This window comes from Oryctolagus cuniculus, chromosome 9, assembly GCF_051225735.1.
Source record: "Oryctolagus cuniculus isolate XC-2025 breed Fujian yellow rabbit chromosome 9, ASM5122573v1, whole genome shotgun sequence".
Lineage (NCBI taxonomy): Eukaryota > Metazoa > Chordata > Mammalia > Lagomorpha > Leporidae > Oryctolagus > Oryctolagus cuniculus.
Window position 1 is genome coordinate 64,604,027 of NC_142875.1, and position 70,544 is coordinate 64,674,570.

Below are 70,544 nucleotides of genomic sequence, written 5' to 3' on the forward strand. Positions count from 1 at the left end.
TCGGGGCGTTCCCCAAGCTTTTCTACACAGCAGACTCGAGAACCGGGGCGGTAGAGGCATCCCCGAGTCGCAGGTCATTTCCTCCCTCGTGAGTCGGAGTTTCTCTCGGCCCCGCCCCTCCGCGGCCGGTGACTGGTGGATGGGGGCGTGCCCTGGGCGGGGATGTGCCGGCGTCGGCCAATAGCAGCTGAGGCTGAGGCAGGGGCGGGACCTGGGCGAACCATCCCTCCACGGTCGGCTAGCGCGGTAAGGGGCGTGTCCCGGGCGGGGCCATGCCGACTCAGACCAATGGGAATCTAGGTGGTGGGCGGGCCAGGGTGGCCTGGGCGGAGCCACGAGTGGGCGCCTGGGCCACCCGCGCCGCTCGGCGGCCCTTTTTCCACCTCCTGTGCCACCTTCTTGGCAGGCCGCAGCCGAGCCCGGGTTGGAAAAGGGCGGAGCGGGGCCTCTGCCGCCGGGTAAGTCCCTGACCCTCGGCTGCTCTCGCCCGGCTTGCTTGCTCCGCGGCGCCGGGAACCCGACGGCGGGCGATGTCGTTGGTGGCGCGGGTGTCGTCTGGTTCGCGTGCAGGGCCGGGCTCAGGGGGCGCGACGTTCCGGGGACCGGGCCCAGCTCCTCGGGCTGCTGCCGCCCCGGGTGGGCCGGCCCCTCAAGCACCGCTGTGGGTAGTGGGCGGTGATTCCTGTTCCCTAGGCGTTGGGATGCCGGCGCGACGCCCGCTCTGCATCTGGGCGTTTGTGCCGGAGCGAGCTCCGGCGGCTTCCCTCCCCGCGCATCCCTGCCACTCCGGCTGGCCGCTGGCGGCGCGCTGCGCTTTGAAGCGCCCATGCCGCGTGCCGGGTTGGCTTCCTTTCTTGAGAATGGGCCCAATGAGTGTGCTGGGGGAAGTTCCTGTAGCTCTGGGCTTCAAGGGCTTTCTGGGTTATAAGATTTCCCGTACAGCAGTTGCAGCGATCAGCCTTAGTGCCCCTGCGCCAGAGAGCCGAACAGGGTCGGAACCGCAGTGCAGATTCTGCCTCCGTTCCTCTGGTGAAGGTGCAGGTTTGGTCTTGGCTTTGCTGCTGCCAAACCTTGTGACCGTGGGCTCGGTGCGTTCATGTGAAGTCAGATTTCTAAGGTTCCTTTTCAGCGCCACGTTTCTCTTCAAGTCCGTGATGAGCTTAGTCTTCGTTCTGCACCTTTAAAAAGAATAGGAAATGGGAAAAGTTCGTGAAAGGGCTGTCAGCAGGGGGCAGGGGACGAAGATTTATGAGGCTAGTTTGCAGGCTGAAAAGGGAATGCCAGGTAGGTGAGAGAATTTATGAACAGTTACCTGGGAGGAACTTGGAAAGCGTGCCGAAGTACCCACAGCAAATACTGTTTAATTACCTCTCTTCACAGCTGTACAAATGAGATCAGAGAGAACAACATACCAAGTGTAAGGGAAAGGGTGCAGAACAGAGAGGAGGCAGATACGAACTTGCAGCCAGACTGAATGTATTCAAAGGCAAGCTCCATCACCAAGTAACGGTGGAAGAGAGAGGGTGGGTAACTTAGCCTGTGTGGGAAGTGTAGGGAGAATCCTCTGGAATTCTTCCTGTGCAGCATTTTCACCCAGAAAACAGTTTCATGCAGACAGCTTTCTAACTCCTCAGTGGAAAAATCCTGCATTTATTCCAGATGTGGAGGATTCTGTACCCACCCACCCACCAGTCTTGCCTGACAGCTTCTGCACAGGACCATGTGGAGGGAAGACCAAGCGACCTTGGTTTGAACACTGCGCAGCTGGGACCGGGAAAAGTCATTGTTCCTTTGGGAAGCAGTGTTTCCTCATCCGTGAAATGGGAGTAACCATATCTATTTCATAGGCTTTTAGAAAGCCTGTGTAGAAATGTATGGTCATGCCCGATGCCACGTATCCAGCGATGACAGCTAGTATTGTTAGGATTGTGTTCATAATGCAGGCCACATCGTGACAGAGGGGTGCCGAGTGGGAAGCGATCTAGAAGCTCAGCCTCCCCCAAGCTGCCCCCTCCCCGCCCCTGCAGAGTTGTCCTCCCTTGCCTGGATCTGGGGCTGAGACAAGGTGACCGCCAAGGCCATGTGAATCTCTGATTGCCTTGAGCTGTCAGTCTCGGCACATCAGTGGCTAGAATTGGAATGTTTCCAGAAACTGTGCTTGGAAGTATAGGAATGTGTGTAAGGGGACTCCTTCCAAAGAGGGCCCCAAAACAAAGTGTATGTTGACCAAACAGAGATTGCAGCCTGGGATCAGTGAACCCCGGAGAGGGGCAGCTTGGAGTAGCTTGGCCAACACCGGCTCCCCCAGGCCAGTCTTCACCTGCACCTTTTGTTTGGATGTTTGTCCAACTCCCCAGCTCTCTAGTTCAGGCTTAAGCCAAGTGATTGTTTCTTTAACTCAGCAGACATTCACCTGGGAAGGCCCAGTGGTCTCATCTGTTCAGGGAATCCAGTGCTAGCATTTGGAAAGGAAAGTGGAAGAGTCGGGAAGTGGTGTTTAGTCTCTGGCTAGCTAACTTGCATTGAATAGGAAGGAAGCTCTTTCTTAGAGTCTGGGGGTGGAAGCTGCTGATGGGGGGGGGGCACACTCATTTGTGGAAGGTTAGTTTCACTTAGGTGGCACATCTGGCTAGACACTGGGGGTTTGTGATCCCAAGCCACAAAAACTATGAGGAGGCAAGTCCACGGCCATTTGGAGCTCTAGTTGACTGCATGTAGGTATTAACTAAGAGCCTTGGGTTTTAATCTCATTAAAAATGTAATATTAAAACTGTCAGAGGAAACCGTAGTGGAAATTCATTAAAACTAAACTAGCAAAACAAATAGAAGTAGTGGCAGAAAACTAGGAAGTTAATCAGTGAGATGACATGAGTCATATGACAGTACGGTGGTTAAACTTTCTTACAATTAAATATCAATTAGAATCCCATCTCCCATGTTTTTTTTTTTTTTTTATTTTGGGGGGGGGCTGGCATTTGGAAGAATATATTTTAAAGTTTGTGTTTGTCTTTCAATATGTAGTAGGAAAAAAATCACTGCTAAATTAGATAAATAGAAGGAAGAATCAACTTTAATGTCAGCATTGAAAATTAACTGCTTAAAACACGATTTAAGTGACTGCAGCTTCCCAGGCAGGAAGTGGCTGTTGTTTATTAACTCAGGAACAACCCTGGTGCTTGGGCTGCGCCCTTGAGATCCTCATTCCCTGGGATGGGGGAGAGGGGAGAGGGGCTGGGGGCAGGGCCCTGGTGTCTGTATTTTAAGAAGCGATTCACCTGGCTGAAGGCCTGATAAGGAATCCTGTGTTCCACACTGGTGCTTGAGGCAAATATCACACCCCCAAGTTAAATTAAAAGTCATTGGCCATCACCGTGGCTGCCGGATTCTGTCCCGGTTGCCCCTCTTCCAGGCCAGCTCTCTGCTGTGACTTCCCCCTATCGGATAACTTGAGGGAGAAAACTCAGATAGAAGTTTTTCTATTTACATCCAAAAAGCCCTTTGTTCCAAGAGGAGCAGAGGTGGGGAAGCAAGACCCAACTCCTTAACCACCCCCATCCACACCTTCCCCCTCCCCCGCCCCCGCCTCAACCCGACTGTGGGGCCTCACTCAACCGGACTGGGACTGTGCACTCAGTCCTCTGCCTCCATGCTGAGCCGCCTGCCTGGCCTGTCCAGGTGTATTCTGTCCACTCAACTGCTCCTCCCCCCAGTCCGAGCAACTGTGCACTCTCTCAGGTCCTGTCTGGAGAGGTGCCCATCCGTTCTTACGGATGTCCTTTTCCCTAATAAACTTTGCTACTTCTGCTTTCCACTACTCTGTCTCATGTCTGAATTCTTTCTTGCAGGAAGACAAGAACCCTGCCATTCACCGGTAACAAAACCGGTATCCATATGGGATGCCAGCATTGCAGGTGGCAGCTTAACCTGTTATGCCACAACGCTGGCTCCTATATTTTCTCTTAATGTTTTTTCTCCTTTATTAAGTACATTTTTAGTGTTTATAAGATACATTCTCCTACCAGTACATTTTTTGATTTTGCTTGGTAATATTTCTCCTTAAAATTAATAGAACATTAGCCGGTGCCGTGGCTCAGCAGGCTAATCCTCTGCCTTGCGGCGCCAGCATACCGAGTTCTAGTCCCGGTTGGGGTGCCGGATTCTGTCCCGGTTGCCCCTCTTCCAGGCCAGCTCTCTGCTGTGGCCAGGGAGTGCAGTGGAGGATGGCCCAAGTCCTTGGGCCCTGCACCCGCATGAGAGACCAGGATAAGTACCTGGCTCCTGCCATCGGATCAGCGCGGTGCGCCGGCCGCGGCGGCCATTGGAGGATGAACCAACGGCAAAAAGGAAGACCTTTCTCTCTGTCTCTCTCTCTCTCAATGTCCACTCTGCCTGTCAAAAAATAATAAAAAAATTAATAGAACATTACTAGAATGTTTTATGTTTAGAATCTGTGGATTCTAAAAAATCTCCATACCCCACTTCTTTATAATAGTGGACAACCTCAGGTGGCAGCAGAAAGAACTCTGCACTTGCAGTCAGGATGCTTGGAGTTGTCAGCCGTGTGGCCTGGCAGGGGGTGACACTGGGTGTCCTAATCTGTGAGGATGGCAGTAACTGTCTTCCTATCCCAGACTTGTGGGGGAGTCCACTGAACTCACTTACAGAGAACATTTTGTTGGTGTCAGTACTTCCACATGCCACTGTTATGTAGTTATTATTTTGCTTTTTAACTTGACAGTCAGCAAAATCCAAGAGAGGGCTGGAAAAGGTATTACTGGTTAGTAAATAAATGATTGTCTCTTAATAATGTGTTTTCCTAACTTATAGTGTTAATCATCAGATTAGTTAGGAATTTGTAAAAGCTAAGAGTTAAGTATAGGTGTTGTTAACTGTTTTCAAGGATAATAGGTAGATGAGATGATTTGTTGGGAGGGCCAGAGTTTGCTACATAAAACCATATGATTGGGGCCGGTTCTGTGGCGAAGCCAGTAAAGCTGCCACCTGCAGTGCTGGCATCCCATATGGGCGCCGGTTCAAGACCTGGCTGTTCCACTTCCGATCCAGCTCTCTGCTATGGCCTGGGAAAGCAGTAGAAGATGGCCCAAGACCTTAGGCCCCTGCACCTGTGTGGGAAACCCAGAAGAAGCTCGAGTCTTCTGGCTTCAGATAGGCCCAGCTCCGGCTGTTGCAGCCATTTGGGGAGTGAACCCGCAGATGGAAGATCTCTTTCTGTCTGTCTCTGCCTCTATCTCTCTGTAACTCCACCTTTCAAATAAATAAATAAATCTTTTTAAAAAAATATGATTTTCAAGTTCCATATCTAATAAGCCTTCTACCTTATTCATTTGTGATCCCTCTGAATTTGGTTAACATTTGTAAATGAGGAATGGCTATCGGTAGATTTAATCTAGGGACTTCTGGGTTTCTTGTGTTTTCTCTTAGCTTTAACGAGCTCCTTGGCCTGTTGAGAACTGCCGTTCTGGGCAGTGGTGACTTGTGAAGGTCACTTCCACAGGTAGTCGCTTCCTGGGAAAAGTAGACTTGGGAACTCCCTAAGCACATGCATAGTAAAAGCACTGGGCATGTTGCTTGCCAATACTGACTCTAGAATATTCGAAATTCACTTTAAGCCAACAGTAGTCACAGCTGATAGCATATACACAGAAGTAGGTTGATTTGCATGTGTTTCCTGGTGATGGATACCAGGCCAGAGTTTCCAATTCAAGTCCCAGAGATCCACAGAACACATGAACATGGAAGGCCTGGCTGTGGTGCCAGTGAGTACTGTCACAGTGGGTAAGGGAAAGGAGGATGGACGGTGTTCGTTGGGTGTTTTTATAATATTTAATCCCCACAGTAGGCAAAGGTAAGCATTTTATTTAGCTTAGAGAATAGAAGTGAGCTGTTCTGCATGGTCGTGCTGGCTTCTGTGATGGTTTTTCTACAGATTTACTGGGGGGAGGGGCCAGTGCTCTCATCCAGCGGTTCATTCTCCAGATGCCTGCAATGGCCACAGGTTGAGCTGCGCCAAATCTGAGAACCTGGAACTCAAACCAGATCTCATAGCTGAGTGACAGAAACCCATGAGCCATCATCGCTGCCAGGGTCTCCATTGGTTGGAAGCTGGAGTTGGGAGCAAAGCTGGGAATCAAACCAGGTGCTCCGATGTGGGAGTTTGGTGTCTTAACCACTAGGCCAAGTGTCTGTTCTGGTGATTCTGGCTTTGAACCTAAACTTGGAGGTTAGCAAGAATTTCCCCTAGGGAGAAAGAGTGTGGCTCCGACCAGAGTCTGCCTCTTTCCATCATGCTAGGCTGCCTCCCAGCTAGTAACAGAAGATGGCCAGAAGAGAGCCCACGTTCACAGAGTGTGAGCTCCAAGTAGGTCGTGGCAACTTTAAGTTCATTTTTGCCTTGCCACAAGGGTTTGCAACATTTTTCTGTCAGTGCATCTGTGGAATGCGTTGCCTCCTGGTCTGGACTCACTAAGACAATGTCAAATGAATGGCAAATATTTGTTGCACAAGAACAGATTGAAGATAATACAGACTACCCAGAAAGCCTGTGGCGCCCTGGCGCCCTACACTGAGTGCATGCACACTTATCAGGGTTCCAGCACAGAGATTACTCTTTAAGGCCTGAGTGACAGTTGAGGCCACTGGTAACAGGACAATAGAAAGAGCTGGTTTGGGCCTTGGGTGCTAAGGGAAGCTGAGGCTTCCTTTGGGGTGGGGGGTGGATTGCGATGCTTGCATCTGAAACCACTTCCCAAATAAAACCAAAGAGTTGAGAGAAGCAGCTGCCTGTGTGCAAAATCCTAAATGTGAAACCCCTTCCTTTTGTGTCCAGGAAGAGCCACACTGGAGGCGATGTTTGCATAAATCAAAGAGGAAAGCAACAGTGGGAAAATGTCAGCCCTCAACTGGAAGCCGTTTGTGTATGGAGGGCTGGCCTCCATCACGGCCGAATGCGGTAAGGACCCCTTTGCCCGCTGCGTGGGAGGCTGTTGGAATTTCAGCCTGCGATTTCGCTCTTGATGTAAAAGCAGTTCAAGTGCAGAACGGGAGCTTGTGAAGCAATCTCAGAATTCTAAAGTGTCTTTTTTTGGGTGCTGTTTTCAAGACGAAATAGTCATTTGGGTCACCCAGTAGCAGTTTGGGGCTCAGAGTTCAGTGGGGGAGAAAGTTGGGTCTGTGGACCAAACAAAATCCTCGTGCGTCATTTCTGGCTTGCCGCGGGCCCCCGCCTTCCCCCTGTTTATGCATTTGGCTGTAAAGAGGTTGGGACACTCTGGGGTCTTGCCTGAGCCAGGTGAGGTTGACTGTGACTGTGGAGTCACTGTCTAATTGGGTACACTGGCCACAACCTATGCGTGACTTCCTCGCCGGGCAGGTTCATCTTGGATCCTATCTGTTCCTGGGTTTGTTTATTCTCTGGAATCATTTCTTCAACAAACATTGATTGGGGAGCCTCCGAGTGCCCAGTGTGAGGCTGGACACTGCACTGCTTCCAGGACTCAGCTGCTGCTGAGCTGGGACAGATGCCCGAGGAGTCCATGGGGACCAGGGTGAGGGTCAAGGCTTAGATTCTGTGTGCTGGTGGGCTCTTCCATGGACACAGTGAATCGGACTTCCTGTGTGACACTGGGTTTTACATATTTGGGTGGACCTTTAGGTACTATAGTAGACATATTTACTTGCTTTGTCAGATTATTTGTTTAGTTTTTAAATAACTTATTTATTTATTTGAAAGGCAGAGATACAAAGAAACCAGAGATCTTCTATCTGCTGGTTCACTCCCCAAATGGCTGCAACAGCTGGATCTGGGCCAGGTTGAAGCCAGAAGCCAGGAACTCCCACATGGGTGACAGGGGCCAGGAGCCAAGAACTTCCACGTGGGTGGCAGGAGCCCAAGGACTTGGGCCATCTTCCTCTGCTTTCCCAGGAGCATTAGCAGGGAGCTGGATCGGAAGTGGAGAAGCTGGGACTTGACCTGATGCTCATGGGATGCCTTTTTTGCAGGTGTTGGCTTAACTCACTGTGCCACAACAATAGACGCAGATTTCATTGTAGACTGTTTTGTAAGCCACTTTAGAAAGTGAACTTCTTTATCTCTATTCCTTTATATTGAACCCAATTTTAGCCTTCACATAGTTACCCAGTAGTAGCATATGTTTTTAAGTGGATTTCCTGTTTGTATAAATCATTCCATGGGGGCCAGCACTGTGGTGCAGTGAGTAAAGCCTCTGCCTATGACTCCGCCATCCCATGTGAGTGCCAGTTTGAGTCCCAGGTGCTCTACTTCTGATCCAGCTCCCTGCTAATGCACCTAGGAAAGCAGTGGAAGATGGCTTGGGTTCTTGGGCCCCTGCATCCATGTGGGAGACTCAGATGGAGTTCCAGGCTCCTGGCTTCAGCCTGGCCCAGTCCTGGCCATTGCTGACATTTGGGGAATGAACCAGTGGATGGAAGATCTCTCTCTCTCTCTAAGTCTGACTTTCAAATAAATAAATAATTTTTAAAAAATCATTGTAGGTATCTTCTTTGAACAGCAAGGCAGCCTTCCGAAATCCTATGTAGAATAAGATCACGTATATAAAAATCTAAAGAAAAGAAAATAGGTTTATGCTTCCTTTTTGGTTTTATGCATCTTTTGGTTCCCCCTGTTTTTATTAATAGGAAAAATTTTGCAATGTCTGCCATTTCTTGATTCACAGTGTGACTGCTTCCTCCATGAACTTTATGTATCACTAGCCTTTATGTAGTGAAATTTTCTTTTTTAAAAATTTTAAGGCACATTTCCAATTGATTTAACCAAGACAAGGCTCCAGATTCAAGGCCAGACGAACGATGCAAACTTCAGAGAGATTAGATATCGAGGAATGCTGCACGCGTTGGTGAGGATAGGCCGAGAGGAAGGGCTCAAGGCGCTGTACTCGGGGTGAGTAGACCTGCTGCATCTGTGTCCCTGTTGACCTCTGCTGGTGGCTAGCCTTAAGACTCAGACTTCACGGAGGAAAAAGCTAAGGTTTGGGGTGTATTTGATCACAGCAGTTAGCAGGGTGGGTTCGTCACCTATACTTCCAACGTTATTTTTTAAATACAGATTTCATTTAGTGAATGTGTTGGGGGAACCACGTTTTTATTATGTTCAAGTGCAGACAACAAAACAAAGATTGCATTTGTTTAAGAACATCCTGTTAATTCAGTTTTTCATTCTTTGAAAACAATCCTTTCCTGTAGCTGTTCTGAATTCCCATGGTTTGCCACAGGGTTGTTGAGGGATGCTTTGGGAGTGCCCAGGGAGAGAAAACAACACCCACCATCTTCTTCCTCCCTCCCTCCTTCTCCAACTGACTGAACCCACCCGGAAGTCAATTGGTGGGGGAGTGTGGGTGATGTAGGCCTTGGGTGTCACCCTCTCAGGGCACAAGGGAAGGGTGAGGGTGAATTGGGAGGCTAAGTGGCAATCGGCCGTGGCACACCGTCTTAAGGAACCATGCTTAGTAGGGGCTGCATGTGTGTAAACGGGGTTCCGAGGGAGCTGATAGGGTCTAGAACATGGTAGAGAGAGGACCTCAGTCCCAGACTTGGGGGTGGGAAATTGAGGGGGGTGTGGTTTCAGGAACGTGGTCAGTCCAGAGGGCACTGGATCAGATTTTGAAGGATCAAGAATCGTCAGCCAGGTGAGATTAGAGGGGAGCTATGTTCAGACAGAGCCAGCAGTATATGCCAGAGAACACGGACCATTTTAGGAACTACAGGTAATTCAGCCTGGGTGTAGTATGGGAGTTGACAAGAAGCAAGGGATGGAACTGGAGTGTTCATAGCAGTTGGGATAGGGACAGCCCCACCCATGCTAAGCATCTTGATCACCTCTATTACACCACTGGTCTCATCCTGGGCGCACAGCACCTGCATGGATTCACCATCCTAGAAGGTTTTTGGCTTCTAGTTGTGTCATTTTAAAAATGAGAAATTGTACATAAAATCTGGGTTTCCTTTGAGGAAGACTTACATTCATTCACTTATGACAACTATAGCGGGAGTCGAGGGTATTCTCTCCAGTTTATGAAAGGCCTCACTCACATCATGTATGTGTGTATACAGTTAGACCCTCACTCGCTCATGGCTTCCACCAGGTTCCTGTAAGCATTGGAGTTTTCTATGCCTGTAGCAGACAGAAGCTGCTGCAGGGTTTTAAGAAGTAGAATTGACAAGATTTCCATTGTAAGAGTTGCCTGCCTGCCCGTCTTTCGATGGAAGTAGAAGCCATGGGAGTAGATGAGCTGCCCAGGGCGTGTGTGGAGCAAGGGGTCCCTGGAGGACACAGGATTCAGAAGTGGAGAAGGTGATGTCACTGCAGATCTGGGAGGAGACAGCTGCAGGGGGCCTGAGCAGATACTGCACAGAGGCTAAATGAGCTACTCCTTGAAAGGTGTCATTTGATTAGCAATAGAGATGTCAGCTGGTCACTTCCTTGAGGGGAGCTTTGAGGGAGGGCACTGCAAGGATCCCAGATTGCGTGGGCATGGTGGGCATGGTGGGCGTGGGGTTGGAGTGTCACAGGAGGGGCATATGGGATGGAGAAAGCTGACTTGTTTCTCCTGGTTCTGTCTTGAGCTTGCTTGCTTCCGTATCGCAATGGGGAAAGTTTGAGGGAACAGGGCGAACCTCAGGAGGTGGGAGGTGACACGGGAGGTACTTTCCTGGGGAAGGGAAGCCCTTGCCTTTTCACTGAATGGGCACTCGGACTCCTCGTGTACTACGTCTTCATGGAGGGGACATACGTTGGGGGGGGGTGGGGGCGGAGCTTTCACTGAGCGCACTAATAATTGGTGCAAACGCCACTGTTCTCTCGCTGGATTTTGAGTTGTGATAGACCGTATCCGCGCCGTCTGATTGTGGAAGGCACTCTGTGGGCCGTCTGGAGGAGTCTGATGTTGAGATTGTCCTTGTCCCTTTGCGCTTGGTTTGACAGGATCGCCCCAGCCATGTTGCGCCAGGCTTCCTATGGCACCATCAAGATAGGCACTTACCAGAGCCTGAAGCGATTATTTGTTGAACGCCCCGAAGGTGAGCGGACAGCAGGGGGCTGTCTTTATCAAGCGATTTCAGAGCAGGGTGTTCAGCTTGCTGTAACTTCACTGCTGCTTTGTGCTTCATGTGAGTGTGGGGGGGAGGGGTAGGCGTTGCACCTGCTGCTTGGATGCCTACATCCCATGTCAGGATGCCCGTGTGAGCCCTGGCTGCTCTGCTTCTGATCCAGCTTCTCAGTGCCTTCTGGGAGGCAGCAGATGATGTCCCAAGTGCCCCTGAACCCGGTGAGGGAGACTTGGATGGCGTTCCAGGCTTCTGATTGGCCTGGCCCAGCGCTGGCTGTTTGGAGAGTGAACTATCAGGTGGAAGATCTCTGTGTCTGTCTCTGCCTTTCTCACTTTGCCTTTCAAGTAGAAGAAAAGAAATAAACATTGAGGGAAACAAGGGCAGGTCAGTTATCAGCTGAATTGAGGTGAGCAACACTTACCAGGGCCACGACTACAAACAGCTCAGTCAGTTGTGGCATCTGCAAAGTGCCTGTTCTGGAGAATATGTTGTCACTGTTCTGTCCAGCTGATCTCTTGGTATTCAGAACTGAGTTCTTTTTTGTAAAAAAAAAAATATTTTATTTATTTATTTGAGAGGTAGAGTTACAGACAGTGAGAGGGAGAGACAAAGAGAAAGGTCTTCCATCCATTGGTTCACTCTCCAAATAGCCGCAACAACCAGAGCTACACTGATCCGAAGCCAGGAACCAGGTGCTTCTTCCTGGTCTCCCATGTGGGTGCAGGGGCCCAAGGACTTGGGCCATCTTCGGCTGCTTTCCCAGGCCACAGCAGAGACCTAGATTGGAAGAGGAGCAGCTGGAGCTAGAACCCGGCGCCCATAAGGGATGCTGGCGCCACAGGCAGAGGATTAACCTACTGTGCCTCGCACCAGCCCCAGAACTGAGTTCTTACTCTCCATGCCTGGCTGGCTCTGTGACGTGATTTTCACCCATAGATCTTTCCATGTCGTTTTCACAATGAGATGAGCACTGGCCACCATTAGCTGAGAGTGGGAGAACAAGAGCTAAGATGCTTTGAAAGTACTTCAGAATATTTCAAACTAAACACATACGACAGTCATTGACACTTTCTATGTCAACTCTCCATGTCATCTCTTAGCAATATATATCTTTTTAATTCTTCTAACAAATGCATCTTGTCTTGATTATAATGGTCTGAATTTATACACCAAGTAAATTGGTAGGTGGTTTCTCACTTTGTATGATGGTTTGTGTTCCTTTTTAGGGATCAAGAAATTTTGCTTAGCAAAATCCCTTTAGCCAGAAAAAATACTAATCTTTTAAGCATTGCTTATTCATACATATTCATAAAGTACACAATTATTTTTTTTTTAAGATTGATTTATTTATTTGAAAGGCAGAATTACAGAGGAAGGGAGAGGCAGAGACAGAGTGAGAGATCTTCCATCTACTGATTTACTCCCCAAATGGCCACAATGGCCCGGGCTGGGCCAGGCTGAAGCCAGGAGCCAGGAGCTTCTTCCAGATTTCCCATGTGGGTGAGAGAGCCCAAGCACTTGAGCCACCTTCTGCTGCTTTCCAGGCCAGTTAGCAGGGAGCTGAATCAGAAGTGGAGCAGCCGGGACTCGAACTAGTGCCCATAAGGGATGCCTGCAGTGTCTCAACCCACTACACTGCAAGACCAGCCCCACAATTCTTTCTCTTACAGTGAAGGAGTCATGTGTACATGAGTTACACCTATGTTTGAGTTACTCATGGGAACAATCCTGTATGTTTGGAAAGTGTAATGCTATGTCTTGGTTTACAGATGAAACCCTACTGATAAATGTCATATGTGGAATTCTCTCTGGAGTCATCTCTTCAGCCATTGCTAATCCAACAGATGTTCTGAAAGTAAGCCATGCTCTCTCGATCTTACCAGCACATTTTCTTACTGAGAACAACATTTGGGTAATGAAATCTGTGAATATAACAGATGCAGTGTATGTGAAAGTGTTCCTAATGTAAGTGCCAGGACATTTTAACTTTCATTGCCCACCACGGGGATGTCCCCCTGACACAGATAAGTTCAAAAGAGTTCATTTTGTAGACGTTGGTTTTGCTGGTTGAACAACAACAAGATCAAGTTTGGATGCAGCTGAATCTCTCTTTTTTTTTCCCTGAAAAATCTCTTTTGTTTTACAAAATATACAAGTTTTATGCATATTTCGACTGCTCAGTCATGACAATTTCTGGATGCATTTTCTTATTGTTAATTTTATTTTAGGAATTACAAATGAAAAATATTTACTTACCCCAATCAGACATAAGATGTTAGAATGACCTTATTAAGAACGCTGGGCATACAGTCTCCTTCAGTCCCTTTTGGAATAAGGCAAAGAATGAACTAATAAAATAAAATAAAAATTAGGCATCAGTTACTTTTTGAGCTTTCGTAAGGTATGTCTCTCTACCCCCCCCCCCAATATTATTTAACTGTGTCTTGTGCTTCTACCTTGTACTACCTGAGTAACACCCAAATGAAATAGGAAAGATCCTGTGTAGCAGGGTTTCTGACAAGCAGTACGTTGGGTGCCCTGCAGTGACACGGGCCCCATAGTGGAGCTGCAGCATGGGAGGCACAGACATACAGGGCGCTCTTGTCCCAAGTTTCCCAGTGTTGAGGTCAGAGAGCTACAGAAGAATATCTGTACTCCTGGCAATTTCCTAACTGTATCTCAGGGCTCATAGGAAGGCAGTTCCTGTATATTGGTTTATTTTCCCACATTAGTGTGGCAGTAATGGTTCCTCTTAGAAGTTCGTGGTGATGTGTTTGCTCTCTAAACAAAAATGAGGGCACCAGTTTTATTTTGTTTTTAACGATAAATCTCTTTTCATTCTTAAGAATGCAAAGAGAGTTGCATCCAACTTTATGTCTGTGGTGGAATCTGGTCACATGGATTCCATGGCCTTTGTGAAGTTCAAGTGTAACAGTGTGTAATGAGCATCATGTGGCCATCACACGGCCAGCTTGCCTGCATACCTTTTGGTCCCGCAGGTTGGAAATAGAAGTGACTTGGAAAGACTAATTTAAGAACTATGCTTGCTATGCCCAGTGCTGCCAAGTACATCAGATAACTTTTTTTTTTTTTTTTTTGACAGGCAGAGTGGACAGTGAGAGAGAGAGACAGAGAGAAAGGTCTTCCTTTTGCCGGTGGTTCACCCTCCAATGGCCGCCGCGGCTGGTGTGCTGCAGCCGGCGCACCACGCTGATCCGATGGCAGGAGCCAGGTACTTACCCTGGTCTCCCATGGGGTGCAGGGCCCAAGCACTTGGGCCATCCTCCACTGCACTCCCGGGCCACAGCAGAGAGCTGGCCTGGAAGAGGGGCAACCGGGACAGAATCCGGCGCCCCGACTGGGACTAGAACCCGGTGTGCTGGCACTGCAAGGCAGAGGATTAGCCTAGTGAGCCACGGCACCGGCCACATCAGATAACTCTTATTAATTATATTAAGTCTTTAGCATTAATATCATTTTCTCTCTTTCCTACATATAAACCTTTCAGGAAATACACAAGTACTTCAAAAAGTTTGTAGAAAAATGAAATCAAAAGAATTCAGGTCTTCAAAGAAGGAGGTACCTTTCTCTGAAGGGAGGAGAGAACCTCCACTTTGACTATGACCTTGTCTAAACAAGATAAGAGTTGGAGAACTCAAGGGGCTTCCATAGCCTTGGAAACTCATGACTGGTGCATAGGGAGATTACTGATGCCATAAACGGGAGTGTCAATTTGTAAAGTCAACAACAGGAGTCACTGTGCACTTACTCCTCATGTAGGATCTCTGTCCTTGATGTGCTGTACATTGAGGCTTAATGCTATAACGAGTACTCAAACAGTATATTTCACTTTGTGTTTCTATGGGGGTGCAAACTGTTGAAATCTTTACTTAATGTATACTAAACTGATCTTCTGTTAAAAAAAAAGAAGAAGAAGAAATTAGCAATTCCCAACTTGACTCTCACTGGGATTAAACATGACAATAGGTCTGATCTGATTTCATCATCATTTAAAAAATCATCTATTATTTTTCACTTTATGTTTCTGTGTGGAAGCAAACTGTTGAAATCTTTACTTAATGTATACTAAACTGATCTTCTGTATATAAAGAGAATTGAAAATGAATCCTCATGTGAATGGAAGGGGAGAGGGAATGGGAAAGGGGAGGGTTGTGGGTGGGAGGGACGTTATGGGGGGGAAGCCATTGTAATCCATAAGCCGTACTTTGGAAATTTATATTCATTAAATAAAAGTTAAAAAAAAAAGAAAGATGAAATCAAAAGAATTTAAAAATTAAAAAAAAAAAATGGAAACCCATGCATATTTTTTCAGAATACAGGTTTTCAGTGAACTATTTTTTTAAATATTTATTTATTTATTTGAAAGTCAGAGTTACAGAGAGAGAGAGAAAAGACAGAAATATCTTCTATCCTTGATTCACTCCCTAAATTGCCTCAAGGACCAGGGCTGGGCCAGGTTGAAGATAGGAACCAGAAGCTTCTTCCTGGTCTCCCATGTGGGTGCAGGAGCCCAAGCACTTGGCCATCTTCTGCTTTCCCTGGGACATTAGCAGAGAGCTGGGTCAGAAGTGGAGCAGCCACGACTCAAACCAGCACCCATATGGGGTGCCAGCACTGCAGACAGCAGCTTAACTCACTGTGCCACAGCACCAGCCCTTCCATGAACTTTTTGAAGTACTCTCCTATACTATTTTCTATCCCTCTCGAAAATCTTTTCCAAAAAATTAATTTTAGGGCCAGTGTTATGGTGTAGTAGGTAAAGGAAAGCCAGAGAGCTTTACCCACTATGCCACAGCACTCCCCCACCCCCGCCCCAATTTCTTTTTTGATACTTAATGAATTGCTGAAGGGAGGATTCTTTGGACTCTCATTAGATGCTTTTTGGAGTTTCTAGAGTCCTGAGGACCAATTCTTACACATATGCAGTGTGGTGAGGACGTTGTAAAGTGGCATCCTGGTAGTATCTGTATCACAGTGTTTTTTCTGTTGATGGGAACAGTAGCAGTTGAAGGATTTTCAGAGTTGCACATCAGTAGGAAGGAGTGGGCTGGTGTCCATTCTCATGTTGGTCTTTGGAATAATCCCTAGATACGGATGCAAGCCCAAAACAACACCATTCAAGGAGGAATGATAGGCAACTTCATCAACATTTACCAGCAAGAGGGGACAAGGGGACTGTGGAAGGTAAGCTTGAAGAATGTTTTTTAGCTGACTTTTTAGTTCTTCCTTTTTTTCTGTCTTTATTTTTTCCTGTCTCCATTGCTTGTTTTAATCTGAGTGGAATAATGGAATAAGGGGAGATATTCCAACATCTTCTGTTCTTGAAGGCATCCTCCTCCTTCAGCTCCGCCCCTGTCACCTGGGAATGTGGGGACCATGTCAGGAATCTGAAGTGCCCTTTGACCAATTCATATAGAAGAAGTGAAGGTTGAACTTCCCTTTAGTTTGATCATTTTCGTTTTGAAGAAAGAATTCTATGGAGAAGCTGCCTGGGTTCCCGTTCTGGTGTACATTTTGATCTGTATGGTGTCCTGGCTCTTAAGGAAACTGTGCTTAGGCAAGAGCTGACCTGGGGTGTGCAAGAGCTGAACTGGGGTGTGCAAGAGCTGACCTGGGGTGCCATCTCCTAGTATCCTGGTGGCTTTTCAGTTTATAGCATGGTTCCCCAAGATCATCCAGTGTGAGCGCTCAGTGTGACAAGGAGACCAGAGACTCTCAGAGGCGCCTTCTCCTTGGTCACCGTCTGGCCCAAAGTCGTACAGTTAGTGCCAGAATCAGAATTAGATTTCACTTTTGAGTTGCCGCCCTGTGGTCTTGTCCCTTCAGTCACTCTACATTTCTGCCCAGCAACAGGAAAGCATAAAAATTCATGGCAATTTGTAGGGTGGACCTTTGCATATTTGTAAGACTTGTTCTTTGCAGGCAAATCTGAATTATTTTTCTTATTAATATTTTTACCCAGGGTGTGTCCCTCACAGCTCAGAGGGCGGCTATTGTCGTTGGTGTGGAGCTGCCAGTCTATGACATCACCAAAAAGCATCTGATTCTCTCGGGCCTGATGGGAGACACTGTGTATACCCACTTCCTGTATGTTTATGGATTTTTAAAAATTAATGTTTTAGGTATGCATGAGTGTGAGTGGTAATTTGATATAAATTTATAGAAAACTAATTTTTTTAAAGATGTATTTATTTGTTTTGAAAGACAGAATTGCAGTGAGAGGGAGAGTTAGGAATATCGTCCATTTCTTGGTTTACTCCCTAAATGCCTGCAACAGCCAGGGCTGGGCCAGGCCAAAGCCAGGAGCCCAGAACTCCATCTAGGTCTCCTGTGTGAGTGGCAGGGACCCAAGCACTTAGGCCATCATCCTCTTACTTCACAGGCACCTTAGCAGGAAGCTGGATCAGAAGCAAAGTAGCTGGTACTCCCATCAGCACTCCATTGTGGGATGCCAGCATACCAGGTGGCAGTTTAACCTGCTGTACCACAGCACCTACCCCAAAATTTTTTGTAAAGATTTATTTATTTATTTATTTGAAAGTCAGAGTTACACAGAAAGAAGGAGAGGCAGAGAGAGAGGTCTTCTATCCGCTGGTTCACTCCTCAATTAGCCGCAATGGCTGGAGCTGTGCTGATACAAAGCCAGGAGCCGGGCCGGCGCCGCGGCTCACTAGGCTAATCCTCCGCCTTGCGGCGCCGGCACACCGGGTTCTAGTCCCGGTCGGGGCACCGGATTCTGTCCCGGTTGCCCCTCTTCCAGGCCAGCTCTCTGCTGTGGCCAGGGAGTGCAGTGGAGGATGGCCCAGGTGCTTGGGCCCTGCACCCCATGGGAGACCAGGAAAAGCACCTGGCTCCTGGCTCCTGGCTCCTGCCATCGGATCAGCGCGGTGCGCCGGCCGCGGCGGCCATTGGAGGGTGAACCAATGGCAAAGGAAGACCTTTCTCTCTGTCTCTCTCTCTCACTGTCCACTCTGCCTGTCAAAAAAAAAAAAAAAAAAAAAAAAAAAAAAAACGAAGCCAGGAGCCAAGCAGCTTCCAGGTCTCCCACATGGGTGCAGGGGCCCGAGGACTTGGGCCATCTTCCACTGCTTTCCCAGGCCATAGCAGAGAGCTGGATCAGAAGTGGAGCAGCTAGATCTCAAACATGTGCCCATGTGGGATGCTGGCACTGCAGGCGGCGGCTTTACCCACTGCAACAGGGTGCTGGCCTCCAAAATTTTTAGAAATTTTAAAAAAAGTTTATTATTAAAGTGTTATATTCTTATATTTGAAAAATTACAACTCAGAAGTAGAACAGGACAAAATCAAAGTCCTTACCTTTTACAGAGGTAGCCTTTGTTACCAGTTTGATAGATATCTTCCAGACATTTTCTATGTGTATACAAGATGTCTACAAAAGTACATTACACACTTTAATATTTACATATATATATATATTTAGAAAGATTTATTTATTTACTTTGAAGGAGTTACAGAAATTGAGATCCTCTGTCCACCAGTTCACTCCCCAAATGGGTACAACTGCCAGTGCTCCGCCAGGCCAAAGTCAGGAGCCAGGAGCTTCATCCAGGTCTCCCACATGGGTGCAGGGACCCAAGCACTTGGGCCATTCTTTGCTGCTTTCTCAGGCCATTAGCAGGGAGTTGGACCAGAGGTGGAGTAGCTGGGACACGAACCTGTGTCCATATGGGATGCTGATGTTGCAGGTTGCTGCCTTACCCGCTCTGCCACAACGCCAGCCCCTAGGTATATTTTATTAACATAAATAAAATCATGGTTTGTATTCTCCTTTCTGCTTTAAAAATTTTAGTAGAACTTCCCAGGTATCTTTCCATAAGTCAGTACTTAGAGACTTCATTTATTTTTAGTAGCTGCAGATGATTACATTGTATGAATATTTCATGGTTTATTTGATCCATTTTTGGGATTGTGATTTTGTCCAAGAGGACATTTGGCAATGTGTCAAGACTTGCGGTTGTCACCACTCGGGGAAGTACCGTTGACATCCAGTGGTTAGAGGTTAGGGATGCCGGTCAGGCGGAGACACTTTCTCCGAGTCGATACCATTCAAAGAACAGAGTTCAGCTGGGCAGACAAGTGGTTCCTGAACTGGGTAGCACTCAGGACCAGAAATGGTTCTGAGAGCTCCTTCCCACCACGTGTGCCGGCGGTATTTATAGCCAGGGAAGTGGAAACGCCGCGCAGAGGGCCCCTTCCAGCGGTTCTGCTCACAGTTTGCACTTCGCAGTGGAAGCAGCCTCACACAGCCATTCTGATTTCTACTTTGAGTGTGGTCTATAAACTGCCGGTGACATTGAACCCTTTATTGTAACACAGGCCTGGGGTTAGGTGGCTTTGCCCAATGGTAGGCTGGTGAAAGTATTCTGAGTTTGTTTAAGGTTTCTAGGCTCAGCTATGACGTTCTGCAGGGTAGACATATTAAATGCATTTTCAGCTTGATATTTTCAGCGGATGCTGGGTTTGTTGGGATGGAACCTCATTGTAAATTCAGGAGTATCATTGTAGATATAGCCTGATTTTCTGGGCGTTTGGACATGCTTTGGTAGTTTTCAGTCTGTGATTGGTGGAAGGTTTAGATGCCATGAACAGCTGAGACTCAGTTACTTGTTATGAGTTTATTCTCAAGTTGGGTTGAATGTTATTTAAAAATATTCAGTCAGGTGCCAGTTATGTATGGAGGCTCGTATAGGCCAAACTTAATTCAGTTTAACAATACCAAGTGTGGTCTGTGGTAATCTTGTGAGACCAAAATTATAGTCAGAGCCTAAGACTCCTGGTGGGCATTACAGTAGGGAGATCTTTTTCTTATCTTTCTTTTTATCGTCTTCATTTAAAAAAAAAAAAATGTTTAACTGAGGATCAGAGCTGTGGTGTTGCGGGAAAAGCCACCACCTGTGACACCGGCATCCCGTATGGGTGCCAGTTTGTGTCCCGGCTGCTCCGCTTCTGCTCCAGTTTCCTGCTAATGGCCTAGGAAAGCAACAGAGGATGGCCCAAGTGCGTGGGCCCCTGCACCCACGTAGGAGACCCAGATGAAGCTCCTGGCCCAGCCTTGCTCATTGTAGCTATCTGGGGAGTGAACCAGCAGATAGAACATTCTCTGTCTCTGTCTCTGTCTCTCCCTCTCTCTTTCTCTCTCTCTCTCTATAACTCTGATTTTCAAAAATAAGTAAATCTTAAAAAAATGTTTAACTGATACAAAAGACTGTACATTTATGGGGTACCATGTGATGATTTGATACATGTATACATTGTGTAATTTAAAATCGGGGAGTGGGCCTTTAGCTTAGCAGTTATATACCTGCATCCATGTCAGAGCACGTGGGTTTAGTTGCAGTTCTCAACTCCAGCTTCCTGTCAGTGCAGGCCCTGGAAAATAGCAGTGATGGCTCAAGCAATTGGGTTCCTGCCACCCACGTGGGAGACCTGGTTTATAGCCAACTTTGTCCTCAGCTTTGTCCTAACCATTGCAGATATTTGGGGATTGAATTAGAAGATGGGAGCTTTCTCTCTGTCTCCCCCTGTCTCTCTGTTATTCTCTTTCTCTCAAATAATATTTGAAAAATGTTCTAATAGGGGGAAACTTGTCTTTGCAAACAGAGATCTTTTTCTTTGATCTCAGAACTGCAGGATTATGATTCGAGTGGAAATACTTGTGCCTACTTACGGGTTGGTAGATGGAGTAGATCATCCCGGGAGGACTTTCCCTTGGCATCCCAGAGCCTCAGAGCTGTCCTGAGCTGTGGCTGGGATTTCTAAGCCAGTAATCGGTGTAGATCTTTAAGGGATTTGGCCGTCTCTGGCTGGGGCCCTCCTCCCTGACCTATTTCCTTCTGCTCCATGTGACTTGTACATCGTCCTGGGAGGCAGTGTCTCCCGCCCGTGACAGTGGCTGCCGTGGCTGGGTGGGCGTTAGCGTTTCCATGTTTCCAATGGCATCTTCTTCATAGTTCAAGCTTCACCTGTGGTCTGGTGGGGGCCTTGGCCTCCAACCCTGTGGATGTCGTGAGAACACGTATGATGAATCAGAGAGCCCTTCGAGATGGCAGAAGCTCAGGCTACACAGGTACCCTGGACTGCCTGTTACAGGTGAGAAGGAATGAGCGTGCAGGGCTGTGAATTGTGTGGCTTTTTTTTTTTTTAACCTCAGATGTTGAAGCTAAGAGGAGAGATGCTCTAAAGCCCTGAGATGTACATATGGGACACAATTGTTGCCACACTGGGGCTACAGTTTATAAATATGAAATCTAGGTGAATGTTGAGACATGAAAGCTCATTTTCCTCCCACCCACACTCTGCCATGAAGGAGGAAATCGTAATGTTTCCTGTGATCATAGTAGAACCGTGTCTCCTTCCTAAATACACCTTCTTCCTGTTGAGTGAAACTAGGATGCAGATCCCTCATTCAGACAGCTGTCGAGGAGCAAGTCGGTCTTGGTGCACAGCTCAGCGTCTGTCACTGGGTCCACCTGCTCCCGGACGGGTGGCAAATGTGCCCAGAGCCAGAGAATGGGGACCACTTGGTGGTTCCCGTTCTCTGGCCTCATGCTGCATCCTGCACTTCAAGTACTGCCTTAGTGTAGCAAAGTTAGTTACTTTTGTCCACTCAACAACTTAAGAAACAGTGGTGGGTGCTCTGAAAGATGTCTCTGCCACCATTGCTTTTTAATTTCTGACCTGTTTAGGAGACCAAATCACATGGCAGCAGAGACCTTAGCTGGAATTATATCTGATTTTGTATGCATTCAGCTGCTGTTCATTTGCTTTCTGTGGGGCTCAGTCAACCCTCTGAACAAAGAACCTTAGTCTTCCACCTACAGTGAAACCTTTAATGAATAAAGATGGGGTAAATATTTCATAGACATTTCTTTCAAACAAGATTTAATTTTGCAGAAAAATAGATCAGTCTGGCTAATAATTATTAATGCATTTGATATAATTGGAAAGTTGGAATTAACTCTTTCTTCTTTTCCTTTTAACAGACATGGAAGAATGAAGGTTTTTTTGCCCTCTATAAAGGGTTTTGGCCAAATTGGTTAAGACTTGGTCCTTGGAATATCATTGTATCCTTTTCTGGATAAAAAAGAATGTAGCTAAAGAATATATATTTTAAGATTTATTCTTTATTGGAACAGCAGAGTTTACAAAAAGAGAAGGAGAGAGAGAGAGAGATTTTTCCATCCACTGGTTCACTTCCCAAATGGCCACAATGGCTGGAGCTTGGCCAGTCTGGATCCAGGAGCTTTTTCAGGTCTCTCACGTGGGTGCAGGGGCCAAAGCACTTAGGCCATCCTCCACTGCTTTCCCAGGCTCATTAACAGGGAGCTGGATTGGAAGTGGAGCAACCGGGACTTGAACCAGTACCCACGTGGGATGCCAGTGCTGCAGGTGGCAGCTTTACCTGCTACGTCACAATGACGGCCCCAAGGATATTATTTATATAAACTATCCTGTTGTTAATTATAACTTAGAAACAGTTTATTCTGCTGAGTTCTCTGACTCTTATGTCTGAGAAGCACAGTCTGTGTGCAGGACACTGTGGCTGCTAATTTAATGAGGGTGTTAGTGGGAGGTAATGTTGTTTATAAAGATGTCTACTTGGCCCCTGTTCTGGGGGCGGAGGACATTTATGATCTCAGAGAGAATCAAGCACTGATTCTATGGCCCAGGCAGCCTGGGAAAGGCGTGGCTGGCAGCAGCATTCCTGAAAGGGCGTGCCTGGGAGGGACAGCAGCCAGCTGCTGGCCCCTCTCCCTGTGGGCCCCGGCGGGCGCAGGAACAGCGTGGCGGTTCCTTAGCCGTGAGGAGGCAGCCTTGTGAAGAAGGCCTGTTGGTGTTCGCCATTCTCTTCTTTCCCTTTATCCACTCCTCCCTTCCCGGAAGGCTGTCTGGTGGAAGCCATCGAGGTGAGCTTCCTCGGGCTTGCCCTCTCCCTCGCCCGCCCTCCCAGGTGACATTGCTGAGTCTCCCTACCCCAGCAACATCAGGGAGCATTATAATCCGTGTGGATGTGCCTAGGGGATTTGTCTGTCTCAGCTGGGGTCCCTGTGCCCCAAGCCCAGGGCGTGAGTCCGCCCCAATGCACTGTTCGTAGCTGTGCGGTTTGCACTGGGGTTGTTAAGGTGGCATCTTCTTGGTTAGCCTTAACCTGTAACTGCAGTTCTTTGTGACCTACGAACAGTTGAAGAAACTGGATTTATGATGGAACTGGTCTGCAAAGGACCTGCGCCTGAGAAAGCCGACTTCCGGAACAGCACAGCCTCCTGCGTATCACCTGCCTCTCACTGCTTGGCTCATCGCAGATTCTGGGATGTGAGCGACAGATGGGGACGGGGTGGGCTCATACTGCTGTTGGCATGGGCTGCCCATCATCCCTGCACCGTGCTGACACCAGCCTTACCGCTCAAGTGCCCCTCGACAGCACGGAGAACGGACACGACGCGTGTTTCTTGCTAAAGGACCCTTGCAAGGAAATCGGGACCATGCTGTTTTCTTCAGAGAGAGCAGCTCTTGATGGGAGTCAGCTTATAGCCAGGAATATCTGAGTGCCCTGGAAAAGCCCATCGGAACCGTGCAGGGGAGCCTTCAAGAGGGCCCAGTGGTGTTCCTGGGCCTCTGGAGCTTTCGCTTCTTGCAGCAGCGGAAGAAATTCCAGGAGTGGAGACCTGCAGTGCAGGTTACGGATCCTTGGGAAATTGTCCTGTTCTGGGAGGATCCTTCACTTACGGGGATTTTCGGCCTCTAGAGCCTGACCTTCAGGAGGCCTTGTTACGGCATTGGCAATGTCTAGACTCGTGGAGGTGGGATGCGTTAGCTTGGGAGGCGAACGAGGGCTATGGGGGTGGGAAGCATTTTCAGACAACTTGAGCCTCTGTCTTAGGAGATGTGAGTCACTTGCGCGACGATTTTTAACAAAGTTTATTATTTCCCAATCTGTGAAACGAGGATAGTAACGTCTATTGTTGGAGAATGTCAAATGCTACTGGGGAGTCAGAGGGTACACTCCCCCGTGTACACCTGCTGGCCCTCAAGGAACCATTTGTGTCTACAGGAGTCATGCCATCATGGGCTTCCGGTATTCATGAGTGAAGCCTGCGGTTAAAGAAGGAACACTGCACACTGCACGTGCTAAGGTTGTAACACGTTTTGCTTAGCATAAGCTTGCAAGTGTGTTGAAGAGTGGAGTTTTTCAGATTCCCAGTTTTTAAGCCTTCATTTGTATCATCTTCGCTAAAACACTTCCTGTCTTCTCGGACTTCCTCATTGCTTTGGTTGGACAGTACTTGCTTGACATTTTCAAAATGATTTCTTCAGTGCATCTGTGTATCCGGTTTCTGATAAGAGGTATATAATATTTCCCCTTTCCTTTTCTTGATCCTATTCTTTTCAAAGCAAAAGGTGGCTCTGAGTCCCAAGAACATGCAATTTACGCTTCTAGAATGCAGCCCCAGGAAAGTGAATGTATTTACTTGGGTCGTTTCTGATCTTTGGGAACCATGGTAAACGCGGTAAACACAGACTAGGGTTCCAGGCAGACCCCTCCTGCAGCGAGTGCCGGGGGGGGGGGGGGGGGGGGTCCCCAGCCTGTCTGGGGGACTCCTTCCTCTGTTGATAGAGAAGACAAAGAATGAGAGAGTTTTTCATGGAATCAGAAGCAGTTTCCCTCCCAGCCATTCTCACCTTTTCTTCTTTATGAATGTTTGCTTTGAAAAAGATTTTGCAATGCAGAATTTTATTTCCCAAAGTAAGAGCCTTAACAAAGTCCTAGAAAACCCAGGCAGGACAAAGGTGACTGGTTGGTCTGTAGGTGTTACTTGCTTAAGGCTAGGGTGAAAGTGTGCATCTCTCAGGCCGACTGTAGGTGGCAGTAGAGGACCCTACACCCTTTCAGACCTGGCTCCTGGTACTGAACCACATGTCGCAGACTTTTTTTCTCTTACCAAGACATTCCGTTGATGGGATACTTTCTATGGAAAGGCTCTCAGCTTTTGAGTTCTTTGAGTTTAAAGGATTGCTTTTTTTTTTTTTTTTGAACCATTCTTTTTCAAATGCAGAGAACATTTTTCAAAGTGTACATATGTCTAAAACAGGAGAAACAAGTTCATTTTCAAAAACCATATAGTTAAGGTCAGACATTATTAAAAAAACCATTATTATAAAAACCATATTAGTTAAGGTCAGTCGTTATTATCAACTTGTTCAGATTATGTCCATGTTTATACCAGGATGAGGAGCAATTCAAACCTCACTGTAAAACTCAGCCACGTTGTAAGACAAAGACAAGCGCAGTTTTCTTCAGCACAGATCTAAGTGCCTTATGGAACAGGACCTTACCCGCCTTGTTTCTTACTCTGGTTTTTCTGTTTCCTGAAAGAGTTGCTGTAATTATCGAAGCTTCAGAGAAACAACTTAGGGGACTGGATGACTTGGTCCCCTTGTTTTTTGGGGGGTATGACCACATACAGGTTCCTCCTTCTTTTATATATTGCTGAAATCTGGCAAAAGAATGTCTAGTTTTTATAACCAAGTTGAAGAAGATGGTTTAGTTAGTTAGTTTGTTTAAGGATTTATGACCATTGACACCGAGTGTTGCGGATCTGCAGTGTTAACAATGGCTCTAGTTCCCTGTATTTATTCATGTGCTAGAAATCGTATGCTTTATATGAAGGGTATACATTTTTTTCAAAAGCTTTTGTACCCCAAGCTCTGTATTTAAACATTGTTGGAAAGTGTGCTGTGAATCTTGTTGCATTTATTTAATAAACTGGAGTAATATATAATAATAATAATAAAAATGATTTATTGTCCTTTCAGATAAATAGAAACCATTAAACAAAGGCAAACTCCAGAATGTACAGAGGCTGGGGTAGACACGGTGCTTGTGAAAGTGGCTAGGGACACTGCTCTGCATTGAATCACGTTGTTGGGATCCTCTTACTCATTGGTACCTGAGTTGCAATCCTGCCTCCATGATGGGCACCACCCTGCAAGCCCAGTACATGCCCATGAACTTGATTAGCAAGGCAGCCTACACATTCACAACACCAATGTCAGGTCAGGAACGGTCAAGTTCTCTTGTCCTTTATTTGTTTTGTTTTTTTTTCTTTTAAGATTTATTTATGTATTTGAAAGGCAAAGTTATGGGGGTGTTACAGTCAGAGAGATAGAGAGCGAGCTTCTATCTGCTGGTTCACTCCCCAAATCCCTGCAACAGCTGGGGTTGGGCCAGGCCAAAGCCAGGAGCCTGGAACTCCATCTGGATGACAGGGGCCCAAGCTCTTGGACCATCCTCTGCTGCTTTCCCAGGCACATTAGCAGGGAGCTGCATCAGAAGTGAAGCAGACAGGACTCAAACCAGGGGATGTCAGCATTGCAGGCAGCGGCCTACCCTGCTGGACCACAACACTGGTCCCCAAGGTACATGTCCTCTTAATCTGATAATCAAGCACAGTGGTTAATTTAAAAAAAAAAAAAAGGATTGGGAGAAATGGAGAGACTTTTGGTTGATTAATAAATTATATAGATTAATAGATTATTTTTAAGAGCATTTTAGGTTCACAGCAAAAATGAGTGAGAGAATCTGAGATTCCCATACACCAGTTGCCTTCCTCATTATCAACTTCCCCCTTATCCCTGGATTGGTACGTTTGTTACAGTTGATGAACCTACATTGACACATAATTATCACCCAAAGCTTACTTCTTTTAAAACATTTATTTTAGGGGCAGAGAGATCTCACATCTACTGGCTCACTCCCCAGATGCCTGCAGTGGCTGGGGCACTGAAGCTGGGAGCCAGGAACTCAATCTAAGTCTCCCACCTGGGTGGCAGGACTCCACCTACTTGAGTCACCATCATCTCCTAGGGTGTGCATTAGCGGGAAGCTGGAATCAGGAGCTGGCGCTGGGAGTCAAACCCAGGCACTTTGATGTAGGATGTGGGCATCCTAACTGGTGTCTTAGTTGCTAGGCCAAATGCCTGGCCCAGACTTCACTCCTGGTGTTAAGCATTCTAGGAATTCTGACTCATACAAGGGCACTTCAAAAGGTCCATGGAAAACATAATTAAAAGATGGTTATTTTTGTACAAAAAATTGAATCTTTGCAGGTTTTTTTTTTTTTTTTTTTTTTTTTTGGACAGGCAGAGTGGACAGTGAGAGACAGAGAGAAAGGTCTTCCTTTGCCGTTGGTTCACCCTCCAATGGCAGGAGCCAGGTGCTTCTCCTGGTCTCCCATGGGGTGTAGGGCCCAAGCACTTGGACCATCCTCCACTGCACTCCCTGGCCACAGCAGAGAGCTGGCCTGGAAGAGGGGCAACCGGGACAGAATCCGGTGCCCCGACTGGGACTAGAACCCGGTGTGCCGGCGCCGCAAGGCAGAGGATTAGCCTATTGAGCCACGGCGCCAGCCTGCAGTTTTTTCATAGCATGCATTTTCCATGAACTTGTTGAAGGCCCCTCATCCAGTGCCCTGTATGCACTATTACAGTATGCAGAAGAGTTTCACTGCCCTAAGGGGGGACACTTTGTGTTGTTCTGCCTGACAGATCCAGTGACACACCCTTCCAGGCGACTTCCTGTGGAGGGGAGAGCAAGTGGCAGCTGATGTGTATGCAATGTTTGCAACAGTAGCACCCGCACTTGGATGGTGGCACCTGTTGGACACATTTGACTTTCAAGCCTGTATTTGTTTTTAAACCAGCAGCTGGGAAAACGTGACTGGGTAGACAGCAAGTAGGTTCATCCTGTAGCAAAACAGGGAAATACAAGACAAAGGCAAATCTTTTTCTCAAAAGCTTAGTGCAAATAATGGAGCCCAAAGCACCAAGTGCAAGAGCAAAAACATTGAAAAAAATCTCAGTGTGTAAGTGTTCCCCACTGACCAAACCCTAGTCCTTCTGCACAATGCCCTGCTGTGTGGCTCATGAGAAAAATGAGTTAGAGCTCAGCCTGCTGAGTTTCTTTGTGGTCAAAGAAATCAAAACCTCTGTCAACTGGTGTTCAGCTCAGCCTGAGATGAAATTTTTCAACTACAAAATGCACATAACATTTAACGATTCTTAAAAGATGCACTTATAGGGGCTGGTGCTGTGGCACAGCAGGTTAAAGCCCTGGCCTGAAGCACCAGCATCCCATATGGGCACCGGTTTGAGTCCCAGCTGCCCCTCTTCCGTTCCAGCTCTCTGTTACGGCCTGGGAAAGCAGTAGAAGATGGCCCAAGGCCTTGGGCCCCTGCACCCACGTGAGAGACCTGGAAGAAGCTCCTGGCTCCTGGCTTCAGATCGGCGCAGCTCCAGCCATTTCGGCCATCTGGGGAGTGAACCAGCTGATAGAAGACCTCTCTCTCTCTGTCTCTACCTCTCTCTGTGACTCTGTCTTTCAAATAAATGAAATTAATCTTTTTTTTTAAAAAAAAAGATGCACTTATTTGAAAGATGGAGTGACAGAGGAAGAGAGAGAGGAGATCTTCCATCCACTGGTTCACCCCCAAATGGATGCATCATCCAGGGTAGGGCGGGGCTGAAGCCAGGAGCCAGGATCCATCTGGTCTCTCACACGGATGGCAGGGACACAAGTACTTGGATAATCTGCTGCTGCCTTCCCAGGTGCATCGGCAGAAAGCTGGATTGGAAGCAGAGCAGTCGGGACTTGAACCAGCACTCTGATATAAGATTTTTGTATTGCAAGCAGCAGTTCAACCCTCTGTGCCACAATGCTGGCACCGCTTTAAAGTATACAACTCTATGACCCTAAGTACAAAGACACTTCAAAAAGCTTATGGAAATATGAATTATGAAGCAATTATACATGGATTTCAAAAATTTTGCACCAAAATAAACTTATCTTTGAATTCCATTTTCCCGTGGATATTTTAAAGAATCTTTATTGCTATTTTTTTTGTTAAGATTTTATTGAGAGGTAGTTACAGAGAGAGAGAGAGAGGTCTTCCATCCACTGGTTCACTCACTAAATAGCAGCAATGGCCAAAGCTGGGCTGATCCAAAGCCAGGAGCCAGGAGCTTCTGGGTCTCCCACACGGGTGCAGGGCCCAAGCACTTGGGCCATCTTCTACTGCTTTCCCAGGCCATAGCAGAGAGCTGGATCGAAAGAGGAGCCCATAAGGGATGCCGGCACCACAGGTGGAGGCTTAGCCTAGTAAGCCACAGCACCAGCCCCCTGTTGCTATGTTTTGAATATTGGTTTGGGTATTGAATGTCTCCCAAAGACCCTTGTATTAAAGGCTTGATCTCTATTCTTACGTTAATAGTACTAAGAGGGAGGAAACCTCTTTCTTTTTCTTTTTTGTTTTTTAGATTTATTCAGAGTTACAAAGAAGCAGAGGCAGAGAAAGAGAGATAGGTCTTTCATCCATTGGTTCACACACCAAATGGCCTCAATGGCAGGAGCCGGGCGGATTTGAAACCAGGAGCCTGGAGCTTCTTCCGGGTCTCCCTTGTGGATGCAGGGAGCTGGATGGGAAGTGCAGCAGCCAAGACTCACACCGGTGCCCCTATGAGATGCTGGCTCTGCAGGTGGTGGCTTTAACTGCGACACCACAGCGCCGGCCCCAGAAACTTATTTCAATTGTGTCTGATGGTAAGGCCTTTGGAAAGTGATTAGATTGGATCAAGTCCTTTAGGGTGGAGCATGAAGTACAATCATGTTATTCAATTTACAGGGTTGAATTGTGGCGACTTTCTAAGGAGAGACAGCCACAGACACACACAACCTCGTTTGCCATGTGATGTTCTGCATTTCCTCAGAACTCAGAAACAGCCAATGTGAGCTGTGAACTTCCAAAAGTGTGACCAAAGTAAATGCCCTTCCTTCCTCAGCAGCCACTGCAAAAAGTAGTGTCAAGTCCTTGGTGCACTCACGTTGTTATGTAACGGTCACCACCAGCCACCTCCACAACATGCCTGAGATGGTTTGGGTTTGAGTGCATCTTGGGCCTCACTTCCTTTAACATGTGTGTCCCATGGCTCTGGGGACAGGACAATGCTGGGAGAGCTCACATATACATTGTGAGTTCTTTGGGTTCTTTGTACATGTGAGAGATTCTCACAATTCCCTGAATTGGTCTAGAAAGGGAAACTACCGCCCATCAAGCTAATGGTTTCTCACTCAAGCACCCTATTCCCTGGCCTCCCAATCCTCTCGTGTAGGGACTGAAGTCAAACGCCACTGCCTGGTGACTGCTGTGTAGACCTCTCATAAGAGCTACTCCTAAGCATTCTCACATCGGTAGACGAAGCCAGGTCATGAGCATAAGATAGTCTGGTCCAATACACACTTGCTTTTGAGTTCTACAGCGCTGGTGGGTGTGGCCAAGTGACAGAAGCAGGTTGCACACCACGCCCCAAATGCAACTCTGCGTGTTGAGGTATGAGGAGCTGGTGGCTGCAAGGTGTCTGGTGCATAACAAATCTTCCCAGGCAGACGAATCAATTAATTCACAGGCTTTTATTGGGGTTCCGCTCCCGGGTGAGGTTCCACGGCCCCAACAGAGCAGCAGAGCGGGGGCCGGGGAAGTCGCGCGTCAGAGATTGGGAGAGCTCCTTTTATAGATTCAGGGCATGGGGGTTACAGGTTGAGGCGGGTCTGATCCTCATTGGTTGACCTTTAGGCACCCATGGGGACCTTGACAAGGACTTTTCTTCCCTGGAAGTACAGGTAGGAACTTTCCATTCCTAGAAGTGTAGGCCTTCCCTCCTTGCGGATCCCAAAGCTACCAGTGGCAAGGGCAGATCTCACCACTGGGGCAGGAACAGCTTCATGATTGAACAGAAAAGTTGTCAACATTTCTGGGGATCTTATGAGCTGGTTGCTGTAGATATTGTTAAAAAATAAATTGCATAAACTTACAGTTAAATGTAAGACAGAAGTCATAAATGTTTCAAGCTCACTGCTTCCTAACTCTTTCTCTGGAAGCAGTGCCCAGGGGTTGTTTTCATCTATTGTACCTGTATAGTAGGAATGCTGCATAGTGACGTGCTATTGGGCATCTTCTTCCCAGCTCTGTACCAAGTGATGTCTTGTTGGGAGCTTGAACTTGACCATGATGGGAGAAAACTTATACTGCAGGTGCCACCAAGCGCTACAGATCAGGACTTTTAAAAGTTTTGTTTTGCTTTAGCCCTTGAGATCTGGTTGTTCAACGTTTGCTAGCTCACCATTCACTTCTGGGTGAAGAGGGAGCGCAGAGCCAGGTAGAAAACTCTGTGAAGTGAGCCACCCCGTGGTTGTTTTGCATTCTACGTGGCTCTCCACACCAAGATTACTGAAGGTTCTTCACTGAATTGAGGGCTTACAGACACTGCCCTCAATGATATATCAAAGCATATGTGGAGGGGAGCTCCGGCTGCCGAGTGGTGATGAGAAATCTGCCTTTTCAATGTACTCCCTGATTTCAACAACCAAGTGACAGTGTTTAATACCGGCGACATCCTGGCCACAGTTTCTGTAGGAGGCAGCACGGCCACAAAGGGAATGCCTGGCCTTGTGGGCATCTTTGCTGGTGTCCCTAGGATGATTTTGGGGATGGTGGAACATGAACTCTGAATCGAGGCTATTCTCTGGGGGATTCATTAATATGCAGTTTAGGCCAGATGATACCTGGGTGACATCACCAAAAATCCCAGGGATGAATAATAACAAAAGCTGATTTCTTGTTCACACTACACGTCCACTGCAAACTGACAGGTGGCTTCCTGTTCTGTCTTCACTTCATGATCCAGGCTGTGATGCAACCTCTCTCTGGACGTTGCTTGTCTTAACGGTAGGAGGAAAATACAGCACAGCACAGCACACATCGGCTCTCACAGCTTCTGTGTCTAGAAGTGACCTATGTCACATTTTGTTGCTAGAGCAAGTCACATGAACAAGACTGGCTGAGGTGAGGGAAGTGCATGATTCTTCCATAGGGAAAGAAACGGAGTATTTGGCAAACAATAACACATTTACCACCCAGCTGGTTTCATATATGTCTCCATTGTCCTTACTTATTTGGTTTGCAAAAAGTGGACAAGTCTTAGAGAATGAGAGCCATGTGGCCAGCATTGTGGTGTAGCGTATTAAACTGCCACCTGTGACGCCAGCATCCTATATGGACGACTGCTGGAGTCCCAGCTGCTCCACTTCTGATCCAGCTCCCTACAAATGCACCTGGAAAAGCAGCAGAAGATGGCCCAAGTGCTTGGGCCCCTGTACCTATGTGGGAGACCTGAAGAAGCTCCTGGCTTCTGGCTTCAGCCTGGCATGGTCCCGGCCATTGTGGCCATTTGAGAAGTGAACCAGAGGATGGAAGACCTCTCTCTCCATCACTCCCTTTCTTCTCTGTGACTCTGCCATTCAAATAGAGAAAAGATAAATCTTTGAGAGAGAGAGTGAGAGAGAAAGAGAGAGAGATGGAGACAGAGAGAATGAGAGCCATTTAGAGTATAGTAAATTTAGTCAGTTGCTATTCCAAATATGTTAATATTCCTTACCAGTGTAAATCAACATGGTTTTAGCATTTGAGACACAGCTATTGATCTAGAAAATGCTTTTCTTCTCTCTTGATTACCAGACACTTCTGGAAGCAGTTTGCTTTCACATACTGGGGACAGCAGTACAACTTCTCTATTTTTAGCTCAGGTCTGTGGCAGCTCTCCAATTGTGCTGTAATCAAAACTTCAGAGATTGGGGCTGGCACTGTGGTGTAGCAGGTAAAGCCACCACCTACAGTGTGGCATCCCATGTGGGCACTGGTTTGAGTCCCAGCTGCTCCACTTCTGATCCAGCTCTCTGCTATGGCCTGGAAAAGCAGTAGAAGATGGCCTAAGTTTTTGGACCTCTGCACCCATATGAGAGACCTGGAAGAAGCTCCTGGCTTCGGATTGGTGCAGTTCTGGCTGTTGCAGCCATCTGGGGAGTGAACCAGCAGATGGAAGAACTCTCTCTCTCTCTCTCTCTGCCTCTGCCTCTCTGTAACTCTGCCTTTCAAACAAATAAATAAATCTTTAAAATAAAATAAAATAAAACTTCAGGGATCTTAATAATCATCTCACAAAATAGAACTGAGTAGCCCATTTTTTGGATAACAGACTGAACATGAGTGGTCAGACATGCTGGTTGTCCCCATCACAGTGAAAACAAATTGCAGCACCATGCACCTGCTGCCCTAGGAAAGAGTTAATGTACTTGATGGGCTCTTTGGAGGTGACATAGAACATATTGGAGCATGCTGCCCTGACACACTGGTAGAGGAATTTGCACAGTTGCTGATTTTGAATAGGTCCCAGTGCAAGGGAAGGGTTGCAGCAGGCCCAGGTTGTTGTGCAAGATTCTCTACCCCGTGTGACATGCCTAAGGTGCCTAGGACCCTGTATGTAGCCCTCAGGACAGTCACAGCGAAGACCCTTGGAGGTTTGGAGCAAGGCCACGTCCTCTTCCGGAAATGAATGTTTTCTCTCTGAGAAACAGCCTTGCCTTGCTTATAGGTCTTGGTAGAAGCTGAACATTTGATGGTGTGACCGGAGGTGTGTGTTGTGAGCTGAATGCTCTCAGATCCACCAGGCCATGAAGCTGTGCACAGCAACTGGAAGGGGTATGAGATAGACAGCATCAAGCTGGTGCACGCTGTATCACGCAGGTCCTGTGGGCAGGAGTGGGTGGCTCAGACCATGCCATGAAGTTCCACACCATTGTGGTTTCTTTCTTAGACTGTGTCTATGTCATCATGGGAGTTTCTTTATGGACAGGTGATGGAGGAATTAAAGCCTGAAATCTGATTTACTGGGGATTCTGAACTATACTTCTATATTGGTACAGAGAGAAATAGACTGCCACAGTGTGACTGTCCCAATCAGGAGTGTCACAGAGAAATAATTGGGAAGGAAGATACTCCAAGTGTTCAGAACTTCAAGCAGTGCGTGTGTACTTCCAGAATTGGAAGCCTTCAGTTTCATGATTGAGGACAAAAGTGGTTGATTTCCATTGTACCCAGTTCCTTTACATCTGTGCCCTGCTTGGTGTTTTTGATTGCTGACTCCTTGCACGGGGACTGCACCATTCATGTCCCCTTACTCTCTGGTGTCCAGTTGGGTTTAGTCAATGAAAAACACCAGCAGGAAATCAGAAGGGGAGAGGATATTTTGTCACTCTCCCTGCATCACTGCTGGGTCCCTGGCAATAGTGTGTTCCTTGATGATCACAGCTCCTGCCAAGTGACCCCTCCTCCAAATCTAAAACTTCTATTGCACTCTGGAAATACTATTTGCCAATTTTACCTCTTCTCCCCTACGGTGCTCATGTGTTCCTACTGTCGCTTGTCTCTAGTAGCTTAAACATCGACCATTATTGGGCTCCTTCAGTGTGCCCACTGCCCCATAATTATTTTCTTCGTGAAGTTCTCTTTATTTGAAACTTCTCAGATAAATTACATTTGCTGATGAGACCCTGGCCAAGTAGAACCTTTCCATTCTCTTCTTCATGCCCCTTAACTTCTTATATTGTCTGTCTCCCCAACTCATGCTGTATTTGGAGAAATTTCTCTATGTCTATTTTCCAGTTTACTAATTCTCTCTTCAAATGTTTACTCGTTTATCTTAATTCCAGAGGTAATCTTTGTCAGCTTTAAGGATTGTTTTATAATTATAGGTTTATATGATTCTTTTATAACCTTCCTGGTTATTCTTCTGGTTTTCTTCCCTTGTTTGATTTATTCCTTTCATTTCATGTGTGTATGAGAGCCGTGATTCTGTCTTTTCTCAAAAATTGTGCTGGAAAAAAGAGAAGCACAGGGCACCACAGGAGTGGAGGATGGGGCAGGTTCTCCCTCAGGGTGCAGTGGAGACCTCCCTGAGAAAGATTCTAAAGCTGAGAAGGGAGGGGCACTCAGCCATTTGTAGCCAAGCCTCTCCTGCCCACATCCAGTGCCCCGATCTCTTTATTTTTTATTTTTGACAGGCAGAGTGGACAGTGAGAGACAGAGAGAAAGGTCTTCCTTTGCCGTTGGTTCACCTTCCAATGGCCGCCACGGCTGGCACACTGTGCTGATCCAAAGCCAGGAGCCAGGTGCTTCTCCTGGTCTCCCATGCGGGTGCAGGGCCCAAGGACTTGGGCCATCCTCCACTGCACTCCCTGGCCACAGCAGAGAGCTGGACTGGAAGAGGGGCAACCGGGAAAGAATCCGGCACCCCAACCGGGACTAGAACCTGGTGTGCCAGTGCCGCAAGGCCGAGGATTAGCCTAGTGAGCCACGGCGCCGGCCCCCGATCTCTTCTATCAGCACTGGAAGTACAACACCATCTGCTTGGTCCCTGCATCATGCTGGGGTCCCTGTGGGGTCTCGTGAAGCTGCCACCAGACTTTCTCAGGCCTTTCCACCCCATTGTTCATGCACTACACTAGGACTTAGAGCTGCTCTGGTGTTAATTCCATTCTCTCCTACCCCAGCGAGGAGGCAAGAGGTACATTTCTCTGTTCTCAGGACTTTCAGGACTACAGAGTAGCATTCTTCTCATATTTAAATAAATTTAAATAATAAATGGAAGTCTAATAACCCATCAAGTAGATTTATCATAATCCTACATTAATTATTTCAAATCCTAGTATTCTTTGATTAATATCTTTGTACACAAAGCTTTTTTTTTTTTAAGATTTTATTTATTTATTTGAGAGGCAGAGTTACAGAGAGAGAGAGAGAGACAGAGAGAGAGAAGTCTTCCATCCACTGGTTCACTCCCCAGATGTTTGCAACGGCTGGGGCTGGGCCAGGCCAAAACCAGGAGCCAGGAGTTTTCTACACAGGTGCAGGGGCCCAAGCGCTTGGGTCTTCTTCCACTGCTTTCCTAGGTGCATTAGCAGAGAGCTGGATCAGAAGTGGAGCAGCCTGGTCTCGAACCGGCGCCCATATGGGATGCTGACGCTGCATGCAGAGGCTTAGCTTACTATGCCACAGCGTGAGCTCTGAACATAAAACTTTAAAAAAAAAAAAAAAAGATATTCAAGAGAGCAGGCACTTAGCCTCGTAGTTAAGAAATCCTCACCCAACATCAGAGTACCTAGGTTCAATTCCAGGCTTTGGCGGCTGACGCCAGAATTCCAGCTAATGCAGGTGCTGGGAGGCAGTGTGATGGCTTAAATAGTTGGGTTCTTTCTACCCATATGGGACACCTGGACTGTGATCTGGGCTCCTGGCTTTGGCCCTAGCCCAGCCCTGGCTATTGCTGGGGAGTGAGACAATAGATGGGTACTCTGTCCACTCATCTCTCTCCTCAAATAAAATATTAATCAGTTAGTTAATTAATTAAGAGAGTAACATCTTTTTTAAAAGTTTCCAGAAGAGGAAGTCAAAACAATGAATATATTAATGCTAATGATAGATATTTCCAAAGATGTTTCACCAATATTTATTCTCACTGGTGGGCCACGGTTCTACTAAAATTTTAAGCATTGTGCTACTAGCAAAGATGCAAGTCATCATTTTCTGTAGTCGGCATTTTGGAAGGTAATTACACCTTCTTCAAACTGTGCCTTGATTCTAAATATTGATTTTAAATTCTATGGCAGGGGACCATTTGTCTGATCCAGGCAGCAATTCTTCTGTTATGAAATAAAATCCTTAGCTACTGTTTAAGTCAGTCATCAAGGTTTAAGGTGATTTATGGAGTTCACTGATATGTGAGTGAGAAGCTGATAAAGTGGGGAAGCAGGGAAATAATTTGAAAAGGGAAACATCGTCACACACTTGATGAAGCTGTAAAAGCCAATTTTAAGAGAAGTGGTTCTGATAACAGGCTGGGGGTTGTACATAAAAAAATGCATCAATTCTGTGTGAACGTGCCCTGAAAAGCAGTTGCACACATGCAAATGTGCTTAAGAATGATGTCTTTTTTTTTTTTTAAAGATTTATTTATTTATTTGAAAGGCAGAGTTACAGAGAGGCAGAGGCAGAGAGACAAAGAGAGACAGAGAGGTCTTCCATCCATTGATTTACTCCCCAGATGGACGCAACAGCCAGAACCACGCCATTCCGAAGCCAGGAGCCAGGAGCTTCTTCCAGGTCTCCCATGTGGGTGCAGGGGCCCAAGGATTTGGACCATCTTCTACTGCTTTCCCAGGCCACAGCAGAGAGCTGGATGGGAACTGGAGCAGATGGTACTCAAACCAGTGCCCACATGGGAGGCTGGCACTGCAGGTGGCCACTATACCTGCTATGCCACAGTACCGGCCCCCAAGGATGATGTCTTTTAGATTGCTCCAGCTTGTGACTTCTCTCTTTTATAAGCTGTGAAGTAAAATGGAGTGTGAGCTGAGAAAACTGTGTGTTCTAACATTGGTCCTCGTTGATGTCATGATTTAGGTTTGTTTTCATTTTTAATTTTTTTTATTTATTTGAAAGAGTGATGGGGGGAAGAGAAAGAGAGAGAGAATGTCCCAGAGCTGGGAACTCAATCCAGATCTCCCACGTAGGTGGCAGGGACCCAACTACTTGAGCTGTCTCCCAGGGTGCACGTCAAGCAGGAAGCTGGAATTGGAAGTGGACTTGGGACTTGACCCCAGGTACCCCAATATGGGGTGCAGGCACCCCAAGCTGGGTCTTAACCACCATGCCAAATGCTCATGCCTGAGTATGTGATCTTTAAATTCTCTACCAGCTCTGCATTCTATTCTTACAAGTGCAGGACCTTTCTTCAGGAACACGGCCTGGCACTGGTTTGTGCCATTCAATCCTCTGAGAATAAAGTCAGATCATTTCCCCAGACAACCGTCAAGTTGGCCAGGAAGCTGCTTCCAGCTGCCCCGACCCTGGAGAAGGGCAGGAAGAGGCCTCCGCAGCTGCTGTTGGCTTGGCCTGCGTGGCTGTGCCTGGTCTATGGCAAGGACTCTCTGTGGGGCATAGAGGAGGGGAATCAGCAGAGTCACCCAGGGGCAGCTCAGCCCCGGTTGGCACCCGCCTGCCTGGAGCCATGCCCCACTAGACAGCTGCCAGGAAAGAGACCCCTGTTGTTGAGATCGGATCCCCTGGGGTGAGGCTTGGAAAGCAGCTGAGGCCTCTCTCCTCGGGCAGTGCTTGGTGTGGTTCTGACAATGGGAAAGGAGGGACCAGAGGACTGGGTCCCAGAAGCCTTGGCGGAGCAGTGCAGAGAATTCCAGCAGGATTACCATCTAAAGAACAGAAATGGTTCTCCTACCCGCCCCCTCCATTCCTTCCTCCTCTCCCCTTCTCCCTTCACCAACAGCAAAACCCACTGACCACTTCCACCTGTGGCTCTAAGGCCCTCGTGTGTATCATCTCACAATGTTCTCCCAGCACACCCTTTATTACTTAGCCACATTTTCACACGTGGCTACTAAGGCCCAGTGGGTTTAAGTTGCCCACACTTGTATGTTTAAGAGATCTAGGGTGCACTCTTGGGTGTGGACTCTGGCTCTTAAACACCTGTTGCTTGGTCAGTAAAACCTGCAGTCAATCACCCAGCCCTGGCACCTAGCAGGTGCACACAGTACAGTAGCCCAGTGACTGTGGCATAAATCCACAAAGGGAATCCCTTTCCCCAGGAGCCTTCCGAAGAGCCACAGGACCTCCTTGCCCCCATCCCTGGTCACAGGACCTACTTTTGGTGGGTTGGGGTCCTCCAGTTTAGCCCTTATGTCAGGGCTCATTAGTCTTACATTTACCAGTAGTGCATATGAATGACTGCTGTGTGTTTTCCAAGCACAGCGCTTTCTGCCCCTGCAGTGGGAACACAAGCTGAACGTGTGCTGAACTCCTCTGTTGTGGGGAGCAACTGAGACTAGACTAAGTTACTGGAATTAAGACTTATTCTATGCATCTGCTCTCCCACAATATGGCGCTGAGAGGGAGCAAACAACTTCTACACAGCTGCCTCCAGTTCAACCAATAAACTGCAGGAGCTGATCCTGCTCCTGATTGGAGGAGAGCAGCGTGCTCGGAGTGTGGGTAGCAGAGTTGGGATTGGTGGAAGAGGACTATAAAGGAGGAGAGAGACAACATGCACCACGAACATCTGAGGGAACATCCGGATAACATCTGAGCAGCCCCTGAGAGAGCCGGCCGGTGGTGTGCCGCTCCTCCGCAGAAGTGGGGAAAGCGGCAGGGGGTGCCTCCGTGGAGGGGCCGGCAGGTAACCCGGGAAGAGCCGAGCAGACAAAAGAACAGCGCAGGGTCCAGTGTCGTTCCTCCGCAAATGGGGGAGCGACACTCTGTGTCCTTTACAAACCAGTGGAGTCACCCAGGGATGAGCGTTCCAGCACTTCATCGACCTTGGAGTCCTAAGGCACCCCTGGCTTGCCTTATCTGCCCTACATTTAGCCCAGCTGTCACTCAGTCCCTAGGCTGCTGTGATGTCCTGCCAGTCCTCTTAATGTCTGGAGAGTTCACACCATCGAGAGACTCCCTGCGCTCCACCTTTTTCTGAAAGGCTCCTCAAATCATTGGAAAATTTACATGGAAAAAAATCCTTAGCAAGTGGGTTCTTTATTTCTTCACAAAAGGTTCAGTAATAATGGCTGTACACATTTTGTGAAATATTAGGGGGGAAGCAATCCCAGAGCACACAAGTTAGGTAGCATAAGGGGAGGCCCCATCAGAGTGGAAAGCACACATTGTCTGATTTGGGTAAGCTCGCAGCTGCTGGGGACTGTGCCGGCCGGCCTGGAGTACCCTGTGTACTGCTGCTTTAGACTCTGCCCAGGCCATGAAGGGTATATATGTCAGTTTGCATAGGTGTTAAAAGGGTATGGAGTGTTGCTGCAAGCATGCACGTTGTGTTTTAGGAAAGTAGTTTGCAGATCAGAACTAGTTGGTTGCAGAGCTGGAACTAGAATTCACTTTGATCTCTAGTCCAATATTCTTCTAAAAAATATTTGTTAATATATTTGAAAAGCAGGATGAAGGGGGGTTGGGGAAGAGAGAGAATCCTCCATTTTTTGGTTTATTCTCCAAATGACAGCAACAACCAAGGCTGGGACAAGCTGAAGCCGGAAGCTAGGAACCCCATCCGGTCTTCATGTGAATGGCAGGGACTCAAGTACTTGAACCATCATCACTTGCTTCCCAGGTGTGTTTGCAGAGAGCTGGATATGGGGTGCAGACTGTGTAAGTGGTAGCTTACTCTGCTAAGCCACAATGCTGGCCCCCAATAGTAATTTCCAAAAATCATTCTGTTTCAATGTATAATCTTAAAATAATGACAACTTTGTCTTATTGTCTTCTACCTGCTCTGCCAATTTTATTCCTAGTGGATAACTACTAATAACAATTTGTTGTGTATATTTTCAAACCTTTTTTCTCTCCGAGGGTGCATGTGTGTAATTTTTGAAGCGAGAATAGGATTACATTCATATTGTTCAGCAACTTCTGTTTTTATCAACAATATGTTGTGAACCTTCTTCCAAGTCATTTCATATGAATCTACTTCAATCTCTCCTCCCTTTTAATTTTACTGAAGTACAATGTATGTGCTGATGTATTCATACATACCAGGGGTATTAAAAAAAGTTCATAGAAAATACATATAATGAAAAAAAGCCATGCATGGATTTCAAATTTTTTTCTGTGCTAAAACCCCTTATCTTTTAAAACCATTTTCTATCGGATCGGCGCGGTGCGCTGGTTGCAGCGCGCCAGCCGCGGCGGCCATTGGAGGGTGAACCAACGGCAAAGGAAGACCTTTCTCTCTGTCTCTCTCTCTCTCACTGTCCACTCCTGCCTGTCAAAAGAAATTTTTTTTTTTCCATGAACAGCACTTACTTCAAATGTACAATCTGACCTGTTCTGGCATATATGTGCACTTGTGAGACCATCACCACAATCTGGATAACATTTCCATTGCTTCTGGAAGTTTCCTCTTGCACCTGTGTGATCCATGCAGTATGCAGAAGCAGAATCCACAAAATCCTTTGTTCCTTTGAAAGGTTGCAGAGGATCCGGTCTGTGGTAGGTTAAAAATGCTGCAAGTTCTTTGCTGTTTTCCCACTGAGAGGCAGACTCGCTTGCCCTCCCCTTCAATGATGGCTGCTCCTGGTGACTTGTTTGGCAGAGAGACCAGCACAAAGTGGTCCGTGAAGGTCAGAAGAAGCCTGTGGGAGCAATGCAGCCGGGAGTCGCTTCAGAAGTCCACAGACCCAGAGGTCTTCACGGTGGAGACAGCAGGTGCAGAGCGCAGGCAGGGAGGCTGTGAGACCACGCGGGAGAGGAGCAGCTGGGGCCCAGCTGTCCAGCCTGTAGCCACTTAAGTCGTTCCAGCAATGGCTCCAGACTTAGTGAGCAAGGAAAATTCTTTTCTGATGTGCCCTGTGAAAATTCCTCTCCCACAAAATCAAGAAAGGCAAGAATAAAATGGACTTTGTTTTAGGATACTTTTTTGGAGGGTTGTTTTTTATGCAAAAGTAAGTAAAAGAAAAAGATTATCTCCCCACCTATAAATATTTAGGTTGTGTCCAATTCTCTCCTATAAAACTATCTGGAGCGCCAGCACTGTGGTGCAATCCTGCTTGCAAGGCCAACACCCCATACTGGAGTGCCGGTTCAAGGCCCTGCTACTTTTCTTCCAATCCAGTTTCCAGCTAATGTGCCTGGGAAGGCAGTGGAAGATGGCCCAAGTACTTGAGCCCCTGCTTCCATGTGGGAGACTGGGATGGAGTTCCTGGCTTCAGGCTTCTGCCTGGCCCGGCCCTGGTGTTTTGGGCGTTTGGGGAGTGACTCAGTGGATGGAAGTGCTCACTCTCTTTCCCTAACTCTCTCATTCTGTTTCTGTTGCTCTGCCTTTCAAAGAAAGAAATCTTAAAAAAAAAAGAACACTATTTGGTATCTGTTCTTTTTTTTGTATATGTAAGAATTTCTCTAGGATAAATTCCCAGACACAGAATTGCTGAATCCAAGAACTGTCTTCCCTCCCTTTTTTCTCTCTTAGATTTCTCCAGCCTCTATTTTTGTGCTTGTTGGCAAATTTCCCTGTAGAAAGAGCATAACACACACCTCCCGCACTCTGCCCACACACAAAGTGGCCCTCACCCTCCTCTAAATCTTTTACAGCTTGCTTCGTTTCACTGTGTTTGCTTATCTCTAAATGGAACATGATAAGCCAAACACTGCTTACTCAAGGGTCATGATAAAGAGAGCAGAAGAAAAATCTCAATAAAATCAAACAAACAAAACGTCACCTATGATATGGGGACCTTCATCACTTAGGGAAGAAATTCCTCTGGCTTCATCTTCGTCCTTCTCCCCCAAATAGTCTATGTAATCCCATGTTCCCCTTCTCCTTCCCTCTCTGACACCCACATACACATCATGAACACGTATGTGTACCTTATGTGTGTAGATATATGCAATATGAGTGTTTATTAAATCATATCAGTTTGAATGATTTCATGGGGAAAATTACACAGACTTTAATCAAATAGAAACAAAGTAAGAATTGTGGTAGACAACTAAGACACCAGTTGTATTCATCAGGCTAGCCACCGCCGAGAAGCGGGAAGGAGCAGGAAGGAATCTACTTGCACCACGGAGAGGCAAAGGGACTCCTTATTGGAAGTTTGTCCTTGGGGTGGGATGTGACTGGACCATATTTCTCCAGACAGAAAAGAGCATTAGAATCTAAAGAAGGCTGTGGTATTTTATATGTCACTTCACATTACATTTTGAGCAATATTACATTTTTTTTCAACATATATATGTCCATCCTGGTGCTCTAACAAATTAACACGTCCCATAAAAACTGTTGTTATTCTGTTCTATTGGATCCCACCCCACTGAACCCCTGAGGCAGCGGGGGACTCCCCGGTGCTCCAGCCCTGGTGTCCTCCCGTGGGGTGCTCCGTTCCTCAGTTCAACAATAGCTCAGGCATCCTGGTGTTGCCTGTCCCCCTCCCTCTCCCCTCATCTCACCTCTCAGCAGCTAATTCAACCTCCATCCTTGGCCTAAATTTTTTTAAACATTTTTTAAAAGGTGCATTATTTATTTATTTGAATGGCAGAGTTACTGAAACAGAGGAGAGACAGAGAGAATCTTCTATCTGCTGGTTCACTCCACAAATGGCTACAGTGATCAGGGCTGGGCCAGGCTAATGCAAAGAGCCAGGAGCTCCATCCAGGTCTCCCACATCGCAGCAGGAGCCCAGTTACTTGGGCCATCTTCTGCTGCTTTTCCCAAGCCACCAGAAGGGAGCTGGATTGGAAGTGAAGCACCTGGGACTCAAACTGAAACCAATATGGGATACTGGCACTGCAGGAGACGGTTTTACACATTGCGCCACAATGCTGGTCCGGGCCCAAATTTTTTCCATGGGTTTCATGGTCTGCATTGAGTTCCTTAATCTCATTAATAACTAGTTGGTAAAGATATTTTAAGGAATTGAAAATCATGTTTAAAAGAAAGTAGGGTGATCACGGATTTAGGAAAATCTGCAATAGAAGCCCATCTGGGAGAGGAGATGCTCATATTTGACCCTTGCAGGGTGATATTTTGTAAAGAACTGTCAGCAGAAAATTCAACAGGATTCATTCCATTTCTGAGACTTGTGGAACTGGAGTTCAGTCTAATCTGACGTAGAGAGAGTATGTTTTACAAATCTGGACAAATAGAACCATATGCTACATGTACAAGGATACTTCAAAAATTCATGGAAAGATGCATGTTATCTTTATTTCCATTTTCCCACATTTTGAGGTATCCTTGTATCTACAAGATGACTTTCTTTAGGAAATGATGGTGGATTGATGTGGAGGAGCAGTGCTCTGAAGCCAGATTGAGTCATTTTAAACCCAACTTATTATTAAATGCAAAGCTCATTGCAAAATAAAAGAGAAAGAATAAAACAATGATCAGTAATTGCAACCATGCATCAGTGTTTTTGAAATGTTTCCTTTGGTTAGTAGGGTCACAGACTGTTTCATTTTTCCTAATTATATCACAACCATTTTCTCCAAGTGGATAAAATTTCCTACAACATAAACGTTTAAACTATTATTAGATAATTTTAAGTTTCTGAAAAGTTACAAAGGCAGTATAGGGAGTTCAGGTATGTCTGAACCTCACCACGCACAATAATGAAAACCAGAAAGTTAACATTGGTCCAGTATTATTATCAAAACCACAGATGTCATTTGGGTTTCCAAGTTTTACTCTATTGTTTCTCCACAGATGTCCTTTTTCTTTCCCAGGCTCCAACCTAGGAGCCTACATCACTCTGGGATGTCAAGTCTCTCTTGTTCCCTCCAACATGGAGCAATTCCTCAGTCTCTCCTTGTTGTCAGGGCCTTAACACTTTTGAGAACATTGGCCAGTTGTTTGCAGGCTTTTTCTACATGTGACTTGATTTTCCTATGATTTGAATGGGTTTTGCATTGTTTAAAAAACATTTATTCATTTATTTGAAAGGCAGAGTTACAGAGAGAGGCAGAGAGAGAGAGAGGCAGAGAGAGAGAGAGAGAGAGAGAGAAAGAGAGAGAGAGAGGCAGACAAAGAAAGAGAGAGGTCTTCCATCTGCTGGTTCACTCCCCAGATGGCCACAACAGCCAGAACTGCGCCATTCCGAAGCCAGGAGCCAGGAGCTTCTTCTGGGTCTCCCACATGGGTGCAGGGGCCCAAGCACTTGTGCCATCTTCTGCTTTCCAAGGCACATCAGCCAGAAGCTGGATCAAAAGTTGAGCAGGGCCAGCACTGTGGCGTATACAGTGGGTAAAGCTGCCAGCATCCCATATGAGTGCTGGTTTGAGTCCTGGCCACTTCACATTTTTTTTTTTTTTTAAGATTTTATTTATTTTATTTGAGAGTTAGAGTTACAGACAGTGAGAGGAAGAGACAGAGAGAAAGGTCTTCCTTCCGTTGGTTCACTCCCCAAATGGCCGCAAGAGCCGGAGCTGTGCTGGAGGCCAGGAGCCTCCTCTGGGTCTCCCATGTGGGTGCAGGGGCCCAAGGACTTGGGCCATCTTCTACTGCTTTCCCAGGCCAAAGCAGAGAGCTGGATCGGAAGTGGAGCAGCTGGGACTAGAACCGAAGCCCATATGGGATGCCGGCACCGCAGGTGGAGGATTAACCTACTGCACCATGGTGCCGGCCCCCTGCTTCACTTTCAATCCCGCTCTTTGCTATGGCCTGGGAAAGCAGTAGATGGCCCAAGTCTTTGGGCCCCTGCACCCACGTGGGAGACCCAGAAGAAGCTCCTGGCTCCTGGATTCAGATCAGCGCAGCTCCGGCCATTGTGAACCAGCGGATGGAAGACCTCTCTCTCTCTCTCTCTCTCTCTCTCTCTCTCTCTCTGCCTCTACCTCTCTGTAACTCTGTTGCCTTTCAAATAAATAAATAAATCTTAAAAAAAAAAAAAAAAAAACTGCTACGCCACAGCGCCAGCCCCAAGGTTTTGCATTTTTGGCAGCAACACCGCAGAACCTGTGCCTAGTCCTCCACCCAGCATGGCAGGAGGGCCCTGTTGATGATGTTAACCTCAATCACTTGGTAAGGTGACGTCTGCCAGGCTTCTCTGCTGTAAAGTTACTCTTCCCCCTTATTATCAATTAATATCTTGGGGGGATTGTGTAATGGAGCCCCTCAAATTAAAAAAAAAAAAAAACAACTCTGCTCCTCCATTGAGCTCCAGTTTCCCTTCCCCTGTAGTAACAGGCAAACAAATCCCTCAGCCCTGTTAGCCATCTGCAAGCTGTTTCTCCTTCAGGACCACCCCGCTTTCCTCCCTCCATTTTCTTCCCCTGTCAAATTCTTCAGCCCTCTTATGATCAATTTCTAAGTGTTTTGCCTGCCCCCGCCCTGAGAAAAATTCTTATTCTTTAAAGAAGCACTTGGGGGCCAGTGCTTTGGCACAGCAGATTCAGCTGCCTTCTTTAGTGCCAACATTCCATATGGGCTGCTCCACTTCTGATCCAGCTCCCTGCTAATGCACCTGGGAAAGCAGCGGAGGGCGGCCCAAGTGCTTGGGTCCCTGTCACTCATATGGGAGACCTGGAAGGAGCTCCTGGCTTCAAACTGGTCCAGCCCTGGCCGTTGTGGCCATTTGTGGAGTGAACCAGCAGATGGAAAATCTCAGTCTCTCTTTACTCCTCTGCCTTCAAATGAATATAATAAAATAAGTCTTAAAAAAAGAAGCAATTAATGATCAGGGCAGAATAAATGTCATGAAGCTTACGGATGGAATGATATGTTATCAAGGTGTGCGTCCTAGGGTGATCATGCCAGATTTTGCACATACACAGCTCAGAGAGAAGAAGTACCAAAGACATTCCCTAAACCTCAACCCCTCTCCCTCCACCCCCAATTTCTCCAGCTTGTGTGTTTATAGGAGCCCCTTCCCTGAGCTAGAAGGGAGGTAATTTGGAGGGGAGAGCCCTTACCTCCTTTGCCTGGCCACACAAAAAGCAAACACAATGTCTCGGCCAACACACTCGTTGCTCTGGTTCTACAACAATTATTTGGGAAGGTACACATTCCTGTTTCTCCTTGAACTTTCACCTATTTTGGCATCCATCCTTACGCTACAATTATTACCGTGGTGTCCTAATGACCTTCTATTTTCCTCATTCTTTGTATGTTTATTGATTGTAATTATGTAAAGTACAAGGTTGTTTCTTCTCCTCTACTTATTTAAATCATTTATTTATATCAGAACGCACTCAGGGTGTTCATCTATAGATTATGATCCAATACTATCATTACAACGTTGTGCAAACTTGCAAAATGGCTTAAATGGCAGAGTAATATTCCAATTACATGTCTGTATCACGAATTCCCGAACCAAATCTCTAATGCTGAACACTTAGATGTTTCCCATTATTGGACACTATTAATGGTGTTTGATATACATGCATCTTTGCATTTTTAAATGTTTTTCCATAAATTAGTTTCCTAACAGGAATTATGGGATGTTGGAAAAGTACCCTTTTGGTTTTGATCTAAGCGGCAGAAACTGTCATCATGTCAACATGGAAATCACACACACGCCACGCTCTCCACTCAAACTACCCAGCTGTGGGCAGACACACGGTAGGATCCCGAGCTCAAGGGGGCCCCTGCCGGCAGGGTGACTTGGCGACAGTGTCTCACTAGCACGGAACAATAAAGTTATTGATGTTGAAGAAGAAACTTCCGGTAGGGGCATTCCTATTTCCGTCAGGGCCCTGCCTGTCTCAGCCACTGCTACAACCCAACCGGAAATACTTGTACCCCGTTTAAAGCCACGTCTATCCTGGTTTCGGCCCCGCCCACATACTGGGAAGCGTTTCCGGGGCAAAGTCACTCCGGCTCGCCCCGCCCCGCAGCCGGTGCTGCGCTGGAAACCCGGGTTCTCCCGGAAGTGGCCGGGACCTCTCTGTCGGGGTCCCCTCTGTCCCGCTGCTGCTGAGGGCCGCGGGGGCGGAGGCGATGGCGGAGGCGGCGCTGCTGCTGCTGCCAGAGACGGCGGCGGACCGGGACGCCCGGGAGAAGCTGGCTCTCTGGGATCGGAGACCAGACTCGACGGCGCCGCTGACCGACAGGCAGACCGACTCGGTGCTGGAGCTGAAGGCGGCGGCGGAGAACCTGCCGGTGCCGGACGAGGTGAGGCGAGGGGGCGGGAACCGGGCTGGGCGAAGGCACGGGGATGCTTCTCAGCCGTCATGGCGGGACTCTGGCCTCGCCAGCCTCTGCCCGGGCTCTCTGTGCACTCCTCCCTGGACACGGTGGCTGGATCCAGTGGGAGGGGCCCTTCCCCTCCCGGGGCTGTCAGGCCTCGCGTTGCCGCGACCCCGACCGAGCTGCCACCCACCCAGGGAAGGTTGCGGGAGCATCCAGTGGCCGATGCCCGCCGGCACCCCAGTCTCTCCCTGTGGCGTGGGACGGTTGGCTGGGAGCTTTGCCCGGGGCGTCTTGCCCCAGGCGTGACCCTGCTGCCCACCGCCTTTCTGGAGGGGCGCCGACCCTGAGGGCTTTGGCTGCAGGAGAGGCTCCAGGTGGTGCTCGTTGACCACCTTAATGAATAACCTCGCCGCCTTTTACCTTTGGCAAGGGGAACTTGGGGAGAACGAAACTTGATCCTGAGCGTGTTTCATTCATCAGACATTGAACGCTGGGCTGTCGATCAAGTGCAGGTTACGGGAGATCCGATTTATTTGACCCGTGCATAGCAATAAAAGTGAATTTCTTTGCAAACTGGACCAGTACATTATTAAGGTATGCTAGTTTAATCCAGTTACCGTTGAGAGAGGCATAGTACTGCGTCTGTGAATTTCAGTTTAATTAGTTATATGGACAACAGGGACTTCCTATGAATTGTCGGATGTGACAAACTTTTTCTTGTTTTGAGGACCAGGTTTAAGAGTATTAAAAGCCAGTGATGGTTATTTTTGGTGTTGGAAGCATTCTTTTTACTTGCTTTAGAAATTATGTCCAAATGAAGGTTGACTTGGCCTTTAGCTTTTTCTGCCTTGAGACCTCAGAGGTTTGCTTTGGAAGTTTTCTGCACATTCAGTCTTGCACACCCTGCCATAAAGTAGGCGTTCGTTCCTTGGCTTCTCTAACTGGAGGATGTTGTGCCGGAAGTGGGTTTGAGGAAGTGGGAGGACATTTCTTTGGTTTGGCTATCGAAGTATTATAATGTGGATAATAAAAGTTGTTTGCTCTGTAAATTTCCCAATCTCTTTATAATTGATATGGCTTTTCCTGAAGCAGGGTGCTTGGACTCCAGAGCACACACACACGTGTGTGTGTGTGTGTGTGTGCGCGTATGTGCATGAGTGTGTGATATTCTACAAGAAAATACTCTTTAAAAATTATTTTTAACTATTGCATTTTTTTTTTTCATTTGGGAGGCAGAGGGACAAAGAGGTGCTCCCATCTGCTGGGTCACTCCCAGATGCCTGTGGTCGCTGGGGCTAAAGCCAGGAACAGGAAACAGTCCAGCTCTCCCACGTAGGTGGCAGGAACCCAGTTACTTGAGCCTTCACTGCTGTCTCCCCAGGTCTGCATTAGCAGGAAGATGGACTCAGGAGCTAGAGCCAGGAATGGAATCCGTGTACACTGATGAGGGATGAGTGTGTCTTAACCTGTGTCTTAATGCTAGGTCGAATGCCTGTCTCTGTCACTGATGTCCTGATAGAGGTTGCTTTGAATATCTAAATTGTTGTGTTTTGGACATTTTAATAGTATTATTCTTTTTTAAAGGTTTATTAATTTTGAAAGAGAGAGAGAGGGAGAGAGAGAAAGAGAATCTTCCATCCGCTGGTTCACTCCCCAGTTGATGGCAACAGCCAGCTGGGTCAGATGGAAACCAGGAGTCAAGAGTTTCTTCCGAGTCTCCCATGAGTATGGTAGGGCCCAAGGACTTGAGCCATCTTTTGCTGCTTTCCCAGGTGCGTTAGCAGGGAGGTGGATTGGAAGTGGAACAGCTGGGAATCAAACCAGCTTAACCTGCTACGCCACAGTGCTTGGCCTCTGTATTGATTCTCCTAAACCATGAACATTGAATGTCTTTCCACTTTGTGGCCTCTTTAGTTAGTTTTTTTCATCAATGTTTTAACAAAATTTTTCATGGTAGAGATCTTCCACCTCTATGGCTAAATTTATTCTTAATTTTTTTGATAGCTATTGGAAATGAGATTGGTTTCCTGCTATCTTTTTCAGATAATTTGTTTTTGGTAAAAAAAACAATGATACTGATCTTTTTACATTGACTTTGTATCCTACAGCTCTGCTGAATTTGTTTATTGGTTCTAGTAGTTTGTGGTGGAGGCTGGGGTTTTCCAGATAGAAGATCATGTCATCTGTAAACAGTGACAATAAGGCTTCCTCCTTTCCAGTTTGGTTGCCCTTTATTTCTTTCTCTTGACTAATTGTTCTGGCTAGGACTCCAATAATATGTTGAATAAAAGTGGTGGAAGTTGGCAACCTTGTGTTGTTCCAGATCCTAGAGAGAAAGCCTTCAGCATTTCTCCATTCGGTAGGATGTTAACTATATGATGTTAACAACAACAGCTGTTGTTGATATTTTTGAATATATGTGTATATATTGAAGTATGTTCCTTCTATTTCTAATTTGTTCCTAGTCTTATCATGAAGGGTGTTGGGTTTTATTTCAATGCTTTTTCTATGTCTATTGAATGACCATAGGATCTTCATCCATTCTGTTTATGTTTGGAATCACACTTATTAATATACATACATTGAACTGCCCTTGTTCATGGGATGAATCCCACTGGCTCATGGTGAATGATCTTCTTAATGTGCTGTTGGATTTAGTTTGTTAGTATTTTGAGGATTTTTGCATCTATGTTCATCAAGGATATTGGACTGTAGCTTTCTTTTTTTGTTGTGTCTAATTTTTGTATCAGCATAATGCTTGGCCTCCTAGAATGAGTTTGGAAGAATTCCCTTTCATTCTGCTTTTTGCAATAAGGATTGGTGTTAATTCTTCTTAAAAGGTTTGGTGGAATTCGCTAGTGAAGCTGTCTTGGCTTTTCTTGGATGGGATACTTTTTATGACTGATGCAGTCTCACTGCTCATTGGTCTGTTGAGGTAATCTCTTTTTTCATGATTCAATCTTTATAAGATGTATGTATCAAGGAATTTGTAAGAGAATGGGTTTTTACTGTCGTAAATCATAAACCTTTTTATTCTCATTGAACATAAAAGAGGGAGTTTGAATTAAATGGAATCTTCTCATTTTTCACCCCATTCTTCCATATTTATGCACCGAAATACCTATCGTTAGTGGCATGCAATCTTTTTTTTTTTTTCTTTAAGATTTGTTTATCTGAAAGAGTTACACAGAGAGAGAGGAGAGGCAGAGAGACAGAGAGAGAGAGAGAGAGGTCTTCCATGCGCTGGTTCACTCCCCAATTGGCTGCAATGGCCGGAGCTGCACTGATCTAAATCCAAGAGCCAGGGTGCAGGGGCCCAAGGACTTGGGCCATCTTCTGCTGCTTTCCCAGACGATAGCAGAGAGCTGGATTGGAAGTGGAGCAGCCGGGACTTGAACCAGTGCCCATCTGGGACACCGCCACTGCATGCAGTCTTTCAACATATTTACATGCCTGTTGTGAGCTAGGAATTGGGGGTGGAAAGACAAATAAAAAAGAAGACATCCTTAGTCTCCTGGTTCTAGTTGTAGGGATCATGGGCACGTAAAAAAAGAACAAAGAAGGTAAGTTCAGATGGCGATCCATGAGACAAGGAATAATATGGGATGGTGTGGCATAAAAGGGACGGAATGTGCCCTTTTTGGTAAGGGGGCAGAGCCTTTCTAAGAAAGTGACAGTCCCCACCGAGAATTGATGACAGTGGGGGTGGGGTGAAGGAAGAAACCACCCTTGCAAAAACTAATGAAACAGCATTCCAGGTGGAGGAGAAAGTGGTGCAAGGTCATGGGCAGAGGATGAACCAAACAAGTGACAGAGTTCAGTGAGGGTCTTCTGGTACATGCAGTCTTGATAATGAACTCCTGTGAGAGTGAAATAGCCTGTTGCTTCTCTATCTTCCAATCTTTGAGGGGGCTTGGCTGTGACAGCTATTTGGGGAGTGACCCAGTGGATGGAAGGTCTCTCTGTGTGTCTCTCATTCTAACTCTGCCTCTCCAAAAAAAAAAAAAAAAAAAAAAAAAAAAAAGCCACAGCTGCCGCCTCTGGGCCAGGCTAAAGCCAGGAGCCTGGAACTCTGTCCAGGTTTCCCATGTTGAAGGCAGGGGTCCAAGCACTTGGGCTGCTTTCCCAGGTGCATTAACAGGGAACTGGGTTGGAGGGAAGTAGAACAGCTGGGACTCAAACTGGTGCCCATTTGGGATACTCATATTGCAAGCACAGGCTTAACCTGTTGTGCCATCATGCTGGCCTCGGAATTAACTTTTTATAAAAAGTTATATTTATTTTCATTCTATTTGAAAGAGAGAGGGAGACTGAGGGAGAACTTCTATATTCTGGTTTACTCACTAAATGCCTGCAACAGCCGAGGGTTGGGCCAGGCTGAAGCCGGGAGCCTAGAAACTCCATCTAGATCTCCCATGTGAATGGCAGGGACCCAAGTACTTGAACCATCACCTACTGTCTCCCAGGACGCTCATTTGCAGGAAGTTGGATTGGAAGAGGAGAAGCCAGAACTCTAATCCAGGCATTCCGACATGGAATGAAGATTTCCCAAGTGGTGACTTAACTGCTAAGCCAGACCCCGGCCCTGGAATTAATTTTTTATCCCCATTTCTATTCTTGACATTAACAGTAAAAAACAATGCCTCAATTTTCATTTTGTCCAACCAGTGTTGTGTTTCTGTAATGTTTCACAATTTTTATGAGATAAATTATTTCCTGAACAGTTGGAGCTGGGTGGGTTTATAGAAGAGCAAAGGTGCCAACTCACTGTCTAAATATCGTAAAACAGTTACCTTCTTTAGAAAATACCTTTCTCTTTTATGAAGGAGAGCTGTTTTTACCGTGGAAAGGAGTCATATTTTTATTTTCTTCTAGGAGTTATACCTTTTTTTTTTCTTCATTAGATGAAAGAAGCCAGGGAAAGTTTTTTTCTTTGATAAATTTGGTAATTCTTGATAAAATGCTAAAATTGTTTACCCTGAAATTCACCTGTGATTTACTATTATAAGTCTAATTTTCTTATGGACTGTGTGATCTTAGACATGTCATTTAACTTCACTTTGCCTCCATTTTTGTTTTTATAAAGTGGGGACTTACCTCATGGGGAGAATTGAATGCAGTAGTGTGCAAAGTGTACCTGGCAAGCTTTTTACTAGTATTATGTTATTCATGTGCTTTCTTTAAAATGATCAGTGCCTTACAAAATAGATTAGAATGGTGTGATCCTGAGCTGGTAGAGGTGTTGGGAGGCCAAAGTAAGAAGAGGTAAAGGGCCTTGAGGAAGATTCTGAGACCCCGTCTGTATCTCTTCCATAGTTTGTTCCAGAGAAAGTAACATGCATTTTCATTTAGGGAATGAATTAATTAGCCATGACAGTGATGTTCTCCAACCCAGAACTCTGCCAGAAGTAAAGCTTGGGAGAGCAAGGTAGATTTGTGTGTTCCTGGACCTGCTCAGCTGGTCAGGCAAAGTTTGATAGTTTATTGTAGTTGTTATTATGTCTCTCAGTTTGCATAAATTATGCAGTCGCTTTTCAGAGCTGTCAGCCGGAGTCCAGATCTGTGTCCTCCTCTCTGGTGGAATCTGTCCGCTTTATCCGGGAGCCAGGACAGTGCGAGGGAGCTGGAGGCTTTTGGCCAGCTCTTCAACAGTGCAGGAGAGAGGGCAAAACAGAATTGTGATACCCCTTCTTGACTGGTCACTCTTCCAGGTATTTAGAGAAAGAAGTAAGCTGGGGCCTTTTCCTAGTGGGGCATATACCTAATGGGGACATTTTCTCATTTGATATTAAAAGCAACTTGGTGGGCCGGTGCCATGGTTCACTTGGTTAATCTTCCACCTGCGGCACCAACATCCCTTGTGGGCGCTGGGTTCTAGTCCCGGTTGCTCCTCTTCCAGTCTAGCTCTCTGCTATGGCCCGGGAGTGCAGTGGAGGATGGCCCAGGTGCTTGGGCCCTGCACCCCATGGGAGACCAGGAGGAAGCGCCTGGCTGCTGGCTTCGGATCGGAGTAGCTCCAGCCATAGCGGCAATTTGGGGCGTGAACCAATGGAAGGAAAATCTTTGTCTCTTTCTCACTGTCTAACTCTGTCAGAAAAAAAAAAGCAACTTGGTTTGCTACTTTAATAAATAATTTATTTGAAGTGGTTACCTTGGACTTTTTTGCTTGGTTTAAGAGAAAATGGTTTTTTAATTAGGGAAAACAACAGGGAGCTTTCTCCTGCTTTTGGTATTTAAAGTTCTTATGATCAGAAAAGGAGTTAGTACTTGTTCTAGAAGTAATCAAACAATGCTTTTTCTGTCTTTTTTAAACTTATTTATTTGAAAGGCAGACTTACAGAGAGGCAGAGGCAGAGAGAGAGAGAGAGCGAGCGAGAGCCAGCAAGGGGCCTTCCATCCACTGGTTCACTCCCCAAATGGCCACAACAGCCGAAGCTTGGCCAATCCGAAGCCAATAGCTTCTTCTTCTTTTTTTTTTTTTTGACAGGCAGAGTGGACAGTGAGAGAGACAGACAGAGAGAAAGGTCTTCCTTTGCTGTTGGTTCACCCTGCAGTGGCTGCTGTGGCCGGCACACTGTGCTGATCCGAAAGCAGGAGCCAGGTGCTTCTCCTGGTCTCCCATGGGGTGCAGGGCCCAAGGACTTGGGCCATCCTCCACTGCACTCCCGGGCCACAGCAGAGAGCTGGCCTGGAAGAGGGGCAACTGGGACAGAATCCAGCGCCCCGACCGGGACTGGAACCCGGTGTGCTGGCACCGCAAGGTGGAGGATTAGCCTAGTGAGCCACGGCGCCGGCTCAAGAGCTTCTTTCATATCTGCCATGCAAGTGCAGGGGCCCAAAGACTCAAGCCATCTTCCACTGCTTTCCCAGGCCATAGCAGAGAGTTGGATAAAAAGTGGAGCAGCTGGGACTTGAACCAGTGCCCATATGGGATGCTGGCACTGCAGGCGGTGCCACAGCCCCAGCCCCCAGAATGCTGTTTCATAAATTCAAATCGTAATATATGCTTACACCTTCGAGATGAAAGAATATGTCTAGAATACCTATTGTAGTTTCTCAAGTATCCAGAGTTTCTGCATGATGTTATATTCTAAAGTAGAGGAGAAGCATTTTTTTCCCCAAGGGGAAGAAGTTTGGGAGAACAGACTGAGCACATGTGTTTGACATACCCAGATCTCTTGAAATGACAGTAATAAATTTGCGGCACACACAGGCCAAAGATGTTATCAGTGAATCTGCAGTGTGGTCAGATTTATAGAAGGAAGGGAGTATAATTTTTAAAATGTCTAAAGACTTAATCACAGAATAAAGTATGAACATTGTACATTTTGACAGCCTACACAAGAGATGATATAGGTGACAGAATTAAAATAGGAGAGTACTGATTTCTTCATCCTACATAGTAGGGAGTCAATAGGTAGGTCCTAAAATTGGTGAATTCAAGCACAAAACTATAAATCTGATTTTTCAGAATCACGGGGTAACCATCAAAAATATTAAAAATGGTTAAACTGGTTAAAAATGGAGGGGAAGAAAGTGTTATTTTTCATTTTAACTCAATGATTTGGATTAAAAAGTAGGTTTGTGTATTTCAAACAGATTTTATAAAGGAAAGATTGATAAAATTAGAAATTATCCTTATTTCTTTCTGCCTTAAAGCTTTCATTTTACCCTAGATTTTTAAAGATATTTCTCAAGTTATAAATGTGAGTATTGCCTCAGAGAAGAAAATTTGGAAGAGCAGGGAAGAGGGAAAGATGAGAGACTTACTTTTCACTTACATATCATGCTGTACTCCTAGACATTTAAAGTAATGAATGTATTATAGTTTAATTACAGTTAAAGAATAACAGATTTAGGGGCCAGCCCTGTGGCTTAGCAGATAAAGCCACCGCCTGCAGTGCCAGCATCCCATATGGGCGCTGGTTCGAGTCCCAGTTGCTCCACTTCCGATCCAGCTTTCTGCTATGGCCTGGGAAAGCAGTAGAAGATGGCCCAAGTCCTTGGCCCCCTGCACTGCGTGGGAGACTCCTGGCTCCTGGCTTCGGATTGGCCAAGCTCCAGCCAATGCCGCCAATTGTGGAGTGAACCAGCAGATGGAAGACCTCTTTCTTTCTCTCTCTCTCGCTCTCTCTCCTTGTAACTCTGACTTTCAAATAAATAAGTAAATATTAAAAAAAACAGATTTAAGCCGGCGCCGTGGCTCAATAGGCTAATCCTCCACCTTGCGGCGCCGGCATACCGGGTTCTAGTCCCGGTCGGGGCGCCGGATTCTGTCCCGGTTGCCCCTCTTCCAGGCCAGCTCTCTGCTATGGCCAGGGAGTGCAGTGGAGGATGGCCCAGGTGCTTGGGCCCTGCACCCCATGGGAGACCAGGAAAAGCACCTGGATCCTGGCTCCTGCCATCGGATCAGCGCGGTGCGCCGGCTGCAGCGGCGGCCATTGGAGGGTGAACCAACGGCAAAGGAAAGACCTTTCTCTCTCTGTCTCTCTCTCTCACTGTCCACTCTGCCTATCAAAAATTAAAAAAAAAAAAAAAAAAAAAAAACAGATTTAAAGAGTAAATAATTCCATATTTTCTTCTGTTCTATTGAAGAGACTATTGAAAATGCCTTTTTCAAATGAAAAAGGCAAAGTGCGTATAGTATATTGCTGTTTGAGTAAAAAAATGTGCTTCTTACTTACATGTGTGGACTGTGTCAGGGAAGATTCATAAGACAATAGTAGAATTGATAGCCTGCCCCATAGAAGGGAGCTGATGGCTGGGAATAGGTCGGAGGGAAGCAGACACGGAATAGCCTTTGAATTTTATCTGGAACTTGTTAAGATACTGAGAAGTAGTGTGTATTAACTTTATGTAGTGAAGTCCTCATGAACTCTGATAGAGAATATGATTATGATTTTTTTTTAATCTGGAGATTTTTTTTGGTAAATTATTGTTTAAATTTGCATGCAGTTACAAGTAATACAAAGAGGTCCCTGTACATTTTACTTGGCTTCCCTCAATGGTAACATTTTGTAAAACTATAGTATTGGTATTTTGATTTTGATGTTGGTCTACAGCCCCCCCCCCCCTTTCTTTTTGGTTAAAGGGGAAGTTTGGTTTTTTTTTTTTTTTTTTTTTTTATATATAGTTGAAAGGCAGACAAACAGAGGGAGAGGGAAGGATGTCTTCCATCCACAGGCTCACTCCTCAAATGCCTGTTGTAGCCAGGGCTGTGCCAAACCCAAGCAGTCCTAAACTCAGGTCTTCCACGTGGGTGGCAGGGACCCAAGAACTTGAGCCATCACCTGCTGCCTCCCAGGGTGCATGTTAGCAGGAAGTTGGAATAAGGAAACTGAGCTGGGACTCAAAGCCAGGACTTGAACCAAGGCACTCTAGTGTGGCATGCTGGCACCCCAAGTGGTGTCTTAACTGCTGTGCTAAATATCTATCCCTACATTCCTTTTAAAATTAGATTTATAATTTTTTTTCTCAAAAAGGTGAGATTAAAGATGGGTATGGATCTAGGTGGTATTGGAAGGCTGCAGTTTGTTAGGTTATCTGTGTGTTTCAGTGTCTTTGTTGACTGCCCTGGGGTTTACCAGGTGCTACTTTAGTTAGTCACAGACTACCTGCAAGTATTGTACCACACCATGTGTCATTTAAGAACCTTAACAACCTTTCTCTTTTGTGCTAGTGTTGCCGGGTATTTTACTTTTACCAACATTATAAACCCATAATACATTGCTACTATTTCTGTTTTTGATATTTCTTTCTGAGTAATGAAAAAGAAAAAAGTGTCATATTTGCCTTCATTTTACCTTTAGTTTTTTTTTTTTTTTGTAAATCCAGATTTCTGCCTGAAGAACAACTTCTACTACTACTACTACTACTACTACTACTACTTTTTCTTTTTCTTCTTCCTCTTCCTCTTCCTTCTCTTCTTCTTTTTTTTTTTTTTGACAGGCAGAGTGGACAGTGAGAGAGAGAGACAGAGAGAAAGATCTTCCTTTTTGCCGTTGGTTCACCCTCCAGTGGCCGCCACGGCTGGCGCACTGTGGCCGGCGCACCGCGCTGATCCGAAGCCAGGAGCCAGGTGCTTCTCCTGGTCTCCCATGGGGTGCAGGGCCCAAGGACTTGGGCCATCCTCCACTGCACTCCCGGGACACAGCAGAGAGCTGGCATGGTCTTCGGGACTAGAACCCGGTGTGCTGGCGCCGCTAGGTGGAGGATTAGCCTATTGAGCCGGCCCCCTTCTCTTCTTCTTTTAAAGATTTATTTATTTAGGGCCGGAGCTGCGGCTCAATAGGCTAATGGAAAAGGAAGACCTTTCTCTCTGTCTCTCTCTCACTGTCCACTCTGCCTGTCAAAAAAAAAAAAAAATTATTTATTTATTTGAAAGAGTTACAGAGAACAGCAGCAGAGAGAGAGGTCATCCATCCACTGGTTCACTCCCAAATTGGCCACAAACGGCCGGAGCTGTGCCAAACTGAAGCCAGGAGCCAGGAGCTTCTTCTGGGTCTCCCATGCGGGTGCAGGGGTCCAAGGACTTGGGCCATCTTCTACTGCTTTCCCAGGCCATAGCAGAGAGCTGGATCAGAAGTGGAGCAGCGGTGTGTCAGCTGCAGGGTACTGGCCGCAGCGGCCGTTGGGGAGTGAACCAATGGCAAAGGAAGAACTTTCTCTCTGTCTCTCTCTCTCACTGTCCACTATGCCTGTTAAAAAAATAAAAATTAAAAAAAAGAAGTGGAGCAGCCAGGACTCGAACCCCCCGGGCATATGGGATGCCAGCACTGCAGACAGCAACTTTGCTTGCTATACCACAGCACCAGCCCCTGATGAACTTCTTTAGCATTTCTTTTAGTGTAGGTGGCCTGACAGTGGATTTTCTTAACTTTTGTTAATTTAGATAGCCTTGGTTTTTCTTTCATTTTATTTTTAAAAAATTTGTTTGAGAGGCAGATAGAGAGGGGGAAAGAGGAGAAGGGAGGGCAGAAGGAGAAAGAGGGGGAGGGAGGGAGAGAGGGAAAGAGAGAGCACTCCCATCTGCTGGCTTATTCCCTAAATGCCTGCAATAGCTGGGGCTGGGCTGGGGCCCCAGGTGCCAGGAATGTGGGTGGCAGGAGCCCTATTGTTTGGCCATCACTGCTGCCTACCTCCCAGGATCTGTGTTAGCAAAAAGCTGAAATCAGAGAATGAACCCAGGTACTCTGACATGGGATACAGGAATCCAAAACGCCTAGGCTCAATGCTCATTCCCTCTCCTACATGTTATTATTATTATTATTTTTTGGATTTATTTATTTATTTGAAAGAGTTACACAGAGAAGGAGAGGCAGAGAGAGAGAGAGAGAGAGGAAGAGAGAAGAAGGAAGGAGGGAGGGAGGGAGGGAGAGGTTTTCCATCCACTGGTTCACTCCCCAACTGCGCCAATCTGAAGCCAGGAGCTGGGAGCTTCTTTCAGGTCTCCCACACGGGTGCAGGGGCCCAAGGACTTGGGCCATCTTCTTCTGCTTTCCCAGGCCACAGCAGAAAGCTGGATCAGAAGTGGAGCAGCTGGGACTCAAACCAGTGCCCATATCGGATGCCAGCAGTGCAGGCGGTGGCTTTACCCCCTATGCCACAGTGCTGGCCCCACTCTCCTTCATGTTCAAAAACATTTTCACTGGGTATAGAATGCTGGATTGACAATTTTTTTTTCTTTTGGCACTTTAAAGAGGCCACTCCATTATTTCTGGTTTGCATAATTGCTGATGAAAACTCCGCTCCAATTCTTTCTTTGTTCCTCTGTATATAATGTGTTTTTTTCCCCTCTTCAGAATTTTGTCTTTGATTTTCATGCGTTTGAATATGATGTGTCTAGAGGGTGTGTGTGTGTGTGTGTGTGTGTATGTGTATTCTGCATGGAATTCTCCAAGCTTTTTGAAAGCTGCAGTTACATTGTTTTTAGGAAATTTTCAATTATGTACTCAAATGTTTTTTCTACTATGTTTTCTTTCTTATTCTTTTGGGATTCCAATTATACATATATCAGATCTTTCAATATAATCTCACAGTTCCTCGATGCTGTGTTCAGCTTTTTTTCCCCTATTCTCTTTGTTCCATTTTGGCTGATTTTTATTGACCTAGCTTCAAGTTCACTGATTATGTCCTTAGCTGTATTGAGTGTACTGATGGGTCCATTGTAGGTGTTCTTTGCTTTATTTCTAGCATTTCCATTTTACTCTTAGTGGTTTTTATTTTTCTGCTGAGAGTCTATATCTGTTGATGCATCTTATCTGTAAATGCTAGAGCTTTTAACATATAAATCATAGTTATTTCAGATTTCTTGTCTGAGAGTTCCAGTATTCAGGTCATCTGTGTCTGGCTATGTTAATTACTTTTATCTCTTTGACAGTTTTTTTCCTTGTTTTATTAATAATTTTTTTATTGAATACTGGACATTAGGTGTAAGACAGTAGAGAAAGAGATTGTAGTATTAATGCCTGGAAATGGCACATTTCTTTTGTTGCCTTGTCAGTGTTGAGAGGCTGAGGCATTCAGGAATTGAGCTGCTTGAGACTTTGTTGCTCTAGTTCATTTGTAACCACTGGTTTAAAATTTCTCTAGAATATCCTTTTGCCTAGGGAGGGCATTAGGTTGCTGTAGGATTTTCTTAATGTTTTTCTTGCACCCTCATCTTTTGGTGTGTTCTGTGCCTGTATTTCAGAAGATGTTCCTCTTTCCTAGTGGGTTGCTGCATGCTTTAAAGCCTGGTGGTAGAAGGGGATTTCTGTCATCCAGGCCCCGGTCTAGGCAGACCCTGGTCCCTGGGTGCGCTCACTGATTCTGTCCCGCCTCTACCTTTAGGAACTCACCTCTACCTGCAGGAACTCTCTAACACTGTGGGCCCTGGATGGTTTCTTGCTTGTCCCCAGGGGGTTGCTGTTGTTTTCTCCTTTCACTAACTGTACTAGGAGTTCTTCTGTGCCTTTTCCCCCAGTGGCTTAAGACTTGTTTCCCGGTAGAGAAGGGTCCAGTGGGACTTGGGACCCTACTTTGCCACATAGCAGCAGCCACTCCCCTGTCCCATGCCTGCACCACCTTGTTCCCATACTTACTCATGAATGAGCAGAGAAGAGATCATGTGTGTGGGGATGAACTTTCCTTGTGTTTAGCCTTTAGCAATTTGTGAAAAATATTAGCTGAATTACCCACTTGTATGGCTTCCTTTCGTCTGTGACCTGCCACAGGTGAGCCAGTGCTTTCAACCCATCTCTCTCTCTGGAGGTGCCCATATTTCCCCAGCTTTTAAACTTCTTGATGACTGTGCAGCCTCTCCCTGCTGGATTCAGGAATGGTTGTGCTGTTGTAGATCATTTGACTTCTTTATTATTAGGTTACAAGCAGTATCATGTCCAGCTTTCTCCATCCTAGTCTGACCTCCTTGTGTTTTCTGGTATGTTTTTCCCATCTGGGCCTGATCTGTGATGATCCCATCCCCCGTTAGATTTCTCCTAAGCACTGCTGATAGCATTATGTCATGAAATTTGCCATGATGTGTTCCTGTAAAACTGTTTCTCTAATACAAGATGATTTTGTAAAGGTGGCTTAATGACTGTTTTGTTCTCAAGGAGTTTAGATTCAGATTTATAAATTGACTTGCTCTGTTGTTGCTAATAAATAGGAATAATGGAAATTATAATAGCGGTAGCTCAAGCAATGCTTACAGTGTCAGGTCTTGCGCTAAGTGCTTTTTATGTGCAGCGTTGTCTCTCAGGTGGGTCCCTCTCGGCCCTCCCCAGAGGGACAGCTCATGTTGGTAACTGGGGTGGCTCCCCAGAGCAGGTGCGGTGTGTGGCTTTTCTCAGCTTCCTCCATCCTCCAGCACTAGTGGCAGCGCCCGATTGCTGGTGCCATGTTAGACTCAAGGTAGAGGCTCACTGGCTTTGAGAGACCCGCTTCTTTTGGGCCATGGTCACTCTTTACTCCGGGATTACGTGCCCATTCAGGAAGAGCTTGCCTGGACAAGTGAATTCCTCTCCTAAGACACGCTTACGCACATCCAGGCCCTTGGCTCTGAGCCAGACTCATCTGGGGAGAAGATGGAACAAGGACGGCCTTCCTGAACACTCTGCCTGCGTTTCCTAGCTTTCCTAGGAGCCAGTTTCACAGCACCTGTGCTTTCTTTGTCACTCTTCAAAATACTTTTTTAGAAAAATTTATTTATTTATTTGAGAGGTAGAGTTACAGACAGAGGGAGAGACAGAGAGAAAGGTCTTCCTTCCGTTGGTTCACTTCCCAGATGGCTGCAATGGCCGGAACTGCACTGATCTGAAGCCAGGAACCAGGAGCTTCCTCCTGGTCTCCCATGCGGGTGCAGGGGACCAAGGACCTGGGCCATCCTCCACTGCTTTCCCAGGCCACAGCAGAGAGCTGGATTGGAAGTGGAGCGGCTGGGACTTGAACCAGTGCCCATATGGGATGCCGGTGCCGCAGGCGGAGGATTAACCTACTGCTATGGCGCTGGCTCCTCAAAATACTCTTTAATGGCCGGCGCCGTGGCTCAATAGGCTAATCCTCCACCTTGCGGCGCCGGCACACCGGGTTCTAGTCCCGGTTGGGGCACCGGATTCTGTCCCGGTTGCCCCTCTTCCAGGCCAGCTCTCTGCTATGGCCAGGGAGTGCAGTGGAGGATGGCCCAGGTGCTTGGGCCCTGCACCCCATGGGAGACCAGGAAAAGCACCTGGATCCTGGTTCCTGCCATCGGATCAGCGCAGTGCGCCGACTGCAGCGGCGACCATTGGAGGGTGAACCAACGGCAAAGGAAGACCTTTCTCTCTCTGTCTCTCTCTCTCACTGTCCACTCTGCCTGTCAAAAAAAAAAAAAAAAATACTCTTTAATGTACAGCTACTGCGTCTGTGTCAAGTAAGAGAAGAAAGTGAGGATGTATAAGCTTTAATGACTTGTTCAATGTCACACAGCTTATACATGAGAAGGAGCAGGATTCAAATCCAGTGTATACTGGATTATAGTATGCCACGAGTATGGCCCCATTTGAACCCATACACAAAACCCTATATTTAAAGGCTGTGTTTCTTCTTCTTCTTTTCCTTCCTTTTTAAAAAAGATTTATTTATTTATTTGAAAGTAGGAGTTATACAGAGAGAGGAGAGGTAGAGACAGAGAGAGAGATGTTCCATCCGCTGGTTCACTCCCCAATTGGCCTCAACGGCTGGAGCTGTGCCGATCCGAAGTCAGGAGCCAGGAGCTTCCTCTGGGTCTCCCATGCTAACACAGGGCCCCAAGGACTTGGGCCATCTTCAACTGTTTTCCCAGGCCACAGCAGAGAGCTGGATCAGAAGTGGAGCAGCTGGGACTTGAACCAGCGCTCACATGGGATGCCAGCACTGCAGTCCCAAGCCCCAAGCCACAGCGCCAGCCCCAAGGCTGTATTTCTGAAATAATGGTGCATTTTGCATCTAACCTGTTTTAGCTTTGGAGAGAAAATAGTGTTTTCAGATGAAAAACATCTATATTTAAAAAATAGGGAAGCAGTTTCCCAAGGTCTTGGGTCATGCCTTGTGTTGTTGGGCCTTAAATCTCTTGAAGTAAGGGCTGAAAACTGAAATTGTAACTGCACAGTTAGGCCTTTTTTCCTTCCTCATTATCCATCTTCCCTTTCTTTTTGACCTAAATAGCTTGCCTCTGTGCCTCCAGGTAAATTAACACCTAGACAGTCTTTAGTAGTGGAAAACTGGAACACGCTGTAGGTCTAATGGTGTCACAGTGAACCTTGTCTGTGGGGCTTTTCCAAAATGCATGGGGGACTCAGATTCTTTGTGTTCATTTGTAATTTCAAAAATTTGTCAGCAAGGAGGCGTGGGTGAGATGAGGCAGTGGGTGGAAATGGCAGGAGAAGGTGATGTTGGTGGTTAATTCTTGGATGTAACTAGTTAATCTTGGGATTAGTCAGGCTTTTGTGTTTGATACTGAGGAGGGCGAGCTACCTTCAAGGGCACAAAGCAGAGGTTTTGTCAGGTGGTAGCTCACGAAAGGTGCGAGTGAGAAAATGCGTGTGCATTAGCACAGATTCACCACTATTAGAAAGCTAGCTTAAAAATCTTACCTTACTCATGGTGACACATTATTGTCATATTTATTTTTGAGACTAGCATTTAACTTACAGAGAGCCCAGTTAAAAGTGTTAGTATTATAAAGTATTTACAAACCACGCATTATTGAATGGAACGTACTCCCTTTTTCTTTGAAAGCAGCTGAGATTGAAAATCCAATCTGAAGTTAAGTTCATAGAACTTTCACATCACTTAAATGTTTTCGTGGCTGTCTTTTTCAAGCTCCCAATTGAAGACTTGTGCAGTTTAACCTCCCAGTCGCTGCCTGTTCAACTGACTTCAATAGTGCCTGAATCTACAGAAGACATTCTCTTGAACGGTTTCACTTCCTTAGGAATGGAAGAAGAAAGAATTGAAACCGCACAGCAGGTGAATGGCAGTATCTTTTCTAAGGATGTTTGATTATCTGAGCTGTGTAAAGAGAGGGCTAATAAAAGAGGTCATAATTAAAAGTTCTTAACATTTGATACCATCATTAACTCCAAATCTTTCTAGGACTTTTTGATCTTGTAGTAACTGTGGCTATTTCTTAAGTGTTTTAAAATAACCTGTTGCCCAATTATATTTGCAATTTAGACCAATGTATGATTTTCAAGTCTGAATGCTGGTAGATTATATTTATTAAGGTCTTAATATTTTATGCACTTTTGACTTCCTCCAATGTATGTCTGTGTTAATCTGTCCCCTCAACATGTCCCCTATTTGTTTTTAGGTAATTTTTTTTTTTTAGAAATTTAAATAATATCTTTAGAAAAACCTTTAGTGTTACAGGCATAGTTCAGAAAGTTCATGGAAAATGAAATTAAAAGTTGTTTATTTTGGGGCCGGCGCCGCGGCTCACTAGGCTAATCCTCCGCCTAGCGGCGCCGGCACACCGGGTTCTAGTCCCGGTCGGGGCGCCGGATTCTGTCCCGGTTGCCCCTCTTCCAGGCCAGCCCTCTGCTGTGGCCCGGGAGTGCAGTGGAGGATGGCCCAGGTGCTTGGGCCCTGCACCCCATGGGAGACCAGGAAAAGCACCTGGCTCCTGGCTCCTGCCATCGGATCGGTGCGGTGCGCCGGCCGCAGCGCGCCGGCCGCGGCGGCCATTGGAGGGTGAACCAACGGCAAAGGAAGACCTTTCTCTCTGTCTCTCTCTCTCACTGTCCACTCTGCCTGTCAAAAAAAAAAAAAAAAAAAAAAAAAAAAAAAAGAAAAAGTTGTTTATTTTGGTGCAAAAATTTTTAAAATACATGTGTGTGAGGGGCCTGTAGTAAGTTCATGAAAAGTGTATATATTTTTTTAAAGATTTATTTATTTATTTGAAAGTTAGAGTTACACAGAGAGGAGAGGCAGAGAGAGAGAGAGAGAGAGAGGTTTTCCATCCGCTGGTTCACTCTCCAATTGGCTACAATGGCCGGAGCTGCGCCGATCCAAAGCCAAGAGCCAGGAGCTTCCTCTGGGTCTTCCCATGCAGATGCAGGGGCCCAGAGACTTGGGCCATCTTCTACTATTTTCCCAGGCCATAGCAGAGAGCTGGATTGGAAGTGGAGCAGCCAGGCACGAAAAATGTGTATTATTAAAAATTGCATGGGTGCCAGCACTGTGGTGCAGCAGGTAAAGCTGACGCCTGCAATGCCATCATCCCATATGGGTGCAGGTTCAAGTTCCGGCTGCTCCACTTCCAATCCATCTTTCTGTTATGGCCTGAGAAAGCAGTGGAAGACGGCCCAGGCGCTTGGGCCCCTGCCACCTGTGTGGGAAACCCAGAGGAAACTCCTAGCTTCGGATTGGCCCAGCTCTGGCCATTGTGGCCATCTGGGGAGTGAACCAGCAGATGGAAGACCTCTCTCTCTGCCTCTGCCTCTGCCTCTGCCTCTCTGTAACTCTGATTTTCTTTTTTTTTTTTATTATTTTTTGACAGGCAGAGTGGATAGTGAGAGAGAGAGACAGAGAGAAAGGTCTTCCTTTGCCGTTGGTTCACCCTCCAATGGCCGCCACGGCCGGCGTACCGCGCTGATCCGAAAGCAGGAGCCAGGTGCTTCTCCTGGTCTCCCATGGGGTGCAGGGCCCAAGCACTTGGGCCATCCTCCACTGCACTCCCGGGCCACAGCAGAGAGCTGGCCTGGAAGAGGGGCAACTGGGACAGAATCTGGCGGTGCCCCGACCGGGACTAGAACCTGGTGTGCCGGCGCCACTAGGTGGAGGATTAGCCTATTGAGCCCCTGCGCCAGCCAACTCTGATTTTCAAGTAAAAAAAAAAAAAAAAAAAAAAACTACATGAATTTCAGGTTTTTTGCACCAGCATAAACTTATCTTTTAATTCCATTTTCCATGAACTTTTTGAAGTACTCTCAGATTTTTCAGTAATTAGCATGTGCAGTGTTCTCTTGGTTTTTGGTTGTTCATAATTGCAAATCTAAATGTGTAGCCATTTCTTCAGCCACTTCCCTTGTCTCTTCTTTGTTCTCTGTTAAGAGTCAGAGCTGGGGCATTTACCAAGTAACACATAAAGCAAACACACTGAATTTTGTGGATAGTGAGTTGACAGAGGCAGTCTTGCAAAGTGATGAAGAGCCCAGCTCTTGAGTTAGGGAGACCTGCCTCTGGAAGTCCACTCCATCACAAGTATCTTTGTGAACTTCAGCAAATCACTTACCTTCTTGAACCTGTAGTTTCTTTATCTGTTAAACTAAGATAATTATGGACCCATGTCCCAGGTAAAACAATTCATGTAAATTCGCTGTGTGGCCAGCACACAATAAACTCAATAAATGCTAGTCAAGTACAGGCAAGACTGTAGGTATGTACCCTTGACATCGAATCCCATTTGAGAATTGTAGAAGGTAATCTTGCACCATGTCTGTGAACTTGTTTAGACTAGAAAAAAAAAAAAACCTTCTGCATTTAATTCACATCCACACATCTCTCTTTAAAATGAAACAACTGAATACATTGAGTTATGATTTGCATATGATAGAACGTACTCATTTTAAGGGTCAATGCCAAGAGTTTTGACAAGTGTATATACTGGTCTCACTACCTCTGTGCTTGAGACATAAAGCATTTGTCACCCCAAACAGTTCCTTCAACGTCAGTCCTCCATCACCTCTTTTTAATAATATTTTCTATGACATTGGTGCAAATTCAGGTTTAGTTGATGCCAAAGTTAATGTTCTTACAGCTCTGTGTAATGTTATTTCTGAGTTTGTATTCTCACAGTTACTGTTATATAACATTAATATTGATAATTACCCAAATCCCTATGTTATCTACTCAAATTTGGCAAGCTCGCAAGTAAGCATTAACTTCTTAGGAAGAAATATGTATTTTTTACTTATGTACCTTTATTGCTTCTCTTTACTTGACTTGGAAAATGCAAATGGTTTTAATATCCTTTGATTTTTTCTAGCATGTTGCTTTGTGTGTGTAATTCAATTGTGTTCTCCTGGCTTAAAACTATTAAGTCTGATCTCTAAACCATAACACTTAGTGTCTGCCCTTTTGACTTGCTGTTTAGCATTTTATCTTTCTTAGTTTGTTGACAATATAATGCTCTTTATTTTTCCAGTTTTTCTCATGGTTTGCAAAGCTGCAAACTCAAATGGATCAAGATGAAGGGACTAAATACAGGTATGTGTGGCTCTTGCATTTGTTGGATATCCTAATTTTTACATCTCAGTCGTCACAAGCATTTAGCAATTCATGTCTTTAAAAAAATTAAGGTAAAAAAAACACCCCACAAAAACCCTTCAGCAGTCACTTTTTTTTTTTTTTTAAAGAATAGCCAGAAGGAGGATTGAGGATTTAGGTAATTAAAACTGGTATTAAAATTTGCTTTGGGGTAGTGGTTAAGATGCTACTGGGTACGCCTACATCCTGTATTGAAGTGCCTGGTTTTGAGTCCTGGTTGCACGTCTGATCCAGCTTACTGCTAATGTACATCCTGGGAAGGCATCAGGTGATGGCTCAAGTACTTGGATCCCTGCCACCTGTGTGGGAGACAGGGCGTTCCTGGCTCCTGGCTTTGGATTACCGCTGCCTTGGCTATTGAGAGCGTTCAGAGGGTCTCTGTCTTTTGCTCTTTCCCTCTCTCACTTTCTCCACCTTTCAAATAAATTGATTAGATGCATTTTTTTAAACAGGGTTATATTGTAATCAGTAGTATGGAGGGACGGATACTTCTTTTTCAGTAATGCCAGTAGGAATTTTATAGGAGTTCTAAGAGGTGTTTGTGGCTTTCTTTAGAAGGAGACACATCCCGAAGAGACTTCAAGGATGAGCACCTAGATTGAGTGTTATTATGTAGTTTTGTTGGTGTATAGTGGTGGCATGGGGAAAATGGCAGGGTACAGTTTCTAGCTGATTTGGGGGTTATGGGTTGAGCCTTTATATTGTTAACATCTATTGGTGCTTTCTTTGGCATTTGATCCCATTTAATGTTCATAGCAATGAGTTAGGAAAAATTTTTCTCAAAGGTAGAAGTGGTCTGAAGGGACTGACCTTATCTTGTACAATGGGATGTGTGCAGTGTCTCAGTCTTTGAAAGTTGAGCCAGCAAGTTACTGACTTACATTTGAAAAGACAGATTATGGCTTCAAAGCTAACTTCCTTTTGTTGCTTATGGTATGATTGCCTTCTTAATTGGAATAGTTTATGACATAGCTTTTGCTCCATTTTATGAATATAATCAACTTGTAAGTAGGTTGAACTTCCTCCTGAAATTCAAACATTTTGGGAAAATTGAGACTTTGTTATTTATTGACTGTGCTTACTGGGGGAAAATATTATTGCCAATCCCCTTTTGATTCTGTTTTCTAGACAGATGAGGGATTACTTGTCTGGGTTTCAGGAGCAGTGTGATGCCATATTGAATGATGTAAACAATGCTCTTCAGCATCTGGAGTCTTTGCAGAAACAGTATCTTTTTGTGTCCAATAAGACAGGAACCCTACACCAAGCCTGTGAACAGCTCCTAAAAGAACAGGTAATTTGCAGTAGGAGAGAGGGTCACCGATTATCCTTGATATGTTTACATAAAGTTTTATTTAAGCATTTATTTGTATTTAGATAGATGAATACAATTTATTTTTAGTGTTCTTAATTTCTCCAAGTATGGATTGGGCAGTGCTGTGTTTGAGAGCCTGTGCTAAGCATGCAGATTGTGAGATTTACAGCCTTCTTTCATTCTAAATAAACTTCCATGAACAGGGCCAAGGCAGGGAGGGGTTCCTATGTGCTGAGCTGTTAGGGCTCAGTACAGTTTCAGCGTGTAGTGGTTACGTTAGTTTGTTCAGTCTGCTCTTGATTATTGACACTTGTCAAACAAGCATAGCGATTTTGTATCGTTAGTGGGATTTATGAAAATAGCAGTTGATAGGGTTGTAGTTAAACTTGTAACTTAGATGTAGAGGATTTAAGTTACTATATTTATCTCAGAATTTTCTCTAAATATAGTTTTGTGTTTTTAAATGGGATCATTTATTTTCTAAAAAGATCATATGGAATTTACTATAATACTTTTTGCCTACTTTATGATTGCAGAAATATTTGAGCATTATTCTGAAATTATATATCTGATATAAGTTTATATGTCTAAACCTATTCAGTATAATTTTGAGAATGGAATCTTGATTTTCATATTTTATAATAACATTTTTCTCTTAAACTCAAGTCGGAACTTGTTGATTTGGCTGAAAACATTCAACAAAAGCTTTCCTATTTTAACGAATTGGAAACTATTAATACAGTAAGTGTATTTTACTTTTGTAAAAAAAAGTTAATTATTTTTGCTTTGCGTTTCCCCTTAGTATAAACTTATGCTTGGTTTGAGTGATATTTTATCTTAGTAGTTTGCTTGCTGGTAGATAATCGTATTTGTAGCTAATTGAGATACCATTATCAATTCAGTTTTTTTGAATGTGATTTAAGTAATATTTCTTAAATTGAATAACTGTTTAAATCTCTGTATTGGTTACCTCTAATTATCTTATTTGTAAGCTGTGAAGAAGATTGTAAGAAATCACTTTTAAATCTTGCTGTAGTTGTGTTACTATGACAGTAGTTAAAACATTTTTTAAACTAATTTTAGTGTTTAGTTTGAAGAAAAGTGGTCTTTGTAACATATACATGTATGCCAAATAGCAGCCCCACAAAGACTGCTGTGTAAATTACATTTTTATATGTTTCTGTTGTATAAATCAGTCCTAATAGTTACATTTAAATCATGTTATTAAAATCATTAAACTAATCGTAATTACTGTGATTTACTAAAGGCACAGAAGTAAAACCAGTTGCTAGTTAACAGTGGAATGCAATAGGAAGTAGTTCATTGCCAAGTTGTTTGTATGTTGACATAAGAAATAATTGGTAATAATTTACTTTCATAGTATGACTGCTAAACATAATATGACTGCCAGTTAATCCTTTAAGAAAATCTCCAGTGTTTGAAAGTGGAAAAATTATATATGTTATAAAGTACTAGAAAGTGGGAAATCTAGGTATTTGATGCCTTATTTCAATATAACATTGTACAGCGGAATACTATAAAATTGCTAATTAATGAAGAGCCCCATTAAATCATATTTGGAACAAGCTGGATTAAAATCAAATTAAAATTTTTGCTATTTGTCCCTTTATTTTTGCACATGGCCTACGTTTGAGGATATCTTGATGACTTTTAATATGTATTGTAAAGAAATTAGTCAACTGGGTTACATCTTAAAGGAAAATATGCTAATTCTAGG

General features: G+C 45.8%; 2 protein-coding genes across 5 annotated transcripts in view; both read left to right on the forward strand.

Annotated features, from left to right (window-relative positions):
* The first annotated feature begins 315 nt into the window (after positions 1-315).
* SLC25A30 (solute carrier family 25 member 30) lies at positions 316-25,940 on the forward strand. 3 transcript variants are annotated; one of them, XM_089304117.1, is made up of 11 exons: positions 320-458; positions 1,660-2,714; positions 6,848-6,970; positions 8,791-8,938; positions 10,979-11,073; positions 12,873-12,958; positions 16,213-16,308; positions 17,087-17,211; positions 21,096-21,234; positions 22,128-22,208; positions 23,306-25,940. In XM_089304117.1, exons 3-11 carry the CDS (start codon positions 6,907-6,909, stop codon positions 23,345-23,347), a joined length of 876 nt encoding a protein of 291 aa, XP_089160243.1. In that variant the 5' UTR covers positions 320-458; positions 1,660-2,714; positions 6,848-6,906; the 3' UTR covers positions 23,348-25,940. The 3 variants fall into 3 exon arrangements, 2 of the variants coding, with proteins under 2 accessions (XP_002713005.1, XP_089160243.1); XM_002712959.6 differs by lacking the exon at positions 1,660-2,714 and having other exon boundaries at positions 316-458; XR_011378795.2 differs by lacking the exon at positions 1,660-2,714 and having other exon boundaries at positions 317-458; positions 17,087-17,246.
* Positions 25,941-47,370: 21,430 nt separating this feature from the next.
* COG3 (component of oligomeric golgi complex 3) overlaps positions 47,371-70,544 on the forward strand; it is a 72,567-nt gene continuing 49,393 nt past the window's right edge. Inside the window, exons 1-5 of one of the 2 annotated variants that reach the window (XM_002712958.6) lie at positions 47,371-47,706; positions 64,045-64,191; positions 67,370-67,431; positions 68,620-68,785; positions 69,473-69,547. In XM_002712958.6, coding sequence (XP_002713004.2) covers positions 47,533-47,706; positions 64,045-64,191; positions 67,370-67,431; positions 68,620-68,785; positions 69,473-69,547 — 624 coding nt within the window. In that variant the 5' untranslated portion in view covers positions 47,371-47,532. Of the gene's footprint in view, positions 47,707-48,181; positions 48,319-64,044; positions 64,192-67,369; positions 67,432-68,619; positions 68,786-69,472; positions 69,548-70,544 lie in introns of those variants that run through there. The other variant, XM_089304120.1, reaches the window with a different exon arrangement.

Coding starts and splice junctions, on each gene's coding strand:
- SLC25A30 (XM_002712959.6), top strand. CDS start 6,907: ATGTCAGCCCTCAACTGGAAGCCGTTTGTGTATGGAGGGCTGGCCTCC. Junction 6,971..8,790: donor CTCCATCACGGCCGAATGCG/GTAAGGACCCCT, acceptor AAAAATTTTAAG/GCACATTTCCAATTGATTTA. Junction 16,309..17,086: donor GGACAAGGGGACTGTGGAAG/GTAAGCTTGAAG, acceptor ATTTTTACCCAG/GGTGTGTCCCTCACAGCTCA.